Raw genomic sequence first — 72,089 nt, 5'->3', positions numbered from 1 at the left:
GAATTATATTTGAAACTTTTCATGGGAAAAGTTAATGTGAATATTAAAGAATTTTGGTCCCTCAGTGACCTGTGTTGTTAATTCATTAGTGCTTTTTAAATTCATAGACCATATTAAGATAATGCATTTCCAATCATTATTTACTGCAGTATGGGTAGTAAATTTATCCAATACCAAATTCCTTTAAATGTACTATAATACAACCAGTAAAGTTAATAAATGCAAAGGGTATATCATATCTTACATATAAACCAGAAATCAGCTCCATTCACCAAATTTCAAATTGATATTTACTAATATTTTGGTGACTGAATATGAAGAAACTACAGTGGGTAAATCTGATATCATTATTATATTATTAATTTAATGTCTTTATCATTGGATCTTTTGCATGTTTAACCTGGCTAATATATTTAAATTTGCTTTTTTCCCCTCTTTATCCAAAGACTGTTTATAGTATTTTATGACATGACAATGTTGTAAAATTCAACTATATCAATAAAAAGTTTGGACAGTATTTAAATATTGCAGATACTTTTAATTATACAGATCAAAAGATGAGCAATTACACTGTGCATGGTAATACACACCTCTGTAATCCTAGCAACTCCAGAGGCTGAGGTGAGAGGATTATGAGTTCAAAGCCAACCTAGACAACACAGTAAAATCTCAAAAAAAATAATTAAATCAGTAAAAACAGAAGGGTCTTTCTATGGCCAACTTAAAATTACTCTTGCCTCTCTGTAAGCTAGAGATTTCTGTTAAGAATTTTTATTGTTTTTAGGTTATAGGTTATCTAAGTTACAGCTGACTGCTACAGTAAAATGAATTCTTCCCAGGGTACCATTATAAGGTGGTGTCAGATGTGCCTATGGAATGTAAATGAAACAAATTCTGAAATGCTAAAGTTTTATCAGCAATAAATAAATTTTAGCCAATAAGTAAAAATGCTGAGTTATTAATCAGATACAAGTTAGTCTAATGAACTCATTACATATCAAAACTTAATATCCCTCCCAAATTTGTCATGTAGATTCATTGTTGTCATTTGTTTTATTTAAAAGTAATGTTGCAGCCGGGCGTGGTGGCGCACGCTTGTAATCCCCGCGCTTGGGAGGCAGAGACAGGAGGATCACGCAGGTTCGAAGCCAGCCGCGCGCGCTGGCTTAGGAGACCCTGTTTCCAAAAATGAAAATGTAAAAAATAGGTCTGGGAGTGTAGCCCGGAGGTAGAAGGGCTTCCAGGAACCCCAGTACCACCAAAAAAAAAAAAAAAAAAAGTAATGTTGCAGCCCGTTTTCCACTTCTGGAAATAGACCATTTTAGACCCTTCCTCTGGATCATACTCCCATTATTACCTCTTCCTTTTAAACTGTGCCCCACTTCCCTAAATAAACCTTATATCCCCCTAAAATAAAATAAACATAAAAGTAATGTTTAAGATTTTGAAATGATTTTTAAAGAACTATAACCTGACTGTAAGCATGTAATGATTGTAAACATATACATTCAAATTTGTAAGAAAATGAGGTTTTGCCATATTCCCATGAGAATACATTTTCATTTTGAAGATTTATTGTGTAGCTCTTTAATCCATTCCCATTGCATGAATGTAAGACTTTTGAAGCTGGGTGGAGTGGATTGCACCTGTAATCCTAGTACTTGGTGAGGCTGAGACAAGAGGATCTCAGTTTTAAGGGCACTCTCAGCAATTTAGCAAGACTCTGTTTTGAAATAAAAGATCAAATAGATCTAGGGAGTATCTTTTTTTGTGTGATCAAAACTTGGGTTTATAGTGTTTCTAAGCAAAGCTATACATAAATTAAAAACAGTTTAACTGAGCAAAGAACAATTCACAAAACTAGGCATCCCAAATTTCACTCTACAACATGAGGATTTTTTCAATTTTTTTATTGGTGCACTGTATTCACACATCATAATGGGATAAAAATAAAACTTTTGTTGACATACATGCACACATCACCCAGTTAGCCCCTACCCGATCCCCACCCAGTTCCCTCCCCGTCCCTCCTTCCCATGCTTGGCTTAGTGGTTGACATCTAGTATTATAGCAATTTATCCAAAATTAATAATGATAATCTCACATAACAGTTTCATTTGTCTGATACCAAGCTTTTGATGACTTAAAGGTAACATTTCAACATTTCTTTTTGCTTTCTTTCTTACCAGAGAATATTTCTTTTTCTTTTTTAAGGTAAAACTGTCATTTATTTATTTATTTATTTATTTATTTTTCACAAAAAAATCTATCTTAATATGGAATATGGACTCTAGATACCCAAAACGATCTTGAAAAAGAACAAAGCTAAAAGATGTATATTTTCTGATTTCAAACCATATAAAGCTACAATAATTGAAACAGTGTAGTACTGTTCTAAAGGCAGATATATAAACCATTGGAGTTAAATAAAAGCCTAGAGATAAATTCTTCCATATATTGTCAAGTTATTTTTTTTAATTTATTTATTTTTTATTGGTGCACTGTATTCATACATCATAGTGGGATACAAACTTTTGTAGACATACATGCACACATCGCCCAGTCAGCCCCCACCCGATCCCCACCCCATTCTCTCCCCATCCCTCCCTCCCATGCTTGGCTTAGTGGTTGACATCTAGTATTATAGCAATTTATCCAAAATTAAACATGAAAATCTCACATAACGGTTTCATTTGTCTGATACCAAGCTTTTCATGACTTAAAGATAACATTTCAATATTTCTTTTTACTTTCTTTCTTACCAGAGAATATTTTTTTCTATTTTTTTTTAGGTGAAACTATCATATATTTATATATCTATTTTTCAGAAAAAAACTCTATCCTAATATGGAATATGGACTCTAGATACCCAAAACGATCTTGAAAAAGAACAAAGCTAGAAGATATATATTTTCTGATTTCAAACCATATAAAGCTACAATAATTGAAACAGTGTAGCACTATTCTAAAGGCAGATATATAAACCATTGGAGTTAAATAAAAGCCTAGAGCTAAATTCTTCCCTATATTGTCAAGTTATTTTTGACAAGGTTTCCACGAACATTTGGTGTAGAAATAATAATATTTTAACTGAATATTGTTGAACCATAATAATTACATGGAAAAGAATAAAGTTGGACCCTTACCTAATCCCATATACAATTATTAACTCAAAAGAGATAAAAGACCTAAATATAAATCTTAAGACTATAAACTTTTAGGAGAAAATCTGGGTCATAAAACCTCACAACACTGAAATTGGCAGTGATTTCTTGGATATGATTTCAATGGCACAGGCAACAGAAGAGTATACAAACTCCCTAAAAAATTTTTTAAAAAATTGTATATCCAAAGACAATGTAAACAGAGTTAACAGTTACTAATAGAATGGGATAAAATATTTCCAAATGCTATATCTGAAGGTATATTAATATTCCAACTAGAAATCCTAAAAATTAACAACAATAAAGGCAAACAATACCATTTAGAGAAAGGTAAAAGACTAACATAAATAATGAATCTCTACAGATAACCAATCTTAGTTGACTGTTGGATGGAAAATCTTGTTTCTGTGGTTCTGGTGTGTGTTACTTATTTCTTCTTTGTAGTTAATCTCTTTGAGTATTTTCTCTAGTGCTGGTTTTGAAGACAAAAATTCCTTCAGTTTCTGTTTGTCATGGAAGCTTCTTATTTCTCCATCTAATTTGATAGACAGTTTTGCTGGGTAGGAAATTTTTGGCTGGAAGTGGTTTTCTTTCAGAGTTTGGAATATGTTACTCCAAGCCCTTCTGGCTCTCATGACTTGGTTTGGGAAGTCTGGAGTGATTCTAATTGGTTTGCCTCTGAATGTCACTTGGCCCTTTGCTTTTGTTGCCTTTAAGATTCTCTGCTTGGCTTCCACATTGGTCATTTTGACAATTATGTGGCGTGGGGATCCTCTTCTCTGATCCTGTCTAAAGGGAGTTCTATAAGTTTCCTGGACCTGTGTATCAACCTCGTGCTCTATGTTTGGAAAATTTTCTGCTATTATTTCTTTGAAGATATTACTGATCCCTTTGGTTTCACCTTCTTTTCCCTCCTCTATTCCAATTATTCTTAGGTTAGCTCTCTAAAAATTTGCCCATATTTCTTCAATGTCAGATTCCTGCTGTCGGATATTTTTTTCTAAATTAGAAACTATGTGTTCATTTTTGGAGTAATCATCTTCTAGGAGCAAGATTCTATTCTCCATGTGGTCTAATCGGTTGTTTGTACTTTGAATTGAGGCCTTTACTTCATTAATTGCATCCTTTATCTCTCTTTGGCTCTCTCTGAATTCTTTTTGAAACACCTCTATTATTTCTACAGTTATTTTCCTGATTTGATCTTCTAGAAAGCTCTGAATTTCTGTTTTATCAGGTTCTGATGTTGTGGGGTTGTGGGCATTCATTGCTCCATTGTTATTCCTCTTTCCCATGATTTCGGAAGTTTGTGCCTTCTCTGAGTTCTTCCCTTGGGGCACTACGACTTCACTTAAGGTGCTCTGGATCTCGAGTCTGTGGTATCTCAGTCCCCACTACACCTTTACTGGGTTGTATGGCAGAGTCTCAGACCCAGGGAATTAATCGAGGCTGCTTTAGACCATGGGGGGTGCCAGGTTGGGCGTTCTCCTATGGTGTGATATCTCTGCCACCGCCACTCCCCCACTGGGTCAAGTCCCTGGGAGTATAGTACTGGGATTTCTCCTCTAGGGGTCGCAATTTGACTCACTGTTGTTGAGTGCGCAGATGGAGCTGTAGTGGACTCAGTGAATTTGCTGCTGCTGCTGCTGCTGCCGGTGGCAATATGGAGCCGCTGCCACGCCCTCGGTCGTGAGGCTGGCGTATTTCTTCTCTGGTTTTGAGCTCCGCTCTGAATCCCTGCAGGGTGTGCTGAGCCCAGCCCCTGGGAGTTTTAGATGTTCCCTGCACCGAGAAATCTGCCGAATTCCTCCCGGCTGATCTGCAGCGGCTCACCTCGGCTCGCTCTCCGCCGCTCCTCTCTGGAGCCTGGTGGGCTGTTGAGTGCGTTGGTCTGGTGCCGTCCGGTGAGCTCGCCGCTGCCACCAGCAGTAAGGCACTGCTGCCGTGTCCTCGGGCGCGAGGCCGGCGTATCTCCTCTCTGGCTCTGAGCTCCGTTCTGAGTCCCCTCTTTGGGGCCTGGTGCTGCAGGGAAGATCTATAGGGAGTATCTTGAAGGTAGAATGTCCCAGGGTTGTTTAGCCTCCAGTACCAAAAAATAAGACTTCTAGACTTGAGCAGTAGAGAAGGAATGATAGAGCAAGAATTAATACTGCCTTGCCAGGCTGGGCGTGGTGGCGCAGCTTGTAATCCCGTGATTGGAAGGCAGAGACAGGAGGGACGAGCAGGTTCGAAACCAGCCGTACTGGCTTGTGACCCTGTTTCCAAATTTTAAAAAGTATAAAATAGTTCTGGGAGTATAGCCCGGAGGTAGAAGGGCTTCGAGGAACCCCAGTACCACCAAAAAAAAAAGACTACCTTGCCAGGCATGGTGGCACAGGCTTGTAATCCCAGTATTTGGGAGGCTGAGACAGGAGGATCTCGGGTTCCAAGCCATCCTCAGCAATTTGTTGAGACCCTGTTTCAAAATAAAAGTGAAGGCCAGGTGTGGTGGTGCATGCTTGTAATCCCAGTGCTTGGGAGGCTGAGATAGGAGGATAACACCAGTTCAAAGCCCACCTCAGCTACTTAGTGAGGCGCTCAGCAACTTAGTGAGACCCTGTTGCCAATAAAGTATAAAATAGGTCTGGGAGTATAGTCTGGAGGTAGAAAAGCCCCTGGGTTCCACCCACAGTACCATCAAAAAATAAAAGTGAAATAGGACCGGGGGTGTTTCTCAAAGGTAGCCTTTGGGTTGAATTCCTAGTGTGACACACATGCAAGAAAAGACTACCTTTGTTTGCTAGTAAACTGCTTGCTTGCCAGTCTAACATTTGTCTGCTTTCATAATGCAAGAATATTAAGTTATCCATTTCAGGCTAAATATTAATTTTCATAGTGCTTTAACTCAGTTATTCCAAAGTTAGGTTTTGGAAGATTTGTTATTCTAGAAATACACTAGAGAGATAATAATACAGCATACACTCACCAGTTTTATGTTCCAGAGAGGAAATGCTGCATAAATATCAAGTAGAATAACTTAGTGGGAGTTATGAAATGTGCTTTTGCTTGGAATGTTTTCTAAAGTTTACATATAACAAACCATTCACTCAGTAGCTTTGCATTACACCTACCTTAATAGTGTTTATGTGCCATCAGGTAAACTGACCACAGGCACTAGAACACTGCAGCATCATCAGGTGGTCTGTGGCCAGCTACAGTGATCAGTAGGTTTGCTACTCTGCGTGGGATTGTAATTTTCTGCATGAACAATTTGCAGTTAATTAAGAACTCCTCACCCCACCCCACAGATCAAACCCAAATCTTCACGCATGCCAGACAAGGGTCTTAGGTTCAAGGCTACCTGCTTACCTACGCCCCCTGCCTGTTTACTCTTCACAAATTTTTTTTTTTTTTTATAAAGAAGTGCTTCTCTAGTGTATACAAGGCCTTGGGTTCGATCCCCAACACAAATTAAATAAAGTAAATCGTATCTACTAATATGCTTATTCTTTTTTGTTCAAAACTTACTCCAGCCAGGTGTGGTGGCACATGCTTATAATCCCAATACTTGGTAGGCTGAGACAGGAGGATTACAGGTTCTTGGAGAGCCTCAGCTACTTAGTGAGACCCTCTGCAACTTAGACCTTGTTTCAAAATAAAGAATAAAAAACAGGTTTGGGGATATAGCTCAGAGGTAGAAAGCCCCGGGTTCCATCCCCAATACCAAAAAACTCATTTTTAAAAGACATCTACTTTTTATAAAAATGAGGTTATTTTCTTCTATTTAAGAAAGTAGCAATGCAGTCCACAAGCTTTCAATAATTTTTTGTATTAATATTCACAGTGTAAAACATTATAACAAGTAGTTACAGAGGTTTCCCCTTGCATATTTCTTTTACATTCTTTGAAAAAGACAACACTGATAATTATTCTTATCTGCTGAAACCAGCATAAGATGCTAGTGTACTAATAGTCTCATATCTCTTTGCCCCAGTTGCTTATCTTTGCCTAGCCTGGAGGCTGCAGGCCTGAAGATAGTGACAAGCACCAAGTTAGTTTCCAGAATTGCCCAGCAAGTGCCACAGCACCTGCCCTGGCTTTAGCAGACACAGGCTCCCCCTGGAAAGAGCAGTGTGGGCCACGGAGAGCTGCGGCTACCAAGGCTTGCTGTAGATCTGAGGAGAGAAAAGGGGAGAATGAATGGCCCCATTTTCTTTAACTGCCCTCCTTGGGTCTTAAGCCCCATGGTGTATAAAAGCTTCCAGTGCTGACCCAAACCCTAGAGCTTTCTTGAGAAGAAGATTAAACAGGTAAATCACCCTACTAGGAAATACCTGCACTCAGCCCTTGTTATTAGTACCAGGACTGAAGTCATTTCTTTTGCAGAAGATTGTGAAATTGAACTTATTTGGCAAGCTTGAAACTCATGACAGGCAAGAGTCAAGGCCACACACACACACTCAAAAAAAAAAAAAAAGCACAATTAAGAGCTGAAATTGCCGGCAGTGGTAGCACACACCTGTAATCCCAATACTTGGAAGGCTGAGACAGGAGGATTGCAGGTTCAAGGACATCCTCAGCAATATAGTGAGACTTTCAGCAACCCAGGAAGTCCATGTTTCAAAAATTTAAAAAGAGCTGGGCGTGGTGGCGCACGCTTGTAATCCCAGCATTCGGGAAACTGAGACTGAAGGATCGCGGTTAGTGGACAGCCTCCGCTACTTTAGTGAGGCCCTCTGCAACTCAGTGAGACCCGGTTTCAAAATAAAAGAATAAAAAATAGGCAGGGGCTGTAGCTCGGAGGTCAAATGCCCCTGGGTTCCATCCCCAAACCCACACACACAAAAAAAGTGCTCGGAGTGTAGCTGAGACATAGAATGACCCTGGTGGGTTCAATCACCAGTTCCACAAATAAGTAAATAAATAAACAACTCTGAAAATCTCTCAAAGTCTAAAGGAAAAGAAAAACTTCCCATGTTTGTGTTTTCCCTATAAAAATCAATTTGGAGTATGCTATAAAAATGTATTAATAAAAGGTATTAACTAAATGAGTTGTGTTTTATTTTGGTCTCCTTAGACATATTTTCTTTTCTAACCTAAAATGAGTTCTATTTTCATTTAAAAATTAATAAACTGCTGTTTGATGTGAAATAGCTTGAATGATATTCTTATAAAAATAGATCATAAGTACTAATGATATGTTTGTACTAATGGTGATTGTTAGATTTTGATGAGGAGTGAGCACCAGGAAATACTGTAGCAATAAGTAATTTAAAACTTTGAACCTCAGGCAGTATGCCTATCAAATGTAATTCTTTTAACTTTTCTTGCATTGTTAGTAACACATTGTACCTCTCAGTGATTTTTTAAATTTATGAGATTATATTTATCAAATAAAAATTTTCCTATATAATTGTTTCTACATTATTTAAGCATATTAAACCTGCTTGCCTGCCTCCTTCTCCCCGCCCCTGTCTCTCTCATCCTTATAACCAGCCTTGCCAAACTTGTTTTAAGTTAAATTTTATTCTGTTTATCCACTGTGCTTTCTCTTGTGTGGTACTAAAGATTGAACCCAGGAGTATTCTACCTCCATATGCATTATTTTAATAAAAGTTTTTTTTTAATTATCCAGGGTTATTTTTGTGTGTGTGCGTATGGGTTTGGCGATGGAACCTAGGGGCATTCAACCTCCGAGCTATACCCCCTGCCCTATTTTTTATTCTTTATTTTGAAACAGGGTCTCACTGAGTTGCAAAGGGACTCACTAAGTAACTGAGGCTGTCTGTGAACCATGATCGTCCAGTCTCAGCCTCTCAAATGCTAGGATTACAAGCGTGCGCCACAATCTCGGCTTAATTACCCAGGCTTTATAAATCACCAGTATAGCTCTCTCATTTCAAGAAAAATGGACCAGCTGTAAAGACCAACACAGACCAACTAGAAATTGCATCATTCATGAAAATCCAGCCAAGACCATATGAATTTGGAAATGCCCAGTAGATATAAAATACATGCTTTTAAGAAGTATAACTGAAAGAATGTGTATGTCAGTATAAAAAATTTTAGTTTCTACTGCCTCCTCCAGTTAGAGCATACATAATTGTTTAGTCAATTTTGTGTGTGTGTGTGTGTGTGTGTGTGTGTGTGTGTGTGTGCGCGCGCATGCACAATTGGGTATTAAACCCAGGGCATTCTACCTCTGAGCTATACCTCAGCCCTTTTTATTTTTTTCCTTTTAAAACGAGGTCTTAGCCGGGCGTGGTGGCGCACGCTTGTAATCCCCGCGCTTGGGAGGCGAAGACAGGAGGATCGCGCAGGTTCGAAGCCAGCCGTGCTGGCGTAAGAGACCCTGTTTCAAAAATATAAAATAGGTCTGGGAGTGTAGCCCGGAGGAAGAAGGGCTTCCAGGAACCCCAGTACCACCAAAAAAAAAAAAAAAAAAACCGAGGTTTTATTGCCAGGCATGGTGGCACACGCTTGTAATCCCCATGCTTGTAATCCCTGCGCTTGGGAGGCAGAGACTGGAGGATCTCGCTGGTTCAGAGCCAGCCTCACTGGCTTAAGAGACTCTGTTTCCAAATTAAAAATATATATATAATAGGTCTGGGAGTGTAGCCTGGAGGTAGAAGGGTTTCCAGGAACCCCAGTACCAATAAAAAAGAAAAATAAAAAATAAAACGAGGTCTTATTTGGTTGCTGTCCTCAAACCTGTGATCCTCCTATCTACCTCTTAGGTACTGGGATTTCAGAATGAGCCACCATGCCAGGCTACATTTTTGCTACATTTATTTAAGCTACTGTCTTTATCCAATTGTTACAAATTGCAAAGAATACAATGTGTAAACTCTATATGTCTTATTTCTGAAATAAGTTATGATTCTGATATGCTATCTAGGCAGTCCTATTTCTTATTTTGGAACAAGGTCTCACTAAGTTACTGAGGGTGGCCTTAAACCTGCCATCCTCCTGTTTTAGCATCCTAAGAACTGGTATTAAAGGCGTTCACCACCACACCCAGCTTGGTTTGGCTTTTGGGGGTTTGTTTTTTAGTTGTAGTTTAGGGCTTTGGGTTTGGTTTGGGTTGTTGTTGTTTGTTTTTTGTGGTTGTGGTTGTGGTTGTTGTTGTTGCTATTACTGGGGATACCCAGGGTACTCTACAACTGAGCTACATCTCCAGCCCTTTTTGTTTTGAGATAGTCTCACTAAATTGCCCAGGCTGGCCTCAAACTTGAGACCCTTCTACCTCAGCCTTCTGAGTCACTGGGATTATAGGCATGCGTAACCACACTCATTTTAGGCATCTGTTTTTGTTTTTAAAGGAGTTAACTGTTTGAACTATCTTTAGGGTAACTTCTGACTTCTAATGTACAACAAGTAGAGCATTAGAAATGACATTCTTTTTGAATAAAAAATTTAGGACAAAAATATACGAGAAGCATTTCACCAGAAAATTTAGTGATCTCAGAAACAATTAGAATTTTATATTGAAGAGCTAGCTGACGCAAAGGTTAAAATTGTAAATGGAAAGATTACCTTTCTGTGAGCAGTTCTTTTTGTAAGTGGTGAAGAGCCCTCTGATAAGCTAGATTTTTATTCCCTAACATTTTGAGGTCAGATGGTTTGAATTCAGCTATAGTTACAGATAATAAAATGCATAGATTTTTAAGATTACAGTTCACTTTTGACAAATCTGTATACCTATATAATGTGTGGGTATGGGTATGTGTGTGTGTGTATATACACACTTTTTTTTTTTAACTAGGAGTTGAACACAGGGGCATTCTGAGCTACACCCCCTGCCCTGTGTGTGTGGGGGTGGGGGATAAAACCCAGGGACTTTCTACCTCCAGGCTACACTCCTGACCTATTTTATATTTTATTTAGAAACAGGGTCATTAAGTTGCTGAGAGCCTCACTAAGTAGCTGAGGCTGGCTTCGAACCTGCAGGATCCTCCTGTCTCAGCCTCTCAAGTACTGGGATTACAAGCGTGCGCCACCACGCCCGGCCAATTTTTTATTCTTTATTTTGAAACAAGGTCTCAGTTGTAGAGGGCCTCAGTAAGTAGCTGAGGCTGGCCGTGAACCTGAGATCCTTCTGTCTCAGCCTCCCAAATGCTAGGATTACAAGCATGCGCCACCATGTCCGACTTCATGCACCCTTTTTATTCTGAGTTTTTTGTTGTCTTAAAACAGTCTCTTGAGTGGGGAGTGATGGTGCATGCTTGTGATCCCAGTATTGAGAGGCTGAGACAGGATTGCAAGTTTACAGCCAGCCTCAGCAATTTAGTGAGGCCCTCTGCAACTTTGTGAGAAACTGTTTCAAAATAAAAAATAGGGCTGGGGGTGTTGCTCAGAGATAGAATGCCCCTGGGTTCTACCCAGTACCACAAAAAAGGGGGAGAGGTCTCCCTGTGTTGCTAAGAATCTCGCTATAGTGCTAAAGCTGTCCTCAAATCTGCAATCCTCCTGTTTCAGCCCCCTGAATACTGAGATTACAAGCATTCACCACCAGACCTAACTACCCATGTAATCTTAACCTGATCCAGAAGAAGAAACTTCCATCATCCCAGAAGGCCCTTTGGTGCCTGTGGCCTGTAACTTCCTTCCCCTTCCTGTCCCTGCAGCTACTCTTCCTGATTTCTACCGTAATATATTAGTTTTGTCCCTCTGGACGCTCACACTTTGGCTCTGTGAGATTTCCCCTCAACTGTTGCATGCATTCAGAGTTGGTTTTCATTTGCTATTCAGGAGTGTCCATTGCATAAACATGCCACAATTTTTTTTTTACCCTTTCTTCTCTGTGCACATTTTGGGTTATTTACAGTTTGGGGCTGTTATAAATAAAATTATGAACATTCTTTTTGGACATGTTTTCATTTGGGGGTTAAATAAGTAGGAATAGGCCGGGCGTGGTGGCGCACACTTGTAATCCCAGCATTTGGGAGGCTGAGACCAGAGGATCGTGGTTCACAGACAGCCTTAGCTACTTAGCGAGGCCTTTTGCAACTCAGACCCTGTTTCAAATAAAAAGACTAAAAAATAGGACTGGGGGTATAGCTCATAGGTAGAACGCCCCTGGGTTCTATCCCCAGTACTGAAAAAAAAAAAATAGGAATAGAGTTGCTGTATGTTTGTAAGAAACTGTCAAAATGTTTCACAGTGGTTGTACAACAATAAAACCCTAGCCAACAGTTACAAGAGTTCCACTTGCAGGTCCTAGTCAGCATTTGGTGATGTCAGTCTTTTAATTTAGCCTTTCTAATGGTATGAAATGTCTCACTGTGATTTTAATTTGCATGATGTCTAATGGTCTTTGCTCTTTTTATATTCTCATTGGTAACTTATCATTTTCTTCTAAAATGTTTGTTTAAATCTTTGCTTATGTTTTCATGAGGCCAATTTGTTACTGGATGACAGGAATCCTTTATGTACCTGTGATCCTCCTGTCTCAGCTCCCCACAAACTGGGATTATAGGCATGTGTCACCACACCAGCTAAGTAAAATCTTTTTCTTTTAAATCGGTGCATTGTAACCATGCATCTTGATGAAGTTCAGGGTGGGAGATACATGCACACAGCACTCATTGAGCTCCCCGCCAGCTCCTGCCCGTTATCTCTCCCTCCCCTCCTTCCTGTGCTCAGCATAGTGACTGCTAAGTTTGTGTGTGTACATCTTGTCCACTGAGGTGTCCCCCCATCTCCCTCAAGTCGCCTTCTTCCCTCGTCTCAGGTTCCTCCTCCTTTGGAGTCACTCCTATGTCCTGTTCCCCCCCCCCCCGGCTTTCACATATTAGGGAGAGCATCCGTAAAATCATTCAAAAAGGATTTTTTGTTTGTTTGTGTTCGGTGGTATCAGAGATTGAACCCAGGGGCATTCTGCCTCCAAGCCCAGCCTTCTTTATTTATTTATTTAGTTAGTTTTGTTTTGAAACAGGATTTCACTGAGTTGCTGAGGGTCTCACTAAATTGCTGAAGCTGAGCCAGGCGTGGTGGCGCACGCTTGTAATCCCTGTGCTTGGGAAGCTAAAACAGGAGGACCGCACAGGTTCGAAGCCAGCCTCAGCTACTAAGTGAGGCTCTCAGCAACTCAGTGAGACTGTTTCCAAATAAAATATAAAATAGGTCTGGGAGTATAGTTTAGAGGTAGAAAAGCTCCTGGGTTCCACCCCCAGTACCACAAAAAATAAAATAATAAAATAATAGGGCTGTGGGTGTTGCTCAGAGGTAGGATACCCCTGGGTTCAGTCCCCAGTACTGCCAAAAAATATATATATATATATCACTGTAATTGTGGATTTCCCCATTTCTCTGTCAATTTTTGTTTAATATGTTTTGAAACTCTGTTATTAGGTGCATATACATTTAGGGTAATTGTATTTTGATGAGTTAATCCTTTTATCAAAATGAAATGTCTTTTTATCTGATGTTAATATGACTACAGAAGTTTTCTTTATGGTTACTGTTTGCACAGTATCTTTTCTCGATCTTTGATCTGTGACCTTTGTCTTTATGTTTAAAGTACAGCTCTTGTCAATAGCATGCAGTTGGGTCTTGCTCTCTGACAAATGTGTTTTCATTGGAGTGTTTGGCCTATTGGGCTCATGTAATTATTGATATATGTGGATTTACACCTCCCATTTGGCCCTTTATTTTCTATTTTCCCATCTCTTTATTCTTTCCCGGGTCTTTTCCTGCCTTCATTAAGATTTATTGAGTATGTTGTTTTTTGTTTTTTTTTTAATGTTTTTATTTTTTATTGGTGCACTGTATTCATACATCATAGTGGGATACAAACTTTGTAGACATACATGCACACATCGCCCAGTCAGCCCCCACACGATCCCCACCCCATTCTCTCCCCATCCCTCCCTCCCATGCTTGGCTTAGTGGTTGACATCTAGTATTATAGCAATTTATCCAAAATAAAAAATGATAATCTCACATAATAGTTTCATTTGTCTGATACCAAGCTTTTGATGACTTAAAGATTACATTTCAATATTTCTTTTTACTTTCTTTCTTACCAGAGAATATTTTTTTTCTATTTTTTTTAGGTGAAACTATCATATATTTATATATTTATTTTTCAGGGAAAAAAATCTATCCTAATATGAAATATGGACTCTAGATAACCAAAATGATCTTGAAAAAGAACAAAGCTAGAAGATATATATTTTCTGATTTCAAACCATATAAAGCTACAATAATTGAAACAGTGTAGTACTATTGTAAAGGCAGATATATAAACCATTGGAGTTAAATAAAAGCCTAGAGATACATTCTTCCATATATTGTCAAGTTATTTTTGACAAGGTTTCCACGAACATTTGGTGGTGGAAATAATAATCTTTTAACTAAATATTGTTGAAACATAATAATTACATGGAAAAGAATAAAGTTGGACCCTTACCTAATCCCATATACAATTATTAACTCAAAATAGATAATAGACCTAAATATAAATCTTAAGACTATAAACTTTTAGGAGAAAATCTGGGTCATAAAACCTCACAACATTGAAATTGGCAGTGATTTCTTGGATATGATTTCAATGGCACAGACATCAAAAGAGTATACAAACTCCCTAAAAAATAAAAAAGATATTGTATATCCAAAGACAATGTAAACAGAATTAAAAGTTACTAACAGAATTGGATAAAATATTTCCAAATGCTATATCTGAAGGTATATTAATATTCCAACTAGAAATCCTAAAAATTAACAACAATAAAGGCAAACAATACCATTTAGAGATAGGTAAAAGACTAACATAAATAATGAATCTCTACAGATAACCAATCTTAGTTGTCTGTTGGATGGAAACTCTTGTTTCTCTGGTTCTGGTGTGTGTTACCTATTTCTTCTTTGTAGTTAATTTCTTTGAGTATTTTCTCTAGCTCTGGTTTTGAAGACATAAATTCCTTCAGTTTCTGTTTGTCATAGAAGCTTCTTATTTCTCCATCTAATTTGATAGAAAGTTTTGCTGGGTAGGAAATTTTTGGCTGGAAGTTGTTTTCTTTCAGAGTTTGGAATATGTTACTCCAAGCCCTTCTGGCTCTCATGACTTGGTTTGGGAAGTCTGGAGTGATTCTAATTGGTTTGCCTCTGATTGTCACTTGGCCCTTTGTTTTTGTTGCCTTTAAGATTCTCTGCTTGGCTTCCACATTGGTCATTTTGACAATTATGTGGCGTGGGGATCCTCTTCTCTGATCCTGTCTAAAGGGAGTTCTATAAGTTTCCTGGACTTGTGTATCAACCTCTTGCTCTATGTTTGGAAAATTTTCTGCTATTACTTCCTTGAAGAGATTGTTGATCCCTTTGGTTTCACCTTCTTTTCCCTCCTCTATTCCAATTATTCTTAGGTTAGCTCTCTTAAAATGGGCCCATATTTCTTCAATGTCAGATTCCTGCTGTCGGATATTTTTTTCTAGATTAGAAACTATGCGTTCATTTTTGGAATGATCATCTTCTAGGAGCGAGATTCTGTTCTCCATGTGGTCTAATCGGTTGTTTGTGCTTTGAATTGAGGCCTTTACTTCATTAATTGCATCCTTTATCTCTTTTTGGCTCTCTCTGAGTTCTTTTCAAAGCACCTCTATTATTTCTACAGTTATTTTCCTGATTTGATCTTCTAGAAATCTCTGATTTTCTGTTTTATCGGGTTCTGATGTTGTGGGCATTTATTGCTCCAGTATTATTCCTCTTTCCCATGATTTTGGATGTTTGTGCCTTCTCTGGGTTCTTCCCTTGGGTCAGTATGACTTCACTTAAGGTGTTCTGGATCTCGAGTCAGTAGTATCTCAGACCCCACTACTCCTTTACTGGGTTGTATCACAGAGTCTCTGACCCAGAGAGTCGATAGAGACTGCTTTAGACTGTGGGGGGTGCCAGGTTACACGTTCTCCTATGGTGTGATATCTCTGCCACCGCCCCTCCCCCACTGGGTCAAGTCCCAGGGAGTACAGTACTGGGATTTCTCCTCTGTGGCCTGCAATTTGACTCACTGTTCTTGAGTACGCAGATGTAGCTGTACTGGATTCGGTGAATTCTCTGCTGCTGCCGCCGGTGGCAATATGGCGCCACTGTTATGCCCTCGGCCGTGAGGCTGGCATATTTTTTCTTGGTTTTGATTTCCACTCTGAATCCCTGCAGCGTGTGCTGAGCTCAGCCACTGGGAGCTTTAGATTTTACCTGCGGCGAGAAATCCCGCCTGGCTGTTCCGCAGCGGCTCACCTCAGCTTGCTGTAGCCGTCCGGTGAAGTCGCCGCTGCCGCCGGTAGTATGGCACTGCTGTCGCGTGTGTATCTCCTCTGTGGCTCTGAGCTCTATTCTCAGTTCGCTTTCTCTCTGGAGCCTGGTGATTTTTTTGTTTCTCTGGTGATGGTGTTTTCTGGCTATGAAAGGCACTGATTTTGTGGTAATGGAGATTGGTGTTAGCGGGGCTCTTAAGCCCCGCTTTTCTCAGTCGCCATCTTCCTGTAAGTCCCTGAGTATGTTTTTTAACATTTACTTTCCTCCTTTAGCTTTTTAGCTTTACCTCTCTTTCCAGTGGTCATTCCTAGGGTTTACAATACATCATCTTTACTTTGAAACATCTCTTTTATTATCACCTCATCTATAAGAATCAGTAAGAATCTTACAACAGTATAAATCTGCCCCTCTTCTACTCTGCCTATTATTTTTAATGAAATTAGTATTCTTAGAAGTCTTTTGCTCACCTACAAATATTTAGCGTGTGTCTGTGTGTGTGTGTGTGTGTGTGTGTGTGTGTGTGTGTGTGTTACTAAGGATTAAACCCAGGAGCATTCTACCTCCAAGCTACATTCCCCAGCTCTATGTTCTTTTTATTTTGAAACAAAGTCTTGCTAGATTGATGAAATTCTCAAACTTGGAATCCTGTCTCAACCTTCCAAGTACTAGGATTACAAGTGTTCTCCTTGTAATGCCTGGCTTACTTTAACTATTGCTGACAGCCTCATTCTTTCCAGATTTGTACTTTCAAAGTCTTTAATTTCAAGCCAGATTTAGTGGAAAACACTTTTAATCCCAGTACTTGGGAGGCTGAGACTGGAGGATTGCAGTTCTTGGCCAGCCACCTAGTGAGGCTCTCTGCAACTTAGTGAGACCCTATTTCAAAATAAAGAATAAAAAGTAGGGCTGGGAGTGTAGCTTGGAGGTAGAATGCCCCTGGATTCCATCTCCAGCCCCACATACACACAAAAAAAACTCTTCAATTTCACAAGATTTGAATTTATAATTTATACATGGTGACTTTTCTAATGTTTTAAATTTCTAAAAACCACCATGGGCTCATAATGGTTCCATAAGAGGGATAATTAAGAATGAGTAGAATACAATGAAGAGGCCTGGACAGTGCCAGCCTGGACAGGCTTTTTGTTTTAAGAGGAGAATAAGAAACACTGATGTCTTTTTGCCTTCTTACAAGCATGGTGAACACTTGTAATCCCAGCATTTGGGAGGCTAAGACAAGAGGATCACAGTTTGTGGACAGCCTCAGCTACTTAGGCCCTCTGCAACTCAGTGAGACCCTGTTTCAAAATAAAGAATAAAAAAATAGGGTTGAGGGTGTGGCTTGGAGGTAGTATGCCCCTGGGTTCTACCCCCAGTACCGCAAAAAAATACACACACACACACACACACACACACACACACACACACACACACACCTGGAGCAAAGCAGTAGCCTGTCTGGTGAGGTTTCATACACCTAAAGAGGACAACAAGATGGAATAGCTGCTTACGAGCCAAGCAGCATGCCCAGCCAGCCAACCAGACTCCCCGCAAGAAGCCCAGATAACCTAGGACAAGAAGAGAAAAGCAGCTAGGATGTCCAAAAAGAAAAGAGGTGACCAAGAAACATCAGTGTGAGATTAGGAACTGCTGGCCACCTGTATTATCTAGAGAAATCAGTCCTTGCATCATTACAACACCCCACCAAGAAACAGGAACACGTGACATCTCTAGGTTTACAGATTACAGACAAGACTTTTTTACTGATCCTCCACCTTTGCTAGATTTAAGCTGGACATATTCAAAAGAAGTTTGACTAACCATGTTTAAAAAAGAGAGCAGAAGCTGGGCATGGTGACACACACTTGTAATCCCAGCATTTGGGAGGCTGAGACAGGATTGTGGTTTGTGGGCAGCCTCAGCTACTTAGGCCCTTCGCAACTCAGTGAGACTCTATTTCAAATTAAAGAATTTTTAAAAATAGGGCTGGGGATATTGCTCAGAGGTAGCATGTCCCTGGGTTCCATCCTCAGTACCACACACATACAAAAAAAAAGAGCAGATATGTTCAGGACAACCATTTCGAAGTTTGACATTCTGACTTAGAACCACAGATGAGGTCAGTACTTCTAAACTGGTTTTTAGAGGTATGTCAAGTATACATACTTCATAGGGAAATATTTTATCTTGTACAAAACTTCTTGATTTATATTGACACAAAAAGTTTATAAATAAAAATATGTTTCAACTTATTGTAATTACCTCACTATTCACTGCTTCCAAACTTGAGGGAATCTATGCTCCAAATTGCCAAGATTTTGCTTGTGTCACTGATGATGCTCGTGGGGAAGAGGCCATCTTAAGGATGGGATTGTTTTAAGTGAAAGCTTTAAAATGGGACCTTTGCCCCATAACAGACATCTCCTGGTTAAATCTCTTTCTCAAAGTTGATGCTCTTAAAGATGCCCGTAAAGTTCTACCTCAGTACTCTCAGAAAACAGTCTGAGCTGAAGGATTCTCAGAAAACATTATCTGGGCTTCTTGCGGGGAGTCTGGTTGGCTGGCTGGGCATGCTGCTTGGCTCGTAAGCAGCTATTCCATCTTACTGTCCTCTTTAGGTGTATGAAACCTCACCAGACAGGCTACTGCTTTGCTCCAGGGTGTGTGTGTGTGTGTGTGTGTGTGTGTGTGTGTGTGTGTGTGTGTGTCTGTCTGTCTGTCTGTCTGTCTGTCTATTTTTTGGCAGTACTGGGGGTAGAACCCAGGGGCATACTACCTCTGAGCTGCACCCTTAACCCTATTTTTATATACTTTATTTTGTAATAGGGTCTCACTGAGTTGCAAAGGGCCTCACTAAGTAGGCTGAGGCTGGCCACGAACCATGATCCTCTAAAGTCCTTCTACCTCTGTATTCTTAGAAAACAGTCTGAGCTGTTTTCTGAGAATACTGAAATAGCTCAGCTTTTAGATCTGTGTGTTCTAGCTGTTGACACCTTAGAGTTCCAGTACAGAATACTGGCTACTCCCACCTTGTACCACTTTACCTCCATTAATGTGGTTAAAGCCTCAGGGCTGGACATAGTAGTGCATGCTTGCAATCCCAGTACTTGGAGAATCACAGGTTCTCGGCCAGCCTCAGCTACTTGGTGAGACTCTCTGCAACTTAGTGAAACTCTGTTTTAAAATAAAAAATAGGGGCCGGGCGTGGTGGCGCACGCTTGTAATCCCCGCGCTTGGGAGGCAGAGACAGGAGGATCGCGCAGGTTCGAAGCCAGCCGCGTGCGCTGGCTTAGGAGACCCTGTTTCCAAATAAAAATTGTAAAAATGGGTCTGGGAGTGTAGCCCAGAGGTAGAAGGGCTTCCAGGAACCCCAGTACTACCACCAAAAAAAAAAATAGGGCTGGGGGTGTAGTTTAGAGGCAGAATGCCCCTAGGTTCAGTCCCCAGTACCTCAAAGAAAAAAGAAAGAAACCGGGTGTGGTGGCACACGCTTGTAATCCCAGCATTTGGGAGGCTGAGACAGGAGGATCGCACAGGTTCAAAGCCAGCCTCAGCTACTTAGTGAGGCTCTCAGCAATTTAGTGAGACCCTGTTTCCAAATAAAGTATAAAATAGGTCTGGGAGTATAGCCTGGAGGTAGAAAAGCCCCTGGGTTCCACCCCCAGTACCACAAAAAGAAAAAAAAGAAAAAAGAAAGAAAGAAGGAAAAAAAGAAAAGGAAGAAAGCCTCAGGTTTGGAATGGGACATCATCTCAGAATGTATGGACTGGATGGTGCTTTTTGTCAGTGTAGTAAAGTACTGGTCCAGTGAAGCTGAAGACAACTTTAAGAAGATACCTATGTAAGACAGACATAATATCCAGAGACATGCAGTTATTTGGCTATGCTGAATGAAGTCAATTATGTAAACACCTTCAGACAAGAGGGACAGTAAAAATAAAAAGAAGAAAAGAGGGAGAGTAGTTGTCACCTGAATGTAATGAAGGCGTGACCCCACTGAAGAGCATAGAAACACCACCAGAAAAACACTAAAGATATTAACTCAGCAAACAAGTTGAAATTGAGCAAGTATTAGGTAGAACTTCTTTGAATTGAACTACTAAAGTTTTATAGGAAAATAGTACTGTGATTGTCCTTGCCAGTTCATAAGTTATACTGCCATTTTTGTTTAATTTTTGTTTTGGTGGTACTAGGGGTTAAACCCAGGGGCATTATACCTGTAAGCTAATTTTATTCTTTATTTTGAAACAGGGTCTCACTAGGTTTCTGAGAGTCTCACTACTTGCTGAAGCTGGTCTTGAACCTGAGATCCTCCTCAGCCTCCCAAATACGGGGATTTCAGGTGTGTGCCACCACACCTGGCTTTCACTGCCATTCTTTGATCTAAAAACCACATAATATTGGCACTAAGGAAGACACTTTCTATATTAGCCGTTAACAAAACAACAGAACATGTTTACGAAGATAACTTCATTCACAAGGTTACTGGATAGAAAGCTGTGGTAAATATTTTAATCCAGTTTTACTATATTTATTTTGATAAACTAGGAATTTTATCATTGGAGCTTTGGACTAAATAATTGCTACCTTAAAGGGTACATTATGTGACATAGTACTTTGAATCTAGCTTTTAGAGTCTCAAAATTCCTATACTCTTGAATAGTGCAATTTGGTTCTTGAAAATAAAATTTAAACTGTACAAAGATTTAGTTTTGTAAAAAGGCAACTAATTTATCTAAAGCTATTGTAGCAGCCTATTATAAAACTTGAATTTTTACAAACGGTGACATTTGATATGTTTTTAATTAGCTATCTGCCTTGCCATAACATTTCAAGCAGTAAGGCTTCAATCAACGTGATGTTTAAACTGTGCTCCAAACAGTGGAGGTAACCAAAGCAATTATAAACAAGATAAATGCCATGGATCCTATGTGGAACTTTGACATATAAGTTGATTTTAATAACCTTTTTGTCTTATCAATTTGGATCAAAAACATCAGTACCTTTTCAAACTATTTATATGAAAAATTCACCCTATTACTCTAAGATATCCCTAAGGCATTTTTAATTTAGTGTGACCAAGACTAGTCATGTTTCCAAAACTGTTAGGTTCCTGCATTATTAAGTAAGAGCAGAGTCAAAGTGATAAAGCTTAAACACTTCACCTAAGCATCTGTTTGCTTAAGGCAGAACAATAATAAACGTATACTGATCCCTAGAAATCTATTTATTAAAAAAACTTTAAAAAAGAATTTAACTTGAGAACTTGATGTATACAGACTAGCTATTTCTTTTTCTTTTTCTTTTTCTTTTTAACAATACTGGGGATTGAACCCAGGGCATTCCCTCCAAGCAACAATCCCAACCCTGTGTTTTACTCTTTATTTTGAGACAGGGTCTCATTAAATTTCATAGAACCACACTAAGTAGCTGAGGCTATCCACAAACCCTGATCCTCCAGTCTCAGCCTCCCAAGTACTGGGGTTACAAGCATGCCAGGCATGTGCCACCTTTTTGTTTGTTTTGCTTTGTTTTATTTTGCAGCATGGGATATTGAACCCAGAGGCATTCTACCTTCGAGCTACACCTCTAGCCCTATTTTTTTTTCTTTATTTTGAAACAGGGTCTCACTAAGTTGCAGAGGGCCTCACTAAGTAACTGAGGCTGTCTGTGAACCACGATCCTCCAGTCTCAGCCTCCTGAATGCTGGGATTACAAGTGTGCAGCACTACTCCTGGCTACATGTTTTAAATTAGCTTTTTTTTTTTAAGATAAATTTCAGCCTTGAAAAGTAAATTTAATTTAAAAATTATTTTAGATTGCTAGTTTATTTTGTAACTCTCTTCTCCCTTTGATGAAATTGTGAATTTAAAAATACTGTTATCGTAAGAATTCTTCTGTATAGTTTTTAAACTAACATTTGTTTCAGTGTTGCCTGAAAAGAAAATACCACTAAAAAGCTGGGCATGGTGGCGCACTCTTGTAATCCTACTATTTGGGAGGCGGAGACAGGAGGATCACGGTTTTGGACAGCCTCAGCTACCTTTGCAACTCAGTGATAATGTTTGAAAATAAAGAATAAAAGCCAGGCGTGGTGGCGCACCCTTGTAATCCCAGCATTCGGGAGGCTGAGACAGGTTCACAAACAGCCTCAGCTACTTAGTGAGGCCCTCTACAACTCAGTGAGACCCGGTTTCAAAATAAAGAATTTAAAAAAAAAAATAGGGCAGGGGTGTAGCTCGGAGGTAGAATGCCCCTGGGTTCCATCCCTAGACCTTCAGATAAATAAATAAATAAATAAATAAATAAGGAATAAAAAATAGGGCTAGACCTGCAAAAAAAAAAAAAAAATAGTACTGGGGGATGTAGCTCAGAGGTAAATACACACACACACACACACACATATAATCATAATAGTAATAATACTAATATCTGAAAAAGTCTCTCATAGCAGTTAGAATGAAATTCAGACTACTGGTACGTGGCTCCCCGCAGCAAGTGTGACGGGTCCCCACCTGTGCCTCATCCTGTCTCAGACCACTCGCCCCCATCCCCCAGGCCCTTCCTTTTATCCCTTTGACTGACTAGGCTCATTCATGCGTCAAAGTCTTTGTGCTGCTCCTCTCTCTACCTCAGGTGCCTTCCACTAGATCTCCACTAGGCTAGCTTCTTTTCTTCTGCAACTCCAACCTTCCGCACCAACTCAGAACCCAAGTCAGAGGAGGACTAGGTAAATTTAAAAATGCTTACATTAAAAATAAGCAATCTGCCGGGCGTGGTGGCGCACGCTTGTAATCCCCGCGCTTGGGAGGCGAGACAGGAGGATCGCTCAGGTTCGAAGCCAGCCGTGCATGCTGGCTTAGGAGACCCTGCTTCCAAATAAAAATACAAAATAGGTCTGGGAGTGTGGCCCAGACATAGAAAGGCTTCCAGGAACCCCAGTACCACCAATAAATAAATAAATAAATAAATAAAAATAAGCAATCTTTGGGGAAATAAGTGGACCAAATTTTTGTGTAAAGCAGTCTAAAGATGAATGAAGTATTACCTTTTGGCCTTTTATTTTTTTAAATTCAACCTGAGAAAGATATACTTTCCTGGAGTTAATTTATCAGCGACAAGCCCCAGAACTGGGATTTCATAGTGAGCTTGTTAAAGAGGTGCCAAAGAACACATCACTCCTTTCTTTGTTCTTTCTTCACTATAATTTTCTACTTGAGTATTCTTTGAGAATTTCTTTCTGTGTGTGTGTGTGTGTGTGTGTGTGTGTGTGTGTGTGTGTGTTACTGGGATGGAACCCAGGGGCTTTCCACCTCTGGCCTACACTCCTAGACCTATTTTATATTTTATTTGGAAACAGGGTCTCACTAACTTGCAAAGGGCCTCACTAAGTAACTGAGGCTGTCTGTGAACTGCGATCCTCCTGTCTCAGCCTCCCAAATACTGGGATTACAAGTGTGTGCCACCATGTCTGGCCGACAGGTATTTTTTGGTTTGGTTTGGTGTGGTTTGGTTTGGGGTTTTTTTTTTAGTGGTACTGGGGTTCCTGGAAACCTTTCTACCTCCGGGCTACACTCCCAGACCTACTTTATAGTTTTATTTGGAAACAGGGTCTCTTAAACCAACGAGGCTGGCTTCAAACCTGCGTGATCCTCCTGTCTCCGCCTCTCAAGCGCAGGGATTACAAGCGTGCACCACCATGCCTGGCTGATAGGTGTTTTTTAATTAACAGAACTGAAGCAAAATACTGCTCTGCTCCCTCAAAATCTGTGTGTGTGTGTGTGTGTGTGTGTGTGTGTGTGTGTGTGTGTTGCTGGAGTTATAACCCTAGCCCTCTTGCCCTATTTACTTTTTGTTTTGAAACAGGGTCTAGCTAGGTTGCTGACAGTTTTGCTGTGCTGATGAGACTGTCCTCAAACCTGAGATCCTCCTGTCTTAGCCTCCTACGTACTAGGACTATAGGCATGCGCCACAACTCCCAGCTTCAAAATATTTTCAATAACATTGCCTATCTATAGTGTTGGTGCATCTTACCTCTCAGGAGTCAGAAGAATGGCACAGATAATAGAAACAAAAAAGATTCTACTAACTTCTCTAACAAACATAGAGCCTAGCCTGTGTTAGTCACAAGACAACATTTTCCAAAGGGATCCATCTTCAGGTGGATTGTCATTTTATGGATGACTTCTTCAAATTGGACAGAATCAAAATGCTCATCAAAATGGAGATCTCAGCCGGGTGTGGTGGCACACGCTTGTAATCCCAGCATTTGGGAGGCTGAGACAAGAGGATCCCAGTTCATGGACAGCTTCAGCTATTTAGTGAGGCCCTTTGCAACTCAGTGAGACCCTGTTTCAAAATAAAGACTAAAAATAGGGTTGGGGGTGTAGCTCAGAGGTGGAATGGCCCTGGGTTCCATCCCCAGTACTACCAAAAAAAAAAAAAAAAAAAAATGGAGATCTCATGCTGGGCCAATTGCTACTTAAATTGGAAATGGTAGGGGTTTTTTGTTTTGTTTTGTTTTGTTTTGTTGGTGGTACTGGGGTTCCTGGAAGCCCTTCTACCTCCAGGCTACACTCCCAGACCTATTTTATATTTTTGAAACAGGGTCTCTGCTGGCTTCGAACTTGCACAATCCTCCTGTCTCCGCCTCCCAAGCGCGGGGAATACAAGCGTGCGCCACCACGCCCGGCAAAATGGTAGGTTTTGATTTCAGAAGTTATCTGGCTCTACAAAATGGATGAAAAGTCACAGGAGAAGACTCTGCAAACCAGAGCTCAAGCAGGTAACTTCATCAGTGGGTCTAGACCTGGTGTCCCCCGTGACTCTGGGTGCCTCCTTCACAGCCACAGTCTGGCATCTGTCAACCAAGGGATGATGAGTCAACCTGGTTAAAAGACAGGTAATTTCCAAAGCAGTTAGGTTCAATAAGCTTACTGGGACCTCTCTGAAGGGAAACTACAAATAAAACAATCGCTCTGGAAGGATCTGGTATAGTGTTTAGAAAACATTTGTTTGGTACTGGGGAAATGAACTCAGGGGCATTCTACCTCTGAGCTACACTCTTGGTCCTTTTTTTACCTTTTATTTTGAAAACAGGGTTTCCCCAAGTTGCTGGAGGCTGTCCCTAACTTGAGATCCTCCCATCTCAGCTTTCCCAGTATTTCCACCATACCTGACTTAGAAAATATTTTATTTTATTATATTTATTTTCAGTACTGGAGATTGAATACAGGGCATTCTACCTTTGCGCTACACCCCCAGCCCTATTTTTTATTCTTTATTTTGAAACAGGGTCACACTAAGTTGTAGAGGGCCTCAGTAGGCCTAAGTAGCTGAGGCTGCCCACAAACTTGGAATTCTCCTGTCTCAGTCTCCTGAGTAGTGGGATTACAAGTGTGCACTACCACACCTGGCTTAGAAAGCATTTTAAGGTTTTCTAAAGTAAACTTTCATTTTAAAGTAACCACTTCTTCTCTTTCTTTCTTTTGCACTCTCTCATTCTCTCTCTCTCTCTCTCTCTCTCTCTCTCTCTCTCTCTCTCTCTCTCTTCCTTTTTTTAAGTGTGTGTGTGTGTGTCTCTCTCTCTTCCTTTTTTTAGGGTGTGTGTGTGTGTGTGTGTGTGTGTGTGTGTGTGGTGCTGGACATTGAGCCCATAGGCATACTGCCTCTGAGATACACTCCCAGCCCTGTTTTATTTTTATTTTGAAATGGGGTCTCACTGGGTTGATGAGAGTCTCACTACTTGCTGAAGCTATCGTTGAACCTACCATCCTCCTGTCTCAACCTCCCAAGTACTGAGGTTACAAGCCTGCACCACCACACCCAGCTAAAATAAGCATTTTCTTAATCCCTCTTCTTCTATAGAGGAATATAAAATCCTTTAATTGAATATAAATTATCCTTCCCTGTAGAACACACCTCAAGTTCTGCTAAAACCCGTAGGGGCAATGATTTGGACCGAGCTTCTACAGGAGGCCCCAACAGACGAGCTGAAATAGTTACTCATTTTAAAGGTCACCAACCAAAACTAAGTTGTTTATCTGAGTTTCTGAATAGTCAGGAGAGAGGCAGAAAACTGCCAAAATCCCAAACGATAAAAGTTTTATCCAGCATGGTTAGTGTGGCAGTATTGGAAAATTACTCTAGTATTAATTTCCAAAATGTAAAAAGCAGTCAGAGCCTGGGTGCTGTATAGAAACTTGAGCAGAAAAGGGTAGCAGCTGTTCCTTACCCTCTCCCTGCCCTTTGTGCTAATAATTAACCTATAGTAAGGATGTAAAGGAAATTAAGGCCTTTCGCCTTAAAAGCCCTAGAGATAAATGAAGCCTTTAGTCCTAAAAATATGTAGAGGCAACCAGTGCCTCTGTTTCCATCCTCTCCTTTGAGACATGGCCTGGGTTTAGGAAAGGTAAACTCCGTGCACTGCTTCAAAGCACCCAAAGCTGATGAACAACCAATACAGCCTGACACAATAGATGTGGGAACAAAGTAGATGATTGACCTCTGCATTTAGTAAGTGCACTGTCCAGAGGCAAAGAGGCACCACCTGGCTAAGAAATAAGTTACTAGTGATTGCCTTGGTAATGCTAGGGCTCCAGAGGCTCTCAGCAAAAAAAAAAAAAAAAAAAAAAAGCCAATGATTTGTAAGCAGTTGGCACCTCACTCCCTGCTCCACAGAGATACTACTGCCCGGATGCCTGGCTAGAACCTGTGGCAGCAGCACCCAAGCCCACTTCATCCGCTAAGATCCAGAGCAGCACTCAACAACACAGTAAGTGGACTAGCTGTTCTCGCAGGAGATGGCCCCGCACAGGTGGAGGGACTCATGTGGCAAATGTGAGTCCTCGCAGCTCACCCTGATGAGGGTGGGGGAGAGTTTGCTGTCAGACACAGAGGCATGGATTGGCAGACAGCTCCCAAGGCCAATCTGGCAAAAAGGCCTACTGTCTACAGGGTGCACCACCCAATCGTGGTGACCAGGGAGATCAACCCAGCCCTATCTGTGGAGAACATGGACCCCCATGTATACACTGGGTCTGATCCCAGTAGCACCAACCACCTATGTAGGTGGGGAGAGATGCAGGCTCAGAGTCTATGGAAAACGTAGAGACCTGCGCTTACACTGGATCTGACTCCAGTACTGGATACCTGCCACCTGCATAGACAGAGAGCGACTCAGACATGCCCTGTGGAGAGCTCAGAACCCAAGCTTGCGGAAGGAGAGGCATCAGTGGCACTTGGCACCTGCACAAAGAGATACCAGACCGCCGGGCTTGTTGGCGCACGCTTGTAATCCCCGTGCTTGGGAGGTGGAGACAGGAGGATTGCGCAGGTTCGAAGCCAGCCTCAGATACTTAGTGAGGCTCTCAGCAACTTAGTGAGACCCTGTTTCCAAATAAAATATAAAATAGGTCTGGAAGTGTAGCCCGGAGGTAGAAAGTCCCAGGGTTCCACCCCTAGTACCACCAAAAAAAAAAAAAAAAAGAAAAGAAAAGAAAATGAACCTTAAATGGCTGAGAGTAGGCCATGAAGACTCAGGAGGACTGCAGGGTCAAGTCTGGGGTGTGTGTGTGTGTGTGTGTGTGTGTGTGTGTGTGTGTGTGTGTTTGCTTTCTTCCCCACCCCTTTTACAAGCTTTTTTTTCTCTTTCATATCTACTCTCTTCTCTCCATCCCCCTTTTTTCTTCTCTTTTCTTTGTCTTGTATTAAATCCTTTCATATCACTATACCTAAATACACTGGTTACTAGAATCCTCCTATATATTCACTATCTTTAACCTCTACTCTATATTACCTCACTACACTCAAACTCCAATTCTACTCAATCCTATCTGCTACTTTACCCTATTCTTACATCCACTACTCCAGCTCATTCCTCCTCACTCAACCTTCACCACTGAATACTGTTAAGTAAAATAAAAAATTATGTGAGTAAAATAAAAAATAAGTGACTACGGCGGAGTGTGAAAAACACGGGAGAGGTCCGGTACACGTGGCATGTAAAAATTTAATTGCACGGCTCTCCCGGGGATCAGAACGAGGCATCGTGGGGCCTGCGCACCTGTCTGAAGCTAGAGGAGGCGGGCTCTCCTTTTCAAGGTATGCATCTCGCGCGAAATGGGGGGTTTACTCGTGGGAACGCCCAATTCTCGCGGGGTTTTCAGCCCCCCCTTGCCCGTGCAGAGGTCATGTGACGCAAAGTCACACAAGTGCAGGACCCAGCTTATCAAATACAACATAAATTACCCCTGTATATGTCAGCTGATACCTACAAAGTGAAAGAAAGAGCAAAAGCAAAAAAGATATAAATTTAAAAGGCCTGAAATCATGAGAAGAAAGAAGAGCAAGGAAGCAATGAGTTCCCACTACCCCACAGTAACAGAACTGCCAACACAGAATTGCAGCGATTACCAGAAAGACAAATCAGAACTTTAATAGTAGAAAAAATACCGAATTTCAGCTGGGCATGGTGGCGTGCTTGTAATCCCAGTGTTTAGGAGGATCACACAGGTTCAAAGCCAGCCTCAGCTACTTAGTGAGGCTCTTGGCAACCTAGTGAGACCCTGTTTTCAAATAAAGTATAAAATAGGTCTGGGAGTATAGCCCAGAGGTAGAAAAGCCGCTGGGTTCCACCCTCAGTACCACAAAAAAAAAAAAAAAAAAAGAAAGAAAGAAAAGAAAAGAAATAATACCGAATTTTTAAAAAGAATTTAGAGAGAGCCTAAACAAATAAAGGAATAGCTGGTTGTGGTGGCACATGCTCATAATCCCAGCATTTGGGAAGCTGAGACAGGAGTACTGTGGTTCATGTACAGCATCAGCTACTTAGTGAGACCCTGTCTCAAAATAAAGAATAAAAAATAGGGCTGGGGTGTAGCTTGAAGGTAGAATGCCCCTGGGTTCCATTCCCAGTACTGCAAAAGAAAAGATATAAAGGAACAAATAAAGAATCTGACACCCTGAACAGGAACAGAAAGAAGCTCTGAAGGAATGAAGGATACAATCATTGCAGTGAAGGCATCGATACAAACTATAAACAGTAGACTAGTCCACATGAAAAATATAATCTTACTCTTAGAAGATGACCATTCCAAAAATGAATGTATAATATATAATTTAGAAAAAATACTTAGACAGCATGCATTAGACATAGAAGAAATATGGGCCAATTTTTTTTTAAGTACTGGGGGTGAAACCCAGGGGCATTATTCCTCCAAGCTACACCCCCAGCCCTATTTTTTAGTCTTTTTAGTTTTTGAAACAGGGTCTGAGTTGCAGAGGGCCTCACTAAGTAGCTGAGGCTGGCCACGAACTGTGATCCTCCTGTCTTAGCCTCCCAAATGCTGGGATTACAAGCGTGTGCACACCTGGCTGGAATATGGGCCAATTTAAAAAGAGGTAACCTAAGAATAATAGGCATAGAAGAGTAAATAGACGTTGAAACCAAATGAATCAATAATCTTTTCAGAGAATATTAGAAAACTTTCCAAACAGAAGAGGTTAAGATACAGGTACAAGAAAAATATAGAACCCCCAGCAGACAAAAGTTTCACCACATCATATAATAATCAAATTGACAAACATAGAGGCCAAGGAGAGACTCGTAAAGGCAACAAAAGTAAAAGACCTAGTAACATTCAGAGGCAAACTAATAATCACTCGAATTTTCCAAACTTCATCATGAAAGCCAGGAGGGCCTGGAGCAATATATTCCAAACTCTGAAAGAAAACTTCCAGTCAAGACTATCCTACTCAGCAAAAATATCTCTCAAATTCAATGGGAAAATTAAAAACCTTCCACAACAAACAGAAGCCAAAAGAATTTGTCTTACAAACTGGCACTAGAGAAAATACTCAGAGAAATTAATTACAAAGAATAAATAAATGCCAGAACCAGAGAAACAATGATTTCCATCAAACAACTGAGCAAAGAAGAACAAACACTACCTAAATCTCAAAATATTAGAAATTAAAAATCATCTCTCAAAAAGCATGCTAAATATAAATGGCCTCAACTCCCCAACTGAAAGGCATAAGTGGCAAAATGGGATTAAAAACCTTAATCCATTATATGCAGCTTGCAAGAAACACATCTTTCAAGTAAAGATACTCTGCCTATCCAGAGCATGGAAGATCTATCTTCCAAGATCTTCAATTTTTTTAGTGTTCTATAACTTTAATTCTATTTGTAGAAAAATGGAACTAAATTCTTACCTTTCACCCTGCACAGGAATCAACTAGAGATGGATCAATGACCTGGAAGTTATACCAGGGACTATGAAGCTACTAGAGGAGGGCCTAGGTTCAACATTCCAACAGAGAGGCACAGGTATAAATTTCCAAAGCTCAGGAAAATAAAAGAATTAATAAATGGGATGGCATCAAACTAAAAAGTTTCTGCTCATCAAAGGAAACCAAGAATCTAAGGAGAAAGCCTACAGAATGGGAGATCTTTACCAGCTATCCCTCTAAAAAAAGGACTAATATCTAGAATATACAAAAACTTAAAAGACTTTACACTAGAAAACAAATAACCAAGCCAGGTGTGGTGGCGCACACTTGTAATTCCAGCATTCAGGAGGCTGAGACCAGAGGAGACTATAATGCACCAATAAAAGCACATTGGTATATCTTTAAAAATAAATAGGGACGATTTAGAGTGAAAAACCCAAGGAATTAACTCTAAGTACAGACTTCCCAAATTATTTTGGTCACTCTGTGGGACATAAACAATTTTTGCCACTATATTTCCTTCATAAGAATAGCACACAGGAACTATCTGCCACCTCTCTCTTGTTATTTAGGGGTGCAAGGGGACACCAAAACTACCTGTACCAAGCAGAATGTGGGCTGACAGCAGCTCAGACTTGGATGCTGGGCATGGCCCTTCAACTCCTGCTAGTAAGAAGCCTCTGCACCTGAGCCTCCCCATATTCCTTCTGGATATTGCAATAGTATACGTTTAGCTTCAAGTCCATCAACTGGATAATCTATTTGTATTTACCTCCTTCCTTTTACTAAAGATTATGCAGGAAGAGGAGGCTGGGTGTGGTGGTGCACATTTGTAATCCCAGCTACTCAGGAGGCTGAGGTAGGAGGATCTCAAGTTCAAAGCCAACCTGGGCAACTTGCTGGGATTCTGTCTGTTTTTAAGATGGGGAGCTGGGGATATGCTTCAGTAGTAGAGTGTTTACTTCAAATATGCAAGGCCCTGGGTTCAATTTCAGCACCTCAGGGGGAAAAAAGATTATGAAGAAGGTACAGTTTTTAGTTTTTAGAAGGAAACATTTTGAAGTGAGAAAACTTAGATCACATGTGCATGCAACAGGAACACAACAATCCTATGGATCCTCAGAAGATCCCACTAAAGTCAGAGTATGTTAGAAAATTACATTCTCCTGATGTCTTCAAGGAATGCCAGTATTATGAAGCTCCACTATATATTTTGAGATATGCTTTTATTTTAAAATAACTATGGCTATATAATTCATGCCATAAGACTCATAGCAAGACATTCAATTTACAGTGTACTCACTAATTGTACAACCACCACCATTATCTGCTTTCAGAATATTTTCTCCATTCCTGGAAGAAACCTGCATCCATCAGTAGTCACTCCTGCTCTGCCCCTCCTCCCCTCCCCCAGCCACTGATCACCCTCTAGCGGTTTGCCTATTCTGGACATATTACAGAATCATACAATATTTGCCCTTTTGTGACGGGCTTCTCAGTATGTTTTCAAGAATCATCCCTGTCGCAGCATCTTACCAATACATCCCTGTTCGCTGCCAAATATTCCATTGCACTGACATATACCTTGTCATCTGTTAATGAAATCTGCACCTTCACTTTCTAGCTTTTGATTATGCATAATGCTGAGTATATACATGTTTTGTATTAACATGTTTTCAATTCTCTTGAGTGTCACACCTAGAACTGGCAGGTAATTAACTTTCTCAAGAACAGTCAAAGCAGCTACACCAGTTCATATGACACCAACAATGGACATTTCTGATTTCTCCACATCATTTGCTGCCTCTTTTATTAAAGCATTCCCCATGGGTGTGACTTCACTGTGGCTCTGTGTGCCCCTCAGTGATGAAAGTGGCTGTGCATCTCTTCCTGAGTTTATTTTGTATTATTTAGAGCAATATCCATTCAAATCCTTTGGTCATTTGTAAACTGAGTTGTCTTCCTATTAAGCTTTAAGAGTTCTTTAAATATTCAATGTTGTTGGGTGTGGTGGCGCATGTTTGTAATCCCTGTGCTTGGGAGGCTGAGACAGGAGGATCGCACAGGTTCGAAGCCAGCCTCAGCTACTTAGTGAGGCTCTCAGCAACTTAGTGAGACCCTTTTCCAAATAAAGTATAAAATAGGTCTGGGAGTATAGCCTGGAGGTAGAAAAGCCCCTGGGTTCCACCCCCAGTACCACACACAAACACACACAAAAAATTCTGGATAAAGGTCATACTGAATTAAAGTCTATTGATATACAAGCTTTTAAACAACTTTCAAAATATTTTCAAGTTAGAATACATTTTTTGCTAAGTACAAGAATTTCACCTTAGCTAGGCATGGTGGCTCACACTTGTAATCCCACCCTATCTTCCTCCCTTAATTTTTAATAGTGCTATGCCTTGATACAAGAGGATGCATTCTTCAGGCTAACCCTATAGTAGCTGGGACACATCTGTGTAACTCCCTGTTCCCCTGGGCCTAAGGTACCTGGTTTAGGTTTCCCAGCTCTAAGGGCAAAATTAAAAAGAGTGCGGGGTACAGCTTGGACATTGAACCCGTTTTTTTTTTTTTTTTTCTTTTTGGTGGTGGTACTGGGGATGGAACCCTTCTACCTCTGGGCTACACTCCCAGAACTATTTTATATTTTTATTTGGAAACAGGGTCTCAAGCCAGTGAGGCTGGCTTCGAACCTGTGCAATCCTTCTGTCTCCACCTCCCAAGTGCAGAGATTATAAGTGCCACCACACCCGGCAAACCTGTTTTAAACCCCAGTACCCCCACCCAAATTACTTTATATTTGAAATTGCATATATATTAACATTTTAAAGCAATCACTGCCGCCGGGCGTGGTGGTGCACGCTTGTAATCCCCGCGCTTGGGAGGCGGAGACAGGAGGATCACGCAGGTTCGAAGCCAGCCTTGCTGGCTTAAGAGACCCTGTTTCCAAAACTAAAAAAAAATAGGTCTGGGAGTGTAGCCCGGATATAGAAGGGCTTCCAGGAACCCCAGTACCACCAAAAAAAAAAAAAAAAAAAAGCAATCACTGCCTTTTCAAATTAATTCCAAACCAAATATTGGAAAATATAGGGACTCATAGGTCAAAAGATTTAATATATACACAATTTAGGAACATTATTTGAATCCTCACTTGAACTGGGGAGTAGACAATATGCATATCAACTAGTTACTAACATTAAGAAATTGTTTGAAGCCCGGCGTGGTGGCACATGCTTGTAATCCCAGCATTTGGGAGGCTGAGACCAGAGGATCGCAGTTTACGGACAGCCTCAGTTACTTAGTGAGGCCCTCTGCAACTCAGTGAGACCTGGTTTGAAAATATAGAATAAAAAAAAATAGGGCAGGGGGTGTAGCTCAGGGGTCGAATGCCCCTGGGTTCCATCCCCAGACCTGGGGGGAAAAAAATTGTTTGCCAGGCATGGTGGCACATGCCTGCAAGTACTTGGATGGCTGAGACAGGAGGATCACACATTTGTGGTCAGCTTCAATAACACATTGAGGCCCTCACCAACTTGAAAAATGAGAAATAAAACAGGGCTGGGGTATAGCTCAGAGGCAAAATGCCTCTGGGTTCAATCCCCAGTACTATACACATATACACACAAAATAACATATATAAAAATATAATTGTGGCTATACTTAAGAGCCCTATCTTTTAGACATACATACTGAAATATTTACAAATTTAATTACTGCTCTTTATGACTTTTTTTGTGTGTGGTGCTGAGGATTGAACCCAGGGGCATCCTCTGAGCTATACCACCAGGCCAAATTTTTATTCTTTATTTAAAAACAAGGTCTCACTAAGTTGCAGAGGGCCTAAGTAGCTGAGGCTGGCTGCAAATCCAAATCCTCCTGTCTCAGCCTCCCAAGTACTGGGATTGCAAGCGTGCACCACCACACCCGGCTCTTTAGGACTTATATAAAAATAAATTAAGAGCCCGGTGTGGTGGCACAGGCTTGTAATCCCCTCATTTGGGAGGCTGAGACAGGAGGATCATGGTTGGCAGACAGCCTCAGCTACTACTGAGGCCCTTCGCAACTCAGTGAGACTGTTTCAATAAAGACCTTAGAAATGACTATTTTAAAATTGTGTTGATAGCCCATTCATTTCATATACTTTTAGCACATTGGCTTTCAATATACTATCATGCTCAATATCATTAGCATTTGCTTGAAAACTGATAAAGCCAAGGTGTGGAAGTGAATGCCATCCCAGTACTTAGGAAGCTGAGACAGGAGGATTGCAGGTTTGAGGCCAGCCTCAAAAATTTTAGAGAGACTCTTGGGAACTTAGTGAGACTGAAAATAATAAAAAGGGTTGGGGGTATAGCTTTGAGGTAGAATTCCCCTAGGTTCACTCCCGAAAACAACAACAACAACAACAACAACAACAAAGCTGTTGAAACATGCTACCTCTAAAAGATTCCAAGTACACCCATCTCTAACCCTTCCTGACCAAATATTGCTTTCAACTATGATCCACGTAATTATGTGTCAAAAATCTACTGCTTACATTAGCATCCTGTTAGCTATTTTAACCCTAACCTTATACCCTATAGTATATTTTTGTAAAAATCCTTTACATGGTATTGCCCAGATTTTCTATTAGTTACAAGTTTTCTCAGAATATTTCATAACCTGAAAATTTTTAGTATAAAATACTGAACATGCATTTAAATACAGTTTCTAAACAGAAAATAGTTTCCCATTTTTTCTTCCTTTGTTTGCTCACTAAGCCTCGCACATGTTGCCCCGATTAATGTCACACATTTCATTGTCCCAAATCAGGTTGTTTTCATCGTTTTGGTTCAATGTCCTTCTTTGCTTTGAATTTGGTGGGTTCTTGTTTTCAAAGCAGTGTTGACTTCCATGCGCAGGCTGCCTTTAATTCTGGTCGGACTCCATCTCTTCCATTTCCACTGATAAATGAGCCTTAGAGGTAATGTTCCTTCCTCAGCCAATGGTTAAGAACACACGACTACTGAAAACCAACCCCAAACAAATTTCATCTGAAACACCAGTAGGCTACAACAGAGTAGGAAGCTATAGGTGATGTAGAAGACACCGTGTGCTATGGCCCAAGCAACCCTAAGTTACAACTTAAAAACCAACACTGTACGTTAAAAACCACATTGTAATTCTGCAAAGCACAAATGCAAAAATTAAACCAAAAATACCTAATACTTTAAGAGAAACATGAGATATATTTACTTTTAAAATCTCAATTTTAAAAAGTAAATAACAAAATGATTCTTTTTGAACTTCTCTTTGAAACTACATATTTTAGAATTTCCCTAAATTCTAAATTATAAAATTTTTATGAAATTCTAAATTATGAAAAATTTTAAAATAATCAACCAGAAAGAAGTCAAAAGTCACATTGAATTTAGTGGGAAGTTATCAAATAAATGAGTTGGTCCAGCAGAAAATACCATTTTCCCAGAAGGTAGTAATAAAAATAAGATGGCAAAATGCTCTGATAAAACCATTTATGAAGCCGGGCGTGGTGGCGCTTGCTTGTAATCCCCACGCTTGGGAGGCTGAGACAGGAGGATCGAGCAGGTTCAAAGCCAGCCTCCGCTAGCTTAAGAGACCCTGTTTCCAAATAAAAAATAGACCTGGGAGTGTAGCCCGGAGGTAGAAGGTGCCTGGGTTCCATCCCCAGTACCACCACCAAAAAAAAAAAAACCATTTATGAAACTAAATTGTGAGTTTAACAAAAAGACAGCTCTTACTCCATTAAGATATATGACTACAATGAACCAATAATAATGATAATAAAAAGACAGCTTTGCCTCCAGAATCAGGTACAAATAAAATATTTGAATATTTTATTTGTACAATAAATAATGAGAATAAGCATGGAAAAGGGTACTTGTACTAATAGAAATTTTCAAATTTAGCAATGAAGTATAGATCCTTCCCCCTCAAGAATCAAAGGTAAAGGTGTCATGATAACTTCATTACATTTTCTATGAAATGAAAATACTATGTTATTACAAAAATTATTGCAAACATGGAGGCAATAGAGTTCAGAAATATGCTCGTATATAATTAATTAAATGATGAGCCATAATTTGAACTCTAGTTATCACATTAAGTAGAAATCACAATCCAGGTTTTGTGTCCTCGGTTATTAAGATATATGTTGAATAGTTCACACCTAAAACATTTTATCATTACATTATCAAATTTGATAAAACCTTATCAAAAACATCTAATTATTCAATATACATCATACTGTTAAAAGTATATGGTACCATTAAAAAAATTGCCAAGGTGCCAAGCAAGTATTTACTATTAAATATATACAATTTAACATTGGAACTATATAAATTAATTTTTGCTAAAAATTGATTCCATTTTACAAAGACATACTTTGTGAACCATATAAATTTCCCCAGTACAGCTTTCAACTTTGTTACTACAAAATTCTTTCATTAGGTTTAACTTTCTTTTGTCATTCATATTTAAATATTATACATTTATAATATGTTGTCTGAATAGTAACATGTTTAAAAACCTAAGCAAAATACACATTAGCCACTAGTCACACTTATTATCAGATAAAAAATAACACTTCTCTTAAATTTGAGGAAAAAAATAGTATATCTTGTTTAAGAATTCCCTAATAGTTTCCTGTGTTTTTGTTAAACAAATTTACTTTCATCAAAACTTCTTTAAAAGCTGGGCGTGGTGGAGGCTGGGACAGGAGGATCGCACAGGTTCAAAGCCAGCCTCAGCTACTAACTGAGGCTCTCAGCAAATTAGTAAGACCCTGTTTCCAAATAAAACAGGTCTGGAAGTATAGCCCAAAGGTAGAAAGGCTCTGGGTTCCACCCCCAGTACCACCAAAAACAGAAACAAAAACAAACACAAAAAACCTCTTTAAAGTCTAATGGACACATACCTAAAACATCGTATTATACAACCACAGTATTATTAATGAAATAAAGCAGCCAGGAAAGTTGTAAACATTTTACATGTAGTAAACAAGACTTAGCATATCTTTTCTCCCCAAAACTTGCCATTTCAATGCTCTTTCCATAAATAATCATTCTTCCTGGAACAGTTTTCAGGTATATTATAGCTTTTTAAAAATAATACACTGAAATAATATGTGAGCAGATTTAGTCGTGGCAATTTCAGTGAAGATTTTATTGCCTCTGTTGGTAGTAATATGACAGGAATTGTAAGAAACACAATTGAACTTACAGAGATATGCAGATGATAGTCACTAAAGATAATCTTGATCTCAAGTATTTTTATATGTGGGTACTTCTAATTTTATACAATTTACTATTTAAAAAGCATTACATTTTAAAGTGTGTACCTGTTCTGATATTTGGCAAAAAATAAACTGTACCTGTGGTTCAGTTTGAAACAAAGAATCAACATGGGGAGCTGACAAGAATGAAGACTAAAACACTTAAGAATTAAAGCAATTCAAGTTGTGTGTGTATGTGCCTTCCTCTCTCACAGACTCACACCCACTCACACATACATACAACCATTCGTGTGAGCATATTAGTACAAAATATTCCCTATAACCAGACACATATCCTCAGAATAATCACACCACGTTAAATCAGTTTTCTCCTTCAGCCCTAGGAATAGTTTTGTTTAATTCTAAGATGCCATCATAGTGAACAACCTTAACTTTTATGCTACATAATTATATTCAAAGCTTTATGTATTTTTGTTTATAATTACACAGTAATTATAAATGTTTAGTACCAAACTGATGACAAACACTATTTTGTTGAAAAGGTCTTGCATTTAAAAGAAAAATTCTGTAAAACCCAAGGCACTAGGCCACAACCAATATCAGATTTTTATGAAAAACAATTTATACTGGGGGTGGGGAAATTAATGGGAACTCATTTCAAAACACAGCATACTTGAATTGATTAATCTGAAAACAATACCATAACTCAAAATCCTCAAGACAGGAAATAAAACAGTACATATATAATCTTTAAAATTTTTTTCATAATTGAAGTTCTTTCATATTTACAAAAACGAAATCAGAAAATACTGAAAACAGCAGGATTCTTTTCTCTTTTTCTTTTAATAACCAATTCCTGTAACCTAAATGGAAACTTTCAAATTTTTCTTTTGGCAGGCTTGTATTCTTGAATTAAAGTTATGATTGGAATATTAATATATCATCTATGAAATAAACTTTCTAGTCAATTTCAAAATCATGTAAATAAAAAGCAGTTTTGGTATGTCATTGTTTTTTAAAATCATTTCCACATTTGCATAAAATGTACTACTATTCTGAAGTACATTCCTTTGTTAATAACAATACTAGACCTTAAAGAGTACCTGGATAAACCAAGCAAAATCTGTTCCTATTAAAGACCACAGTCATCAAACATCTGAAGTTCGGCACTTTTAACATGCCTCACAGAAATGTTTAAGAAAGCAGTAAGCCCTTCTTCACATGTCAGTACACAGAGATGAGCACTTTCAGCAGGAGAGCAGTTCATGGGTCTTGTAGTGACAAAATGCACACAAGAAAGCACTCTGCTTTGTTGTGAAAACTAAGCTAACTTGAGTGAAACAAAAATAGTAGAGACTAAATAATTTATAAAAATAGAAGCCAGATTGGTATTTTGTATCAAGTATATGCTTGTTTGAAAATCTTTGCTCCTGAAGTAAATATTTGGCAACCACAGTGATTAGCAGTTAAAGCAATTTCAACAAAATAAGAAGTCATCAAAAATGGACTACTTGTCTGAAAGAGCAGTACCTATAGATTGAACTTCATGGCTCATCACAACCACTTCCAAAATTTAATTCCTACTATTTTTTGATAAATTAAAAGAATTGCATTGTGTTCCATAGTGCCATGACCAAAAAGAAAGGTGAAAAAAAAACCCACAAAACAAAAATAAACCCTCATGCCTAAATTTAGGTTATTGTATTGTGTAGCAATCCAAAACATTCAAAACAAATTAAATAATTTAACTTATTTGATAGGTATATAAGCATTTCAAAAGCATAATGAAATCCAATTATGTAGAGCATAATGTAGACAAGAGTAGGATCTAACATTATGCAGATGTTTTCTAAATAAAAGCTCCCTGTTGGACCATTATATATAAACACAGATAAGTACAGATTAGATCTGTGGAACCTTGTTGAAATTTTAAGTCTGAAACACAATACATTTTCCAGGTAGGCACCAAGTTATCCTAAAAAATTTTCACATTGGTTTTCTGACATTTCTTTCATTAGATCTTATACGCATATCAACAATACATTGTGATTTGTCAGGAAAAAAAAAATCCCCCCAAACCAAAACACCATTTCAGATCTGGTACACTTAAAAATATCACTCACATTGGAAGTGCTATCAGCATAGTCTTTGCAACTAGCCCAAAGCATATATTTAAGAAGTTTTTTATAAGTTGTTTGTGATGTTCATTATGTTTAATTCTTATGCCAAACTGTTTTCTGATGAAGACAGCATTGTGCTTTATGCGAGAATGGAAACTCAAAATAATCATCATAAAGCTTCTAAGACTTATGAGAGAATAAACTAGGATGGTCCACAGATATAAGATGAAATCCACAACGTTGGAATTATAAATGTTTAGAGCGGCCCAGACTAGAAGACAAGCCCAAACCACCATTAGAAGAATGAAATATGATATGGTCCAAGATGTATCCTTAAAGTTTTGTCTCAACCCTCAGTTTGAATTGTAAGGATTGATCTTCAGTTCAGTCCAGCCAGCAGAAATTGACTGTGCAATTTTCTGTTGTATTTATTGTACAGACTATGTACATTCTAGAAGGTTCCTTTAGTGCTACACTGTTGTACTTTTTGTCCCAGAAATTTGAGGGCGTGCAAATTCCACAAAGTCATCAATGAGAACAGGCCATGCTCCTGGAAAAAAAGAAAAAATATAGGAGAAAGTGAAAAAAGAAAAGCCAAAATAAGGGTAATATTTTAATGCAATTTTGTTTTTTAATACCTTCCTCATAAAAGTTAAAATACAGCATTCTAATCTATTCCCACTGATAAGTCTTTCAAGACTCAAACTTCACATTTTCTACCTAACATATTCCTTGTACTCCAACATGTAGTTGTTAGTTGAGTGATAAAAGTAACTTTCTGGCAATCAATTGATAATACAGTATTAAGGTTTTCTTTTCTTCTTTTCTGCAGTCCTGGGGATGGGATCCAGGGGCATTCTACCTTCAAGCTACACCCCCAGCCCTATTTTTTATTCTTTATTTTTGAAACAGGGTCTAACTGAGTTGTAAGGGACCTAAGTAGCTGAGGCTGTCCACAAATCCGGATCTTCCTGTCTCAGCCTCCCAAGTGCTGGGATTACAAGCGTGCGTGCGCCACCATGCCCAGTCAGTATTTCAGTTTTCTGAAGGCCACTGAGTCAGGCAACAGAATCTGATCAAAACTAAGAGCCTTAGGAATGACCTTGAGATTCTAGCACCCTACCAGTACAGTAAACCTAACAGGAAGAAACGAGTTTCCAGATACTTTACAGCATTTTTACATTTAATAAAATTAATGGCACATGTCAAACACTATTCTATTTCATGATGATAAATTACCAAAAGATTTGAAATTTTATATATGCATGTCTCCATATTCACATGCCAATCTCAAAATCATGAACTTCTCTCATTTTGCTTAGAAGCTAACAGAAAGCACAATTACCAGTCATATGTAAGATTATAAACATTTCTCCTTTTTTTTAAATTTTGATGGTACTGGGGTTCCTGGAAACCCTTCTACCTCCGGGCTACACTCCCAAACCTATTTTATATTTTTTTATTTGGAAACAGGGTCTCTTAAGCCAGCAAGACTGGTTTCGAACCTGCGCGATCCTCCTGTCTCCACCTCCCAAATGCGGGGATTACAAGCATGTGCCACCACACCCGGCTCATTTCTCACTTTTTAGTGAAGACTATATACATGATAGTGAAAATGGAGAGAAGAAAAAAAATCACCCCTGGTTAGTTTAAATGGTTCCAGAACACTTATATAGAATTAAACAAAAGGCCATGGGAGGTTTTTCAAATACCTCCATAATCAACAATTTTAAAAGGTCATTCTGTTGTTCTCAAAGGGGACTAAGTAAATATGTGTAAAGAAAGCAATGTTGTTGGGCGTGGTGGCGCATGCTTGTAATCCCAGCATTTGGGAGGCTGAGACAGGAGGATCGCACAGGTTCAAAGCCAGCCTCAGCTACTTAGGCTCTCAGCAACTTAGTGAGACCCTGTTTCCAAATAAAATATAAAATAGGTCTGGGAGTGTAGCCAAGAGATAGAAAGCCCCTGGGTTCCATCCCTAGTACCACAAAAAAAAAAAAAAGCAATATAAACTACTCTTATTTAAAAAAATACAGAAATATGCAGATAGTAGATGGTAGTATCATCTTTACACATCCTTGAATAAATAGCAGAAAAGTATTCTATCAATGACTATTTACTGAATGTCAATAGTACTAAACTAGGCAGTTAAAGTACTTTTAAATTAAGATAGTCAGTGGACTTAAGAAATTTACAATCAAGTTTATACATAAAACTAACAGAAGCCGGGCGTGGTGGCACACGCTTGTAATCCCAGCATTTGGGAGGCTGAGACTGGAGGATCGCACTTCACAAACAGCCTCAACTACTTAGTGAGGCCCTTTGCAACTCAGTGAGACCCGGTTTTTAAATAAAGAATAAAAAATAGGGCAGGGGGTGTAGCTCGGCAGTCAATTGCCCCTGGGTTCTATCCCCAGACCCACAAAGAAACAAACAAACAAACAAACAAACCTAACAGAAAACAATAAAAAATATGAATATAGATACAAATTACTCATGCCTTTCTGGAAGACATGAATTGTGTGTGTGTGTGTGTGTGTGTGTGTGTGTGTGTGTGTGCGCGCGCGCACGCGCGTTTTGCTGAGGATTAAACCCAGAGCCTTGTGTATGCTAGGCAAGAGCTCCACCACTGAACTACATCCCTACCCCACTGGTTGAAATTTTAAAAAAACCAAAGGATGTAGACCGATGATCGATAAAGAAGATGAAGACATTTCATACATTCAAAAGAGCATAATTAGGGCCTGGGGATGTAACTCGGCAGTAGTAATGTGCACACTTAGCATGTTCAAGGCCCTGGGTTTGATCCCCAGCACAAACCAAAAGGAACATATATAAAACCTCAAAGTAGGTGTGGTGGTGCACACTTGTAATACCAGTACTTGTAGGGCTGAAACAGGAGAATCGCAGGTTCATGGACAGCCTCAGCTACTTCGTGAGGCCCTCCACAACTTAGACCCTGTTTCAAAATAAAGAATAAATAGGGCTAGAGGTGTAGCTTGGAGGTAGAATGCCCCTAGTACTGCATTAAAAAAAAAAAAAAAAACCCTTAAAAGAGAAAAATCTAATTCCAAGAAAAATAGAAGTGGATACAAAGTTCACGAGTGTATAATACAAAGAGATTTGAGGTGGGGGACCTTGTACTCCTCCCAGAGACTTGGGAGGCCCAGACATGAGGATTCCAGGTTTGAAAACAGTCTGGGTATCTTAGTGAGACATTGTCTTAAAACTAAAAAAAGGCTGGAGACATAGCTCAGTAGTAGAATGCCACTGGATTTAATTCCCAGTACTGAGAGATAGAGATAGAGACAGAGACAAAGACAGAGACAAAGGAGGAAAAGGGAGATTTTAAAAAGGGAATAGTAGGTTAAAATTTATTACCTTCTTCATCGTAATTAGACATATCATCTGCAATCATTGTACTGAAGTCTAAAAGAAGATTCCAAGTATCCTTCGGTATTGATCGTTTATGATGTTCCTATTTAAAAGAACAAAAAAGACAGAAAATATCTATATCACTAAGAGTTATTAAGAAATACAAGAATGTAAAACAACTGAATCAATTTGTTTTTAAGTACAGTAATTTTAGAGAAAACATGAAACTGCAGAAAAAGAGAACTTACCAACAAAAATTTATTCCATAAGTCTAAGAATTTAAATCTTCCATTAAGCACTAAGTTCCAGTAGGCAATGGCCATTTCTAGATCTGTAACATTAAAAATATATTATGTGTTTCAATTCTATAAATATTTGTCCCTGTAAAAGAACAGATAAGACTAAAGAAAGCCTTTTTTATTTTTTTAAATCTTACATGCTAAATACTAAAGTGCTAAAATTTTCCTGTACCCATTCTCCTAACTGCATTGGGAAAGCACCCTTATCTCTAGGTTCCTTTCTATATGAGGCTTTTCTGAGGACAAGTCTGTCATGTAGTTAAATATGCAAGAAGTCTTATTAATCCAGTTTTAAGAGTTGCTTGTCTATGGTTTTTTTTTAAAAGTTGAGTTTAATTTCATAAAACCTTTTTTCTGAAATTACTTTTGGGGTAATATTTAAGATGAAACATTTTGTAACCCTGTAAAATACATAGGAAATACAACATCCCAGTGTATACAAAGAAGGCAGATTCTTTAATCAAATACAGAGTATTAAAAAAAATTTTCCTATAGAGATTAAGCGCAAGGTTTGTATCCTGCCTCCCCAGGGCCTTCAGGCTAAAAATGATACTGTTTACTTCACAGAATTCTTCTTAAGTTCAAGTTAGATAATGTGGTTTCAAATACTTGACTATGGCCTGGCATGGTGGCCCATACTTGTAATCCCTGCGCTTGGGAGGCGGAGACAGGAGGATCGTGCAGGTTCGAAGCCAGCCGTGCTGGCTTAAGAAACCCTGTTTCCAAATAAAGTATAAAAATAGGTCTGGGAGTGTAGCCCGGAGGTAAAAGGGCTTTCAGGAATCCCAGTACCACCAAAAAAAAAAAAAAAAAAAAAAAAAAAAAGAAAAAGAATACTTGACTATGAATGTATTATAATGCTCCTAAGAATTCAAATGCTAGTTACTGCATGCCAGGGTGTTCAATCTCAACATCTAAATATTTGGGGCAAGTAATTCTTTGTTGTAGGGGCTGTCCTAAGCAATGCAGAACATTCAGCAGTCTCCCTGACCTCTACCTACTCAACACCTGTACCAGCTTCACTGCATCCTTCGTAGGTGGTGACCAAAACTGCCTATAGATATTGCCAAAGATCTCCTGGAAGGCAAGTTTTCCCCCAGCTGAGAATCTCTGATACACATCTATCTCTATACATATCTAGGACAGAATGGAAAGGATTACGAATTCACAATGCTAAAAAATATATTTTCAAGTTATTTTCTAACTAGTCCTGACTACAAGGAGACCATTAAGAATACTGATTTAAGCCAGGTGTGGTGGCCCGTGCTTGTAATCCTAGTACTTGAGAGGCTAAAACAGGTTCTCAGCTAATCTCAGCAACCTCGTGAGGCCCTCTGAAATTTAGTGAAATCCTGTTTCAAAATAAAAATAAAATAGGGCTGAGGGTGCAACTCAGAGGCACAATGCCCCTGAGGGTTCAATCCCCAGCACCCCCCACATACACAAATTAAAGCTGGGTGACACAGGCCTGTAATTCTAGTAATTGGGAGACTGACACAGGGGGATCTCAGGTTTGAAACCATCCTCAGCAACTTAGTGAGTCTCTTAACATCCTCGCGAGATCCTATTTCAAAACAAAACTAAAAAAAAAAAAGGGCTGGGGGTGTAGCTTGGAGTAAAATGCCCCTGAGTTCAATCTCCAGTACCACAAAAAATTAAAATTAACAAATTAAGTTTATTAATTTTGAAAGTTTGCCAAACACAACATAAGTGGCCCTTGAATTAGTTACTGAGTAGAAACAGGAAAGATGCAAAGAAACCAACATGACAAAGAACTACACCTGTCATACAATAGAGAGATGAACTATCATGTCTTAAGGAAGTTGTCTAGCTTTAGTGAATTATACCTCCAAGAAAAAAAAAATAACCACACTTGAGAAAACTTACTGTAGATGTGGTCCCAAGCCACTCTTGATAATCTGAGGGCACATGAAAAACTAGGAAAGAAAATTGGAGTGCTGGTCCAATTTTTTAAAATAAGAAGTAAACTTGAAAGCTGGTGTGGTGGCAGAAGCTTGTAATTCCAGTGCTTGGGAGGCTGAGACAGGAGGATCTGGGTTTGCAGCCAGTCTCAACTACTTAGTGAGGCCCCCACAACTTAGTGAGACCCTGTTTCAAAATAAAGAATAAAATATAGGGCTGTGGGTGTAGCTCGAAGGTAGAATGCCTGGGTTCAATCCCCAGCACCCCCCCACACACACACAATAGTAGTAAGCTTGATACTGATTCACTGACAAAAACAGATGACTTGTAAGAAATCAATTAAAATTACAAATGCTAGAAAACCTGGAGGAATCCATCAAGAATAAATCATATAAACTGGGTATGTGACATATACTTGTATTTCCAATTACTGGGAAGGCTGAGGCAGGAGAATCATGTTTGAAGCCAGCCTTGGCAACTTAGTAAAACTCTATCTCAAAATTAGATGAAAAAAGGCTGATGATGTAGCTTAGTGTAGAATACTTTGCCTAGCATCAGTAAGGCTGCGGGTTCAGTCCCTATTCAGACTCAGACACAGGCAAAGACACACACACACACACACACACACACACACACACACACACACACCACACACCACACACACACGAATCATACAGAACTAATCTTTAAGGATTTTTATTTATTATTTATTTTGGCACTAGGGTTTGAACCCAGAGGCATTCTATCTCCAAGCTATACCCTAAGCCCTTTTTATTTTTGTTTTGAAACAGGGTGTCGCTTAATTACTGAGGCTGGTCTTGAACCTGCCATCCTCCTGTCTTAACCCCCCAAGTATTATGATTAGAGGCAATAAGCCACCACTCCCAGCTTCTTTAAGAATTTTTTAAAAGGACTCTAAGAATAAGAATGCTTAGAATGGTAGAAGATAGGGTTTTTTAATATCTCTCTGGTGATACAGAACATCTTCTACCATAAGGGGAGAATTTGAAACTAAGATAATAGTTAGATGATTAAACAACTTTTTTTTTTTTTTTTTTTTTTTTTTTTTGGTGGTACTAGGGATGGAACCCTTCTACCTCCAGGCTACACTCCCAGACCTATTTGTTTATATTTTATTTGGAAACAGGGTCTCTTAAGCCACTGAGGCTGGCTTCGAACCTGCACGATCCTCCTGTCTCCACCTCCCAAGCATGGGGATTACAAGCGTGTGCCACCACACCCGGCTCAACAACCATTTTCTTAAATGTTAAGAGAATAAGTCCAAACTAGAAGAACACTCTCTAGGAACAACACTATTCTGTTACTAATCCCAATCCATCCAAAAGTCTCATCAATGACTGGAGCAAAAACATGCTGAGGTTTGGGTACCACATCTATGGGAAACAGGTGAGGGAACCCATCACAGTGGAATGAAGCTGTCTCACCCTCACTGCCTATTCTCCTTTTCTGATGGACTCTAGCCTCACAGGAACTCAAGAAGACACTATACTTTTATCTGAATTCTATTTAAATTTAGGGGGGTAGTTAATTCCATCTATCATTTCTAACTATGAATACAAACTGCAAACCTCTAGTTTTCTGTTGATTTCCATCCCAATTCCCGTAACTGTAACTTTTTCCCCCTTGAGTTTTATTCTCCCTGTTTGTCCTCCTCTTTCCCCTATAGTACCCTGAAGTGAATGTTTATTATAACACAACTAAACTTGCATCTTGAGCTTTTTCAGAGAATGCCCCCTCCATCCCCTTTTGTTATCTAAAGCCGAGTCCTACCCAAAGGACACTCATTTCTGTCAATGCTTTCAAGTGGAAGCTTTTAATTCTCTCTTCCACATTTATCATCATCATCATCGTAGTCGTCATCATCATCATCATCATCACCAGGTACTGGGGATTAAACTCAGAGGCATTCTACAACTCCAGCCGTATTTTTTGTTTTGAAACAGTATCTCACTAGGTTGATGAGAGTCTCACCACTTGCTGAGGCTGTCCTCAAAACTGCGATGCTTCTGTCTCAGCCTCTCAAGTACTGGCATTATCAATGTGCACCACTGTGCCTGATTTCCTCCCACCCTCCAAAAAAACATGGACACTTCTTCAGAACACTACCTCTGAATCATTACACTTCCACCTTCACGGGAATACCTATCTGCTCTCTGAAACATACCAGCTAGCTCCATCACTTCCTCTTCTCATCTCTTTCCTCTACCAAGCTCCTATCAAAGCTGTCACTTTCACTATGTATTTGACGACTGGCTCACTGTCTTTCTTCATCCCATGTTCTGCCATTACGAAGGTCTTCAACATCCATGTGAAAAGTCAGACAAGCACTGTAATCTATTTAGATTATACTTGCCTTCAGTTCAAAAACCATATTCTTTTAAAAGAGACTCCACCAAAAGGCTGCTGAAACTGATAAATTCAGTAAAATTGAAGGAGACAGAATCAACATACAAAACTCAGCAGCATTTCTATCAATACTGTACTTTCTGAGAAAACAAGTAAACCCATTCACAATACCTATAAAAGAAAATAAAATATCTACAAATAAATTTAGACAAGGAAGTGAAAGTATTCTTCAGTGAAAACTTATAATGTAAAAAAAAAAAAAATGCCAGGAGAGGTGGCACACACTTGTAATCCCAGCATTCGGGAGGCTGACACCGGAGGATCACAGTTCTTGGACAGCCTCAGCTACTTAATGAGGCCCTTTGCAACTCAGTGAGACTCTGTTTCAACATAAGGAATAAAAAATAGGAGTAGAGGTATAGCTAAGAGGTAGAATACCCCTGTGTTCCACCCCAATACCACACACACACACAAAAAGCCAGGCACAGTGGTACACACTTGAATCCCAGTACTGGGGAGGCTGAGACAGGAGGATCGCAGGTTCACCACCAGCCATCCTCAGCTACTCAGTGAGGTGCTCTGAAACTTAGTAAAACCCTATTTTAAAATAAAGAATAAAAAATAGGGCTGGACATATAGCTCAGAGGTACAACACCCCTGGGTTTAATCTCCAGTACTGCAAAAAAAATCACCAAACAAACAAACAAACAAAAAGACACAAAAAGTTCATGATTAAAAGTGTTAAAAAATGAGCCGGGTGTGGTGGCGCATGCTTGTAATACCCGTGCTTGGGAGGCAGAGACAGGAGGATCGCGCAGGTTCGAAGCCAGCCGTGCGCTGGCTTAGGAGACCCTGTTTCCAAATTTTAAAAATGTAAAAATAGGTCTGGGAGTGTAGCCCGGAGGTAGAAGGGCTTCCAGGAACCCCAGTATCACCAAAAAAAGGAAAAGTGTTAAAAATGTCCCTAACTTAATGACATTCTTCACAGAACTATAAAAAAATAAATCCTAAAACTCATATGAAAGCACAAAAGACCTTGAATAAGGTCTAGAGATGTAGCTTAGTGGTAGAGCACTTGCCTAGCAAGCACAAAACCCTGGGTTCAATCCCAACTATAGAGTGGGGGTGGGGGACAAAAATCCAAATAGCCAAAGCAATCAGGAGCCAGGTGTGGTGCTGCACACCTGCAATCCCAGTTACTTGGGAGGCAGAGGCAGGAGGATCATGAGTTTGAGACAGGCCTGGATAAGTCAGTGAGACCCTATCTCAAGATAAAATAAGAAAAAAAGGGAGCTGGAATGTAAAACCTTCCCGGCTCAATCTGCAGTACTGCAACTCCCCCCCTCAAAAAAAGGAATAAAGCTGGTGGTATCATAATCTGGTTTTAAGACATACTTATTGAGTTATATAGCCAAAACTACATCACTGGACAGAAAAGAGACCCAAGAAATAATCCCATGCATCTATAGTCTACCAGTTCTGGACAAAGGACAGCCTCTTCAATAAATCGAGCTGGGAAAACTAGATATCCATACGTAGAAGACTAAAACTTACCTCCTCTTACCCTACCCAAATCAACTCAAAATGGATCAGAGACCTAAACAAAAGACCTGAATGATGAAATTACTAGAAAAAAAAACCCAGAGAAAACACTTCAAGACATTACTGATTTGTGGTCATGGAAGAGTAAGGCCTCAAAAACGTATAGTACAGGAAACCAAAGGAAAAAAATGAACATATTAATTATATCAAACCAGGGATCTTCTGCATAGCAAACAAGACAGTTTGTAGACAACCTACAGAACGGGTTGTAGTTCTGAAGACTATTCATCTGACAAAGGATTAACATCCAGAATATATAAAAACTCAAAAACCTCAACAATAAAATCTAAGTAAAAACTGGGTAAGTGATCTGCATTTTGCATTGTGGGACAGACATAAGCCTTTAGGGATAAGGGGCAGAATGTTATGGTTTGGATCTGGAATGACCCCCCAAATCTCATGTGTGGAATGAAGGCTTGTCCCCAGAGCAGCAAGGCAGAGGTGGAGCTTTGGGAAGTGAGTGGATCATGGGCTCTGACCCCATCAGTGGATTAATCCGCCAGTAGCTAAATGCTACTTGGAAGTGGTGGGAACTATAGGCAGGTGGAGCATGGTTGGAGTACATAGTTCACTGGGGGCATGCCCTTAGAGACTGCACCTTGTTCCAGACCCAAACTCCTGGTCAGTCTTCTGGTTGCCAGGAGCTAAGCAACTTTCCTCTGCCATACCCTTCCACCATTATGTTTTTGCCTTGGATCCAGTGGACCATGGATAAAACCTCTGAATACATGAACCAAGAATCTTTTCCCTAAGTTGTTCTTGTTGAGTAGTTTATCCACAGTGACAAAAAGCTGACTCAACACTCTACTCCAAATTTTTCTGACTCTAACTTTAAACACCAATATCTCACATATATTCTTAATTACTGCAGCTCTCTTTCTCCTATTCACCTACATATGTTCTTCAGTCTCAGCAGGCTCCTTTCCTTTCACTCCCTTTTCTTGAAACCCTATTTCAATCATACTGTTCCTACCTATTCTTTTTTATGGTACTGGAGATAGAACCCAGGGGACATTCTAACTCTGAGTTACATCTCCACCCCTATTATTTTTGTTTTGTTTTGTTTTAAACAGGTGTCACTACGTTGCAGAGAACCTTACTAAATTGCTGAAGCTAGCCTCAAACCTGTAATTCTGTCTTAGCCTCCCAAGTACTAGGATCATAAACATGCACTACCACACCCAACCCTATACATTCTTTATGACCTTTCCTTTGCTATCTTTTAAATTCAACTGCTTTGCAAAATTCTAATCCTAGATGAGGACAATCTTCAATCCTCCTGGAAAAAAACCATTTCAACACTAATGCCATCACATCAATTATCTACAACTTTAGTAAGGTGATCACTGTTTTGCTTGTTAAAAAAAAAAAAAGACTATCAGGCTGGGGAAGGTTTGATGTTGTTCAGTGGCAAACGTGTTTAACACGTACAAACAACAACAAAAGCTACCTCTTAAATTTCTCCCAGCAGATTTTTCAATTTCCTTAATTCCCTACTCTAATTCATTTAAGATGATTATATCATTTTCTCCTTAAGAAAAAAAAAATTCTCATGTTCAATAGACCTTAACTTCTTCAAGGACAGGAGTTACATTTTCCCAAATTAGCAGACAAACAGAGTAGGCATTCAGAAACTGCTGAATGAATAAGCTTCCTACGGTTTCACATCCAAATGAGTTTATTATTTACCTTCAAGTCCATCATTATTTTCCCTCAAACTAAATGGAAAAGGTGCCTCTTCCTCTTCTACCCAAGAAGCTCTTTCTCTTTCTATTTCTGGACCCATTATCATTCTTACTCTTCAAGAAATCTTGTCACTTCATTGCCCCTCCTCTCCCTACATCTCCAACCCTGCCCCTGCTCTGGTCTTTCATGCTCCAGAGAAACATGTTCAGGTTATCACCTATCTTTTAGAAATCTTTCTTTCTTGGATCTCTTATCCCTTTAATTTTTCTCCTTCCCTTCATATATACACACGAAACAGTATGTGTAGTCCTTTACTTTTATGTATGTATGTATGTTCCTGAAAACGTGACTGAAAATAAAAAATCAGATCCTAATATGTTTTAAGAAAACTAAAAAAAAAAGCGACAACAATTTCTAATTGTACTTCCTTTTTTGCCATTATACTCTTTAGTATTCCTTCCAGATTTAATATTCTTCAACATTTCTTCCAGGTTATTTAATTCTGTTCTTTATTAACTCAACATTTATCTGTCTGACTTACGTGTACTTAATGTTCAAATGAGACTAAAGATTTGGTGTTCTTAGCATGCCTGATTCACTTCATTTATCATGCATTTAATTTATGAGAACTAAGCTTATTACTAGTTTAAGTTTTCCCTTTTCAATTATGTAAAATATGGATGACAATGAAATACTCAAGTATCTACAACCATGAGGCATCTATGAATGCCCATGTCTGCTGACACCCTAAAATAAGAATCTGACAAGAGTTAAGAGTATACACATAATGTTTGAAAGTTCAAGTTGTAAAAGAAGAGAATTTCTTATAGTCTACATTCACTGGCTAATTTCTTCACCTTCCACGCACTCTGTTTCTTTTTTGTGGTACTGAGGTTTACATCGGAGTTACACTACCAGCCCTATTATATTTTAATTTTTTATTTTTAAACAGTCTCCCTAGGTTGATGATGGTCTCACTACTTCCTGAGGCTATCCTCAAACCTGTGATCCTGAATTCTCAAGCCTCCCAAGTACTAGGATTACAGGCATACATTATCATGCCTGGCACTTCCACACACTCTAACCTTATTAACCAGTGTCCACCTTTATCAATTTCCCTCTGAATTTAAAGTTATCAGACATTTCTAGTTGTCAAATACTTTTATTCCTTAATTTACCTTTCTGCCACATTTGACAGAACTAAGCTCGCCTTTTGAATAGGATCGTCACTTCCTTCAGTTTCACTGATAACATTCTTATCAATTTTCCTGTGTTCTCTTTGGCATTCTCATTCTCTTTTACTAGCTCCTCTTCCTCTGCTCATTTATTCAATGTTATTGTCCTGTAACAGTGTGTGATAATAACAACCGCTTCTCTTTCTATTTGAAAGCTCAAACCTATACCTTTTTTCATGTAATATATCCCACCACCTCTAATGATCCCTAAATTGAAACCTCTCTGTATATGACAATCATATAATTACCTAAGGTCACCTTCAACTGAATACCCACAAATAACTCAAACTAAAGCTCAAACTGAATTCATTATCTCCTTTCATTCCCAATGAATGTCCTAACCCCTTATTCATTGTTTTCCCAATGAAAAACAAGTTCTCACTGTGAGGAAATGTCCTATGCATTATAGGACATTTAGCACCCTTATAATACAAGTAGAAACTCTTGGTCATTATGACTACCAAAAAAACAACCCAAAAGTTTTCCAAATATCTCACATTGAGATTCCTTAAAGAAAACTATTCTTCCTCCTCACATACATCCAAGAGAAGGTCTCTCATTTTGTCTTCTAACTACTATTTGTTTTGTGGTACTAGGGACCAAACCCAGGGGCATTCTACCTTTTTGTTTTGAAACAAGGTCTTACTAGGTTTCCTCCCCACATTGCTGAGGCTGTCTTCCTGAGTACTTGCCTCCCAAGTATTGAGATTACAGGTGTGTACCACCACACCTGGCTTTTAGAGCACCTTTTTTTTGTTTTTGTTTTTTTTGGTTTGTGTTTTTTGTTGTTGTTGTTGTTTTGGTGGTACTGGGGTTCCTGGAAGCTCTTTTACATCCAGGCCTATTTTATATTTTTATTTGGAAACGGTCTCTTAAGCCAGCATGGCTGACTTCAAACCTGCGTGATCCTCCTGTCTCTGCCTCCCAAGCGCGGGGATTACAAGCGTGTGCCACCATGCCCTGCTAGAGTGCCTTTTTTTTTTTTTTTTTTTAGTGGTACTGGGGTTCCTGGAAGCCCTCCTTCCTCCGGGCTACACTCCCAGACCTATTTTATATTTTTGAAACAGGGTCTCTTACGCCAGCGCGGCTGGCTTCCAAACTGCGTGATCCTCCTGTCTCTGCCTCCCAAGCGCGGGGATTACAAGCATGCGCCACCACGCCCGGCTAGAGTGCCTTTTAAATCTACTTTTTTCTCTATCTTCAATGGACGGCCTAAATTAGAGTATTCTTCATTACTAGCTATCTCTCTACAACAGGCTATAACCAATATCTCTTCTAATCCTGCCTCTGTTCCTTTTAAAGAACTACAGTATATCTAAAGTGCACTTTTTGAGGATGATTCTAGTATTACTTCTATGTTAAAATTCTGCAATGATTTTCTGTTGCCTTCAGATAACATCTATACTTCAAGTAAAATAAATGTACTTGCAGTTCCTCAAAGGTATGTTATTCTCTCACCTCTAAGCAACTTGAACATGTTAATCCCTACACCTGGGATGGCTTTTTTCTTTCAGCCTTGAAAATGTACAACCATCAAGGCCCAAAAAATTATAACCTTTTTAGCCAGGTGTGATGGTACATTTCTGTAATTCCGGTACTTGAGAAGCTGAGATAAGAGGGTTGCAGGTTTGAGGACGGCCTAAGCAACTTAGCAAGGGACTCCACAACTTGAGACCCTGTTTCAAAACAAAAAATAAAAGGGGGAGGTATAACTTGGAGGTAGAATGCCCCTTGTCCAATTCCCAGTACCAAAAATTGAAAAAGAAAATTTATAACCTGTTTTTTGCATATATGTGAAGCTGAGGATCACACCCAGGGTATTCTACCTCCACACTACACCCCATCTAATTTTTTTTCTTTATTTTGAAACAGGGTCCCACTAAATTGCTGAGGGTGACTTTGAACCTGGGATTACAGGTGGGTGGCATCATGGTTGGCTATAACCTTTTTGAAGACATCATTCACAGGCACATCAAAACAGACCTAAGACCCTGCTGATACCATGTTCTCAGTGTAAATAGTCAATATATGTTTCTGAATGGAAAGGCTCAAGATTATTAATAAATTATGACTAAGAAGAGACATATATAATATTAAATTTGTATGATAAATGCCATAGCTATAGGGAAAAAATTGGCGCTTCAGACAGAAATCTGAGTGACAGAAGAGCATCACTAGAGAGAGGTAGTTTAATAAAGTCATTTAGAACATGAATTTTTAGTCTTGGTAAACCCTCATCTCTTCCCCATGACCCTGGGCAACCTCTCTGTACTTAAAATGAAGGCAAAACATGTTTCATCAGCATTCTCACTGCTGTGACCCAAATACCTATCCACACCCCTTAGAAGATTCATTTGCTCACAAGAAGTTCTGGAGGTTTCAAGTCCCTGTCAGGCTGTGCCACATCTGCAGAGCAGGGAATACCAGCAAGCAGCAGAAAGCCAGGACAGGGGACACACATAGTCTCCTATGTCACTTCCAGGTGGGAGTGACCCACTTCCTCTAGCCACACCCTACCCGCCTACCTTACCACCCAATAAATTCATTATTAATCCACCACTGGATTTATCTTCTAAAAAGATCAGACCCCTCATGATTCAGTTATGTCACCTCTGAACATAAATACATGGACTCTTACAGGGACATTCTATATATAAACCATTACATAGTAGTACCTACATAAGGATTGAGCTAATACAGGATAAAGCATTTATAACACTGCCAAATAAAAGAGTCCTTACTACTTTTATTTTTAATAATCAAAAAATTCTTAAGATTCTGAAGTAGTATTAAAAAGAGAGCAAACTCAATGGAAAACCTAGTAACAGTACTGTCTAAAATTGAGATACCTGCAGAATGAATCCTCAAGCTCAAAAAGTAATTTAAAATTCAAACAGACACACCCACTGTCATTATTTTATTTCTGTTTCTGTTATCTTTGATAAGATGGAGAAGATGATCATGATGACAATAACGACAAAAATTAGGTACTGGGGACTGAAATTGAAAACAGGGGCATTCTACCTGCCATCTACACCCCCATTCTTTTTATTTTTTATTTTACAACAAGGTTTTGCTAAAGTTGCTGAGGATGGCCTCAAATCTGTCATCTTCCTGACTTACCTAAGTACAATGAGTACAGGCATGTACCACCACACCTGGCTCGTTATTTTATCTTTTCCAATGTCATTCTTTCAAACAAAAATCAAAAAGGCAATGTGGGATTTCATAAAGGATAATCAGTTAAGTGCAAAATGAATATGATAATGAATTCATAGTCCCTAAGGAGAACAAAATGTTACCTACTCACTATGGCAGATGGAATGGTGATTAAAAATCCTATTCACAATGTCTTAATTTAGAAATAACTAGAGTTAGCACAAAGTAATACAGCAAAACGCATACAGACTATACTGTCCTAACACCTGAGGTCTAGAGTCCCAGTTCCACCAACTATAAAGTTATATGCTTTTAATAAGTAGGTATCTCTAACTAGTAGTCTATCTCTATGATGTAGAGGATAATGTTTTCAACTTAGCTCAAAGGGGTGTTATGAGACCCAAATAAAATTATGTAGAAGGAAATACCCTTTAAAAAACTTTCAAATTATTGCCGGGCGTGGTGGCGCACGCTTGTAATCACCTTCAAGGTGGAGACAGGAGGATCGCGCAGGTTCGAAGCCAGCCTCACTGGGTTAAGAGACCCTGTTTACAAATAAAAATATAAAATAGGTCTGAGAGTGTAGCCCGGAGGTAGAAGGCCCCTGGGTTCCACCCCCAGTACAAAAAAAAAAACAAACAAACAAACAAAAAAAAAAACAAAACACCTTCCAAATTATTATTATTATTTTACAGTACTAGGGATTGAACTCAGGGAGTTATACCCCCAGCTCTTTATTCTTTACTTTGAAACAGGATCTAAGTTTCAGAGGGCCTAAGTAGCTGAGGCTGAACATAAACCTGCGATCCTCCTGTCTCAGTCTCTTAAGTACTGGGATTATAAGCTTGTGCCACCCAGCCTGGCTCCAAATTATTTCTAAATATCAGAGTACATCTTTTTTTTTATTTTTGAGGTACTGGGGATTGAATCCAGGGGCATTCTACCTCCAACCTACACCCCCAGCCCTATTTTTTATTCTTTATTTTTGAAACAGGGTCTCACTAAGTTGCGGAAGGCCTCATTAAGTAGCTGAGGCTGGCTACGAACCTGCAATCCTCCTGTCTCAGCCTCCCAAGTACTGGTACACCAGCTAGAGTAAATCTTTTCTTTCTTTCTTCCTTTTTTCCCCCTAAGTCAGGGCCTTGCTATATTTTTTTCCCCCTAAGTCAGGGCCTTGCTATTTTGCCAAAGCTAGCCTAGAATTCCTGGGTTACAGCCATCCTCCTGCCTCAGCCTCCTGAATACTGGGACTAGACACATACCACTGCACCTAATTTCATAATAAATTCTTGACAAATAATGTTAAATCGCCAGGCATGGTGGCATACACCTTTAATTCCAGTACTTAAGAACTAAAGGAGAGGATCGCTAGTTCACAGCCTGCCTCAGCAACTTAGCAAGGTCCTCCACAACATAGACCCTATTTCTAAATAAAAAATAATAAAATAGGACTAAGGGTGTATCTCAGAGGTAAAGCACCCCTGGCTTTAATCTCCAGTAACACACACATACCTTGTAATTCAACTAGTATAAGACCAATACTAAGTACTAATAATGATAAGTACTAATCAGCTAATATAAGATTCTAGCTGAGCTGGGTAAGGTGGCACATGCCTATAATGTACTTGGGATAGGATTGAAGTCACAGGCGAACCTCAGCAACTGAGACTGTGTTCAAAAATTTAGAATATAAAAGGGTTTTTCTTTTCTTTTTTTTTTGGTGGTACTGGGGGTGGAACCCAGAGGCTTTCTACCTCCGGGCTATACTCCCAGACCTATTTTATATTTTATTTGGAAACAGGGTCTCACTAAGTTGCTGAGGCTGGCTTCGAACCTGTGCAATCCTCCTGTCTCGGCCTCCCAAGCGCGGGGATTACAAGCGTGCACCACCACGCCCGGCCAAATAAAAGGGTTTCTCAGTGGCAGAATACCTCTAGGTTCTTTACTCAGTACCACCAATAAAAACCAGTAAAAAGATTCTAGCTGAACCCACCCCAGAAAACAATGACCTACAGAATATAGTCTAACAAAGTTTCATTATGGTCCTTTATAAAATGACATGGCTGCTGCTGGGCGTGGTGGCGCACACTTGTAATCCCAGCATTCGGGAGGTTGAGATCGGAGGAATGCGGTTCACGTACAGCCTCAGCTACTTAGTGAGGCCCTTTGCAACTCAGTGAGACCCTGCTTCAAAATAAAGAATAAGAAATAGGGCAGCGGGTATAGCTCAGAGGTAGAATGCCCCTGAGTTCCATCCCCAGTATTGGAAGAAAAAAAAAAATTACATGGCCGCTAAAGAATATACATTATCTTTGACCAAATTAATGGAATGGATAGACCAACAGTAGCGCTCTATGTCAAACAGCTTCCTTCTGGAATATCATGTTCAGTTTTAGGAGCTCTATTTTGATAAACAAACTGGAAATGTGTTTGGGGGGACAATCACAGGAATAACAAACATTTCTTCAAATGAAGAATAGTATAAATAAATTGGAATTCTAGTGTGGATAAAAAGGAAAAGGGGTGAATGACAGTGACCATTAAGTGATTGGACTTCTGTGTTACCACTGGAGGACAAATATGAGCAATAGCAGAAATGATAAAGATGTTAGCTTAAAAAGAAAGAACTTTGTAATAATAAGAAAAAGTATCCTATGACAGAAGTAATCTCCAAAAAATGTGCATACAGTTCCTGTAGGTTCAAAAATAGAAACTATTAAGTATCAGGAAGGGCTGCTACTTGGGGTAGGTTAAATTTTATACAAGACTTTAGGAAGCGCCCCATCCTGATATCACAAGAAATAGGGTTATAGGGCTTAGGTGGTAGCCCTGTGGCAGAGCACTTGCCTAGCATTCATGAGGCCTGGATTCCATCTTAAGCAACCCTCTCCCAACCCCCAACAGAAAGAAGAAACAGGGAAAAAGTAAGGAAAACACCAGCTCTCGTTATGACTAGCACAGCTATTTATAAACAAACTACAGTGTTGTCACTGTCACTTCTTGCCAATTTATCTTGGGTCTCACTTATTCTCCTATGATCTTTTAATTCCTCTCTGCCAAATCTTGTAATTTAAGAGCCCTGTGAACCCTTAAGTTGTCAAGAAAACTGTTTTCTTTCTAATTAAGCTTTTCAACTAAGCAAGTCATTACATTTCCTGACACCTAACACTAATGCAAAAGAAAAAGAAAAACTTTAATTTTGTCTTTTATTACACTTTTTTTCTGCTTTAATAGATTACTTTTTTAGGTTTAGAAAAAATTGGGCAAAAGTACAGAGCACTCTTAAGCACTCTTCCTTTCCTTCCTCTACTCAGTTCCCAGATTTTTTTGGTGCTTGGGGATCAAACCCAGTACCAAAACATGCATGCTAAGCAAGTGTTCTAAACGGAGCTACATCCACAGCCCTAATTCTTACTGTTTTTAACATCTTACTTAAATGTGGTATATTTTTTATAATTAGTAAATTAATGTACACTCATTTTTAAGTTTACATTCTACATTAAGGCTAACTCTTTTATTATAAAATGTTATAGGTTTTTCTTAAATAATTTTTTCACTGTGGTTAAAAACATGTAACATAAAATTTACCATCTTTTTTTTTTTTTGGCAGTACTGAAGATGAAACCCAGGGGCATTCTACCTCTGAGCTACACCCCCAGCCCTAATTTTTATTCTTTATTTTGAAACAGGGTCTCACTGAGTTGCAAAGGGCCTCACTAAGTAGCTGAGCCTGTGCACGAACCACGATCCTGTCTCAGCCTCCCAAATGCGGGGATTACAAGTATGTGCCACCACGCCCAACTCATCTTTCCTTTTTAAGTATACAGTTCAACCATTAAATACAATCACACTGTTGAATCTCCAGAAGTCTCTTCGTGCAAAACAGAACCTCTATAACCATTAGACAATATTACATTTTTTCTTAAGCACAATTCTTATTAGATAGTAAACATAGTTTTTATTTATTTTTTTATTTTTTTATTGGTGCACCGTATTCATACATCATAGTGGGATACAAAAAAAACTTTTGTAGACATACATGCACACATCTCCCAGTTAGCCCCTATCCAATCCCCACCCTGTTCCCTCCCCATCCCTCCTTCCCATGCTTGGCTTAGTGGTTGACATCTAGTATTATAGCAATTTATCCAAAATTAAAAATTGTAATCTCACATAACAGTTTCATTTGTCTGATACCAAGCCTTTGATGATTTAAAGATAACATTTCAATATTTCTTTTTGCTTTCTTTCTTACCAGAGAATATTTTTTTTAGGTGAAAGTATCATACTTTTATTTATTTTTCAGAAAAAATCTATCCTAATGTGGAATATGAACTCTAGATACCCAAAACAATCTAGAAAAAGAACAAAGCTAGAAGATGTATATTTTTTTATTTCAAACCATATAAAGCTACAATAATTGAAACACTGTAGTACTGTTCTAAAGGCAGATATATAAACCATTGGAGTTAAATAAAAGCCTAGAGATAAATCCTTCCATATATTGTCAAGTTATTTTTGACAAGGTTTCCACGAACATTTGGTGGAGGAAATAATCTTTTAACTAGATATTGTTGAAAAATAATAATTACATGAAAAAGAATAAAATTGGACCCTTACCTAACACCATACAAATATTAACTCAAAATAGATAAAAGACCTAACTATAAATCTTAAGACTATAAACTTTTAGAAGAAAATCTGGGTCATAAAACCTCACAACATTGAAATTGGCAGTGATTTCTTGGATATGATTTCATGGCACAGGCAACAAAAGGGTAAACAAACTCCCTAAAAACTAAAAACATATTGTATATCCAAAGACAATGTAAACAGAGTTAAAAGTTACTGATAGAAAGGGATAAAATATTTCCAAATGCTATATCTGAAGGTATATTAATATTCCAACTAGAAATCCTAAAAATTAGCAACAATAAAAACAAACAATACAATTTAGAGATAGGTAAAAGACTAACATAAATAATGAATCTCCACAGATAACCAATCTTAGTGGTCTGTTGGATGGAAAATCTTGTTTCTCTGGTTCTGGTGTGTGTTACCTATTTCTTCTTTGTAGTTAATCTCTTTGAGTATTTTCTCTAGCACTGGTTTTGAAGACATAAATTCCTTCAGTTTCTGTTTGTCATGGAAGCTTCTTATTTCCCCATCTAATTTGATAGAAAGTTTTGCTGGGTAGGAAATTTTTGGCTGGAAGTGGTTTTCTTTCAGAGTTTGGAATATGTTACTCCAAGCCCTTCTGGCTCTCATGACTTGGTTTGGGAAGTCTGGAGTGATTCTAATTGGCTTGCCTCTGAATGTCACTTGGCCCTTTGTTTTTGTTGCCTTTAAGATTCTCTGCTTGGCTTCCACGTTGATCATTTTGACAATTATGTGGCGTGGGGCTCCTCTTCTCCAATCCTGTCTAAAGGGAGTTCTATAAGTTTCCTGGACCTGTGTAACGACCTCTTGCTCTATGTTTGGAAAATTTTCTGCTATTACTTCCTTGAAGAGATTGTTGATCCCTTTGGTTTCACCTTCTTTTCCCTCCTCTATTCCAATTATTCTTAGGTTAGCTCTCTAAAAATGGGCCCATATTTCTTCAATGTCAGATTCCTGCTGTCGGATATTTTTTTCTAAATTAGAAACTATGTGTTCATTTTTGGAGTAATCATCTTCTAGGAGCAAGATTCTATTCTCCATGTGGTCTAATCGGTTGTTTGTACTTTGAATTGAGGCCTTTACTTCATTAATTGCATCCTTTATCTCTTTTTGGCTCTCTCTGAATTCTTTTTGAAACACCTCTATTATTTCTACAGTTATTTTCCTGATTGATCTTCTAGAAAGCTCTGAATTTCTGTTTTATCGGGTTCTGATGTTGTGGGGTTGTGGGCATTCATTGCTCCATTGTTATTCCTCTTTCCCATGATTTCAGAAGTTTGTGCCTTCTCTGGGTTCTATTCTGGGTCACTACGATTTCACTTAAGGTGCTCTGGATCTCGAGTCTGTGGTATCTCAGTCCCCACTACTCCTTTACTGGGTTGTATCGCAGAGTCTCAGACCCTGCAAGTTAATCAAGGCTGCTTTAGACCATGGGGGGTGCCAGGTTGGGCGTTCTCCTATGGTGTGATATCTCTGCCACTGCCACTCCCCTACTGGGTCAAGTCCCTGGGAGTACAGTACTGGGATTTCTCCTCTTTGACTCCCATTTGACTCACTGTTGTTGAGTGCGCTGATGGAGCTGTAGTGGACTTGGTGAATTCGCTGCTGCTGCTGCCGGTGGCAATATGGCGCTGCTGCCACGCCCTCAGCCGTGAGGCTGGAGTATTTCTTCTCTGGTTTTGAGCTCCGCTCTGAGTCCCTGCAGGGTGTGCTGAGCCCAGCCACTGGGAGCTTTAGATGCTCCCTGCACCGAAAAATCTGCCAAATTCCTCCCGGCTGTTCCGCAGCGGCTCACCTCGGCTCACTGTCCGCCGCTCCTCTCTGGAGCTTGGTGGGCTGTTGAATGCGTTGGTCTGTAGCGGTCCAGTGAACTCGCCACTGCCACCAGCAGTAAGGCACTGCTTTCGCGTCCTCGGGCATGAGGCCAGCGTATCTTCTCTCTGGCTCTGAGCTCTGTTCTGGGTCCCCGTCCTCTCTGGGGCCTGTTGCTGCAAGGAAAGATGGCACCCGCGCCGTTCTGCACCACGGCTCCAGCCGCAGCACTGCTGTTTGGTTTCTTTCTGGTGTTTCGTTTTTCCAGCCCTCTTTTTCTCTGTCCCTTGTAATTACATTTTTTGTTTCTCTGCTGATGGTGTTTTCTGGCTAAGAAAGGTGCTGATTTTGTGGCAATAGAGATTGGTTGTTAGTGGGGCTCGTAAGCTCCGCTTTTCTCCGTCGCCATCTTCCCGGAAGTTGTAATAATTTTTAAACCTAGTATCTTCACAATCTTTTCTCAATTTCTTCCTATAATCTAAAACTCCAACTTGGCATATTAAAACATCCAATAGCTATAAAAGTTCTACTTTTTTTCACCATATAATAAAAAAATTCAAACCGGGTGTGGTGACACATGCTTGTAATCCTAGCATTTGGGAAGCTAAAACAGGAGGATCCTGGCTCATGGGCAGCCTCAGTTACCTAGTGAGGCCTCTGTAACTCAGTGAGACCCTGTTTCAAAATAAAAAATAAAAAATAGGGCTGGGGTGTAGCTTAGAGGTAGAATGCCCCTGGTTTCAATCCCCAGTACTGCCAAAAAAAAACAAAAACAAAACAAAAACAAAAACAAACCTCAGGTACAATATCATAATCATATGTTCACCCAAAACACTACTTATTACATGCTTATATTAAAGGGCTGGGCTAAAACTAAAAAATAGTTTCAGTCCCTTAAATCAAGTTGACATTACTAATACTTTTTTTTTTTCAGTATTGGGGGTTGAACCTTGGGGCATTATACCAATGAGCTACACACCACCAAGTCCTATTTTTATTATTTTGAAATAAGGTCACACTAAATTGCAGCATGCCTACATAGCTGAGGCTGGCCAAAAAACTCTGATCCTTCTGTCTCAGCCTTCTAAGTATTGAGATTATAAACATGAGTCACCATGTCTGGCTAACACTTTAATTTTATTCAAAACGGTGCCATATTTCCAAATTATTCTTTTTTTTTTTTTTTTGCGCGGGTATGGGGCTGGAACCCAGGGGCATTCAATCTATAAGCTACACCCCCTGCCTTATTTTTTATTCTTTATTTTGTTTTGTTTTGTTTTTTTCGTGGTACTGGGGGCGGAACCCAGGAGCTTTCTACTATACAGATAAACTAACCCTAGGTCTACCAGCTTATTTTGCCAGCAGAATGATAATTTTCCCTTAAAGAACAAAACCTATCCTAATTTGATCACTATATATTGTATATTAAAAAGTCACACTGTACCTCAACAATATGCACAATTACTGTCAATTAAAAATAAAAATACACCTTACCCTGGCATGGTGGCGCACACTTGTAATCCCAGTGCTTGGGAGGCTGAGACCAGAGGATTGCAGAGGTTCGAAGACAGCCTCAGCTACTTAGTGAGGCTCTCAGCAACTTAGTGAAACTGTTTCAAAATAAATTATAAAATAGGGTTAGGGGTGTGGCCCAGAGATAGAAAGCCCCTGGGTTCCACCCCCTAGTACCACAAAATAAATAAATAAATAAATAAATAAATAAATACAAAAATACACCTTAAAAAAAAAAGTAAAACCCAACCTATATTTCAAACAAATCAATTTGAAAGAATTAGAATTCTGATTTACAGATATTTTATAAACTTTTAATCAATTTAGTCATGTTAAAGCTAGTTCTTCAACATATATGCTATATATTTATTCCTCTCTATTCTTAATGTTTCTTGGCCTAATCCCTAGTCATAATCTATTTCTGAACACTTTTCTCACCCTCTAATCTAAAATACAAAAAAAGGTTTATTAAAGAGGTCTCATTAACTTCTCCAATGTAACACAAAAACTTAAGAGCTGGAGGTACTGCTGGGTGGTAGAATGCCATGGGTGAGGCTGAGAGTTTGATTCCTGGCACCAGAAAGCCAAAACCCAAACTCACTTCCATTACTGGTCAAGTTATTTAAATTGTGCCTAAATTTCCTCATCTACAAGTTAAGGATTTGATTTTAGTGACTTACTTCACAGGCACTTGATTTTTATGTATCTAGCATTCAGCATAAATGAAAGAATAAATAACTCATAAAACTGTTAAATATTAAAAGCACTACATATAAAGTACAGAGCACCCTGCCAGGCACACCATAAGCTCATACTAAATGGCAATTACTGCCACCATCAAAATCTTCAGTGGGTTCCCAGCTACCACATATTCCAATGTAAACCTTTTTGTCCCAGTTTCAAAATAAGCCTGTGGTTGTGTCTCATTAATTTAATTTTTATTGTGTTATTGTGTCTCATTAATTTAATCTCCAAACAAGCATTCTCACTAAAATCAAACCAATATAGTTCTTTCTTCCCCAAAGAATGCAAGCTTATTTCTGAGGTTTAAGACTCTCATTCATAACTATCCTCTCACTGGACACCTTTTACCTTCCCTTGTCCAGCCAGATAAATTATTTCCTTCTTTGTCCAGAAAGCATTTCCCAACCACTCTTTCTTTTATTTATTCCTCCCTTTCTCTAAAACCACCATAGGCATTTATTTTTTATTATCTGCTACTATTTTATCCCCCATCCCCTGGTATTGAAGACTGAACCCAGGGGTGCTCTATGTTACTAAGCTACACTTCTCAGACCTTTTTATTGATTTTTTGAGACAGGGTCTCACTAAGTTGCCCAGGGCCAAGATCAAACTCATGATCCTCCTTGCCTAAGCCTGCCAAGTTGCTTGGATTACAAGGGCATGCCAATGAGCTCTGCTACTACCCAATCTTTTTAGGCAGTGTGTAAATTACAGTGTTATCTTTTATTTCCATATCCCCCTGCCATCCCCAAATCAAAGGTATGGGCATTACATTTAATATAAATTGTTTGATCTAGCCAGGAATGGTGGCACTTGCCTATAAACCCAGACTAAGACAACAGGAGGATCGCAGGTTCAAAGCCAGCTTCAGCAACTTAGAGAGACCCTATTTCAAAATAAAAAAATAAAATAGGACTGGAGGTACAGCTCAGAGGGAGAATGCCCTTAGATTTATTCTCCAGTAACACATACACACACAAAAAAATTGGTCGATCTAAACTATAAACAATGAGACTATGTGGTTGAGTGGCTAAGGTGATCTATACCCTTACAGCTAATTTTGACTAATACGATTATACATTATAATCATTTTCTTTTTAATCTTTTTTTAAAGTTTTCAAATAAAAATGAAGTTATTGGGCATTCACTGACTCAGAAATCTTATGATGCTATTTCATGGACCCTAAGATCCAAAAATGACCTGTGGTTCATGAATGAAAGAATGCATAAATGATTGTCAGTGGAGTTTTAACCACTATCTTCTGTATTCATAGTTTTTACTTTTCAAAAACTGGTGGTTCATATATGGTACACAGGGTAACCCTATTATCCAATGTGCACAGTATTGTCTGACACTATTTCTTATTGTTTTCCAATAATTGATATTTTCATGACTTTATACTCAAGATACATAACTTTCTACTATAAAAATGATAATGTATTTAAATATATTTGAAACATCAAATATAATTTTAAAATATTCTTACCTAATCCTTTTTGTCCTGGATTCTTTGCAAAATTAAAAGTAAACTGGTAAAAATCCTTAAATCGTCCTGGTTCTTTCAATTCTTGTTCCATCTTGGGTATTTGGGCCTTTAGTTTTTCTATGCTGTCACATCTACATTATAAAATTAAGTTTATAAAGGTTAACTTTTTCACTAAAAATTAAGAACTTATTTATTCCTATGAGGGCTTATATTTATTTTCTAAAACTTCTTTTTAAAAGAATCAGCTGGAATTTCATCTTTTTATATGACATAAAACAACTATGGTAATCTCCCTTTATCCATAGAGAATACATTCCAAGAACCCCCTAGTGGATGCCTAAAACCTTGGATATTACCAAACCCTATATATAGTATGCTTTTTCCTCTGGATACATACCTGTGATAAAGTTTAATTTATAAATTAGGCATAGTAAGAGATGAATAACTAATAACTATAACATACTATAATAAAAGTTATGTGAATATGAACTCTCAAAATATCACTTTTTCCAGCTTTTTTCTTAAGCATATCTGAATTGCCAACATCACTACTCTTGCACTTTGGGATCATTAGTAAGTAAAATAAGGGATATTTAATAACAAACACTGTAATACTGATACAGTTGATCTGATAACTAAGACAGCTACCTACTAAGTGACTACCAGGTGGGTAGCATATATAATGTGAAATATACAGGACAAAGGAATGATTTACATCCTGGGCAGGACAGAGCAAGACAGCACAAGATTTCATCACAGTAGCTGGAATGATGCACAACTTAAACTTATGAATTATTTATTTCTGAAAATTTCCAGTGAATAATTTGAGACCACAATTGACTATGAGTCACGGAAAACTCAAAAAGCAAAACCATGGATTGGGGGGCTCTTGTATAAGGGCAGCAGAGGATAAAGAGATCTAGAGTAATGAAATGTTGGAAATAATTATTTTTAAAAGAAACTGGCTATTAACTTTTAATTACATAATTCACTGAACTATCAATTCAGCTTCAGTGAATAGGTAAGAATGTAACCAGCATAACAATCATCAGTTCAAACTGTAGTAGACACTGCATAACAATCACTTATCTAGCTTCCAAACTAACCAGAAGTAGACCTCTTGCTTAGGTAAAGAAGAATTTTTCTTGAAAACTTGCTTCCTGTTATATACAAAGTACAATAAAAATAAATATCAACTGAGCACCTACCATCTCCAACTGAATTATTTGAAATCAATATTAAGGTTTTCTGTATCTGCAAAACATCCAAGTTTTTATTTTTATATTTGTAGTGATGTACTATCATCCCACATCACAATGTAGTTCGTAGGGATAGGGACATACAATGCACACAGCAGTGAGTTAAAAAAGTCCAAGTACCAAGGTTGACCTTCCTCATAACAGCCTTATGATAGAGACATTCCATGTCTCAAAGACTCCATAAACAAATCAATCCACATTTAAGTTGGAAGTTCATCATACTTTATATGAATTCCATTTCAAATGAGAAAAAAAACACTGTTTCCCTAAATTCTAATGAAAGTTGTCCCCAGCATAGAAAATTCCTCCAAGTTCAGGACAGGCCTGGCTGTGGCTCTAGGGGTGTTACTAAGTTATTGCCTCTCAGCTGTAGGCCCACCCTTCTCTGCCCTACTTAATAGTGGGCTACAAACCCTGAGACTTCACTTCTCCTGTCAGTTTGCTAAATGTTATGTTCTACCAAGACAGCATGATGAAAGGCTGGGAAAGGATGGAGAAATGTTGACCTCAGTTTGTTTTCTGCAGAGAGCAATGGCTTTAGTGTGGTCCCAGCAGTGTCCACCAGCGTGACAATCTCACAGCTCCCCAGCAAGTGGCTCTAACCCAGTACCAGAGTAGAAGCTTCATCAGAGGCACCCTGTTCCTGCAGCAGCCAAGCCCTCTCCAGTAAGCTCTGATCTCAGCCTTGTGGGTATTTCTTCAGTTCCTAAAGTCCAGCTGCTACCTCTGTTACACCGTAAGAGTTTTCTTTTACGTACTAAAAGAGCTTATTACACTTCCCCTAGTCAAATGACTGGTGTGGTTTTTGTGTCTTGACTGAACACTGACTGATTACAATGGCTCTCTCAGGCTTGAGAAGCAGAATGCCTGGCGTTCAAGCCTGACTTTAATTATTACCTAATTCTATAATTTCTTTATACCTTACTCTCAACTCTAAAAAGAGTTATAAACACTGCTTCTCTCACAAAGTTGTGAAGAAGTAGGTGAAGTACAAAGCACAGTTACTGAAATAAAATAATGATCAATTAATGTTAAATATTATCAAACAGAAGCCCACTAAAAACAGAAAGGGTAGCCTATTAGCTACTCACAGATTCAATCTTTTTGTGGTCTCGTTAAATATATGTAACTAGGGGTCATAAATAAAACTTCCACCCATAACTTTTCAATCTATTTATACAAAGACACCAAATCAGCTGTCAAGGCATAAGTGGAACAAAAAGCAATTAGTAACTTCTAAATTACCTCCCAGTTTTTAGGATTTCACCAGAGTGCACAGCTTCACATTAGAAAGTAACTTAAAACCTTTGCTCATTTCACTTTTCTATGTTAAGTACTTTGCATATTTGAATACTAGTGAACCTTTCTTAGAAATAAATTATGAAAGTAATGCAAATAGCATGGGCTGTAATAATCATATACGTAACTTAGCAAGCCCAGAAAACTATCTAACAAAGGAACTAACATGTTTGTTCCTACTTATACTAATGTTTGTGGGCCAGTAAAATTTTAAATTAAAAATTTTAAATGAGGACATAATTAAAGTTTCATAATTCTACAGTAGTTATATACTCACCCTAATTCTGTCATACCATCCATGAACTCTTGTTTGGAGAACTCACACTGTGTTGCTGCTCTGAACTTCCATGCAATGATTAACACACTAATACTGGCTGGATCAAGTGCCAGGTCATCACAGAACTGCTGTATACCATCTATTCCAATTTTATTTTCATCTTGAGGATCTTTAAAAATAACAATGCAATATCAAATTAGTGCCATACTTTATTACACTACTTTTCTAAAACTGAAAAACAGATCATAATATACAGAGAGCATGAAGCATTATTCTTCTCACAGATGTTTTCTTCAGATAATATTCAGTGATTTTGCACCCTAAATAGCATTATTAAAGTATACAGGAGGTGTGTATGCAGACAAGCATTTAATTTTTAAGTCTCACTTATCCATATGAAAATGTCTCGTTATCAACATACATTTAGAATAAGATACCGTAGGTTGAGTGTGGTGGTGCACACTTTGCAATCCCAGGACTTGGGAGGCTGAGACAGAATTAATTGCAGGTTCACAGCCAGCATCAGCTATTTTGTGAGGTCCTCAGCAACTTAGTTAAGACCCTGTTTCAAGTTAAAAAATAAAATGGGGCTGGGGATGTAGCCCAGAAGTAGAATGGCTCTAAGTTCAACACACAGTACCAAAAAAAAATCGGTCACACTATAGGAGGATCGGGGATTCTATGTCAACATATCCTTGTTTTAATTAAGTAGCATTTTAAATTAAAAGTTTAACAGAGAAATTATTTCTTACAACAAAATTCATATGCTAGCACAACCACTTAAGATAAGGACCTGAAAACTATAAATTATCCAATTCAATCTTAATCTCAACAATATAAACATCTGTTGTTTAAAAGAAAAAAATCAGTATCTACTATCAGACAGGAACATTTCTAAATGATAAACACAAGGAGAAAGAGGCACTCTTACACTGCTATCAAATATGATTTGCCAACATCTTTCTAAAAAGAATCTGGCAATAACTCCAGCAATAAAAAACATAAAAATCCTTTGAAAATGAAGCATGAGTTATACATAAAATATAATTCCATTTCTAGGAACACTTTGAAAGTAACTGCACATGCATAAATATAAAAGACATAGAAGCATCCACACCAGACTACTAAATATTGGTTACCTAAGGAAAACAAATAATAAAAAGATAAAGTATTAATCTTTTATTCACCTATTATGTGCTTTATAACCTTTTTTTTTTTATGGTGCTGAGGATCAAACACAGGGTCTCACACATGCTAGGCAAGTGTTCTACCACTAAGCTACATCCCAGCCCTATTTAACTTTTAAAAATACATATCACTTTATAATTCTTTAAAAAGTTATATTTAAGTTTTGTTTTTACTTTTTCTTTTTTGTGGGATTTTCTTTTTTCTGGGGATTGAACTCAGGGGCATTCTATCTCTGATCTACACCAAGTCCTTTTATTTTTTTATTTTGAAACAGGGTCTAACTAAGTTGCTGAGGCTGCAAATTGCAATCCTGTCTCAGCCTCTCAAGTACTGGGGTTACCCAGAAGTGCGCCGCTACATTGGGCATTAAGTTTTCTTAAAATCTGCTTCAGCTGAGTTTTTTGTTTTGTTTTGGGTACTGGTGACTGAATTCAAGGATGTTCTACCTTGAGCTACATTCCCAGCACCCCCCCCTTTTTTTTTTTGCACTGGGGATTGAACCCAGGGAGTAATCTACCTCCAAGCTATATCCTTAGCCTTATTTTATTTTTATTTTGAAAAAATATTTTGAAAAAGAAAAGAAAGAGAGAGAGAGAGAGGGAGAAAGAAAGAAAGAAAGAAAGAAAGAAAGAAAGAAAGAAAGAAAGAAAGAAAGAAAGAAAGGTCTTGCTAGGCTGATGAAGTCTCACAGTATGCTGAGGCTGTCCTCCAACCTGAGATCCTCCTGTCTCAGTCTCCCAAGCACTGGAGTTACAAAATCATGTGCCACCATGCCTGGCCTTTTTTTTTTTTTTTTTTTTGAAACAAGATTTCACTAGTTTGATGAGTCTCACTATTTGCTGAGGCTGTCCTCAAACCTGCAATCCTCTTGTCTCAGCCTCCCAAGTACTGAAATTACAAACATATGTCACCACACCCAGCTTTGGCTGAGTTTTATAAAAGTGAGAAGAAAACCAGTCTCCCACCTCCCATTCATAAATTGGATAATCAGGGAAGAAAAAAGGAAGAAAAGAAAGTAAAGAGGCTAAAAAGATATTTTAGTGAAAATAAGAAAATAATCCCTCCTCTCAGTTCTCTTGAAATAATTACAAGATGTATAACTCTGCTGGACATACCCATCCAATTTATATTTTATGTAGTATCTGATTTCTGACGGTATGCCCATAACATTGGAAACCTGGTTCAAAATACTTAAAAGTCACAAATAAACACTCACCTTTGTATCTATTGTACAGTTGTTCTAACTTCTTCCTGTCCAATGATCCTTTTACGCTCTCTCGTATATAAAGTTCAGGATTTTGGAAAAAATTATCTGTTGCAACATCTAACTTCCAGTCATTTTGAGAAAGACAACTTACTGCTGTTTTTTCACTAGATTGTGTGAAGATCATAAACTGACGAACTTTATCCTTCTGCGATGATTTCAACTTGTTCTATTGAAACCAGAAAATAAACTGAAACTCTGTAAAAATCACATAAAACTAAGTATTTCTATATGGCTGACTAATCATTCTTAGTAATATTTTTCCTCATAAAACATTAAAACATTTTCACTTAAAGAGTTACTTTTTATTTATTAATAGAATGACAATTACTTTTAAACATAGAATTTGCTGTAGTTTTGGGAAAGAAACTGGTACAGAAGCCAAAGAAGCTCAACTGCCCTGCATTTCTCCTAAAGTGGATCCTAAGCGCATGCGTAAAGGAAGTGCAGCTTCTCTCAAAACCCAGGCCACGCACAAAGCTCCAAGAGAGATGGCAAAAGGGGTGACGGTGAAGGTGACACTACCCAGCCTGTCAGTCAAAAGACCTGACCAGCAATGAGATGAACAGGTGTTGCAATCTTAACTCACTTATAAAGGCTCCTCAGCACTGTCTGCCTTGTTTTCTTGCCATTTTTACCAAATGGAAGAAAGAAACAGAATATTAGTATCCTGTATTTCTCCTGGTGATATTCAGGAACCATTTAATTATCACTAGAATTTCCTCATATTTTTCACTCAAATGGGAAGCAACCTTCCCACTGAGATACTTTTATTAGGATTTCCCCCTTCTACATCTTCCTCCTGAAGGAATCATTACCTCTTTGCCTTATCCTGAGCCAGGCACAGGCCCTTGCTCTCTCCAAACAGCCTTTTTACCCCTTTGCACTTGCCCCTCACAGACAGGATTCATATCTCATCTGACCTGAACCCAAAACAC

General features: G+C 38.8%; 1 protein-coding gene and 1 pseudogene across 2 annotated transcripts in view; one reads left to right on the top strand and one right to left on the bottom strand.

Moving 5' to 3' along the window:
* LOC308263566 (G1/S-specific cyclin-E2-like) overlaps positions 1-20,328 on the top strand; it is a 38,913-nt pseudogene extending 18,585 nt beyond the window's left edge. Inside the window, exons 5-7 of the transcript in view lie at positions 18,428-18,894; positions 19,338-19,448; positions 20,108-20,328. The product of the transcript in view is annotated as a G1/S-specific cyclin-E2-like (transcript). The remainder of the gene's footprint in view (positions 1-18,427; positions 18,895-19,337; positions 19,449-20,107) is intronic.
* A 20,146-nt stretch (positions 20,329-40,474) lies between these two features.
* Positions 40,475-71,314, bottom strand: DCUN1D1 (defective in cullin neddylation 1 domain containing 1; the record flags this gene model as incomplete). The annotated part of the gene is made up of 6 exons (XM_080696880.1): positions 71,104-71,314; positions 68,700-68,868; positions 65,865-65,995; positions 43,628-43,710; positions 43,386-43,482; positions 40,475-40,554 (listed from the first exon to the last, which is right to left on the bottom strand). Exons 1-6 carry the CDS (start codon positions 71,276-71,278, stop codon positions 40,475-40,477), a joined length of 735 nt encoding a protein of 244 aa, XP_080553006.1. The 5' UTR covers positions 71,279-71,314.
* Between the last annotated feature and the right edge of the window lie 775 nt (positions 71,315-72,089).

This window comes from Muscardinus avellanarius (assembly GCF_963383645.1).
Source record: "Muscardinus avellanarius genome assembly, chromosome: 5".
Taxonomy (NCBI): Eukaryota; Metazoa; Chordata; class Mammalia; order Rodentia; family Gliridae; genus Muscardinus; species Muscardinus avellanarius.
This window is presented reverse-complemented; position numbering and strand designations above follow the sequence as displayed.